This window comes from Dendrobates tinctorius, unplaced genomic scaffold, assembly GCF_039654945.1.
Source record: "Dendrobates tinctorius isolate UK_male_01 unplaced genomic scaffold, ASM3965494v1 ptg000107l, whole genome shotgun sequence".
Classification (NCBI taxonomy): domain Eukaryota; kingdom Metazoa; phylum Chordata; class Amphibia; order Anura; family Dendrobatidae; genus Dendrobates; species Dendrobates tinctorius.
The window spans coordinates 26,701,677-26,773,765 of NW_027361775.1; the positions used below are offsets into that span (position 1 = coordinate 26,701,677).

The 72,089-nt window shown below is 45.3% G+C and overlaps 1 protein-coding gene across 3 annotated transcripts; it reads left to right on the plus strand.

Moving 5' to 3' along the window:
• Positions 1–581: 581 nt before the first annotated feature.
• On the plus strand, positions 582–37,421 carry B3GNT7 (UDP-GlcNAc:betaGal beta-1,3-N-acetylglucosaminyltransferase 7). Of its 3 annotated transcripts, none has more exons than XM_073589310.1 (2): positions 582–772; positions 35,639–37,421. In XM_073589310.1, the coding sequence occupies exons 1-2, from the start codon at positions 762–764 to the stop codon at positions 36,819–36,821; spliced, it is 1,194 nt and encodes a 397-aa protein (XP_073445411.1). In that variant the 5' UTR covers positions 582–761; the 3' UTR covers positions 36,822–37,421. The 3 variants fall into 3 exon arrangements, with proteins under 3 accessions (XP_073445411.1, XP_073445413.1, XP_073445410.1); XM_073589312.1 differs by lacking the exon at positions 582–772 and adding an exon at positions 861–1,015; XM_073589309.1 differs by lacking the exon at positions 582–772 and adding an exon at positions 21,815–21,846.
• Positions 37,422–72,089: the final 34,668 nt, after the last annotated feature.

Genomic DNA, 72,089 nt, shown 5'->3' on the forward strand with positions numbered 1-72,089 from the left:
TAGCAGGTTACATACATGTGAGGGCTGTGTGAGGTAAATATAGCAGATTACATACATGTGAGGGCTGTGTGAGGTAAATATAGCAGATTACATACATGTGAGGTAAATATAGCAGATTACATACATGTGAGGGCTGTGTGAGGTAAATATAGCAGATTACATACATGTGAGGGCTGTGTGAGGTAAATATAGCAGATTACATACATGTGAAGGCTGTGTGAGGTAAATATAGCAGATTACATACATGAGGGCTGTGTGAGGTAAATATAGCAGATTACATACATGTGAAGGCTGTGTGAGGTAAATATAGCAGATTACATACATGTGAGGTAAATATAGCAGGTTACATACATGTGAGGGCTGTGTGAGGTAAATATAGCAGATTACATACATGTGAGGGCTGTGTGAGGTAAATATAGCAGATTACATACATGTGAGGTAAATATAGCAGGTTACATACATGTGAGGGCTGTGAGGTACACACACATATATATACTCAATAACTACAGATTCCCTCCCAGATCTGTGTGCAGGGTGCACAGCCCGTCATATACCTGCCAGGCTTGTGTGGTACAGTTAGCAGGTGACGCCTGTACCTGTGTGAGAGAACATGAACTCCACCTCTGTAAGAATGTGGCCACACTCTCCTCCTCCTCCTCCTGCCGGCCTCCTCTCAGCAATCCCCCTGTACTCCCCTCACTCCATGCCTCCCTCCTCACACAGCGGACTCTCATTAGTAGGCTCCTCGCAGTCCGGACACGATGTTGCAGTGGTGAGTGCTCTGTAATAGCTGCTCGCCAGCGGCATCCCAACATCTTCTCTTAGTTTCTTGGATGAGAGTAGTTGGTGGCTCGTTTATCTTAGGCGTCATGTTTAATACTGAGTCATTTTGCGGTTTGTTTTGTTCGAACCCATTTTAGTTGTACAAGTGTGCACAGAGACATGTGGACTACCCGGGAGAGCGGTCACTTTACCAGGGACTTTCGGGAGCAGCAAATCCTTCAGTGTCTCCTCTGTAAGCACAGGCAGTAGCAATGTTTGCTGATGGAGCCACGTCCATGGACTCCTAGTTATCGCTGTCTCTGACTGTGGTGCACAGTGAGTGGGCTGGTGGCACTGTGGTCCGGGGGAGGGGGTGTGGGGGCTGGTGGCACTGTGGTCCGGGGGAGGGGGTGTGGGGGCTGGTGGCACTGTGGTCCGGGTGAGGGGGCTGGTGGCTCTGTGGTCTGGGGGAGGGGGTGTGGGGGCTGGTGGCACTGTGATCCGGTGGAGTGGGCTTGTGGCACTGTGGTCCAGGGGTGTGGGGGCTGGTAGCACTGTTGTCCGGGGGAGGGGGCTTGTGGCACTGGGGGAGGGGGTGTGGGGGCTTGTGGCACTGTGATCCGTTGGAGTGGGCTGGTGGCGCTGTGGTCCGGGGGTGTGGGGGCTGGTGGCGCTGTGGTCCGGGGGTGTGGGGGCTGGTGGCGCTGTGGTCCGGGGGTGTGGGGGCTGGTGGAGCTGTGGTGTGGGGGCTGGTGGCGCTGTGGTTCGGTCTTGGGGTGGGCTGGTGGCGCTGTGGTCCGGTCTTGGGGTGGGCTGGTGGCGCTGTGGTCCGTTCTTGGGGTGGACTGGTGGCTGATGTTACTGTGGTTAGGAAGCACAGCACTGTGGGGATAGTGCCATTATTGAGATTGCTCTGTAGTATACCTGACCTGCGGACAGGTGCGGTTTTACAGATCACTAGACTCTTCAGTGAGTGACTTCTGCGCAATCTGGAGACTGGTTTTCCTCCTTACATACATTCTCGTGATTGATCAGGGAAATTAGTGGGCACCTAATACATTTCTAATCTGATTAAAATCTGTTTCCTAATTTGTCATCTTTTTATGGCATAAATAATTCAGGCATGATATAAATGCCATGGTAAAGTATGGTGATTAATTGAAACTATGCATTATATACAATTAACTGCAATACTCATATGCCAAAAAGTGTTTGACGCCCTCTACTTTCCCATGAAAAATCAATCACGAGAATGATCATTGCATGAATTAAAATGCACAATCCTTGCTCGTTAATGGTCGGGGCTCATGCAGACGACCCTAATCGGACGACTGCTAATCCACCGTTTTGAGGGATCACACTCCTATGCATGTTATTCAGTGAGACTGGCATTTGGCAGAATTGTTCCTCGGACAGTGCCCGAGTTGGATCCGATATTCAGATCACATTTGGCTATGCAAGTAAGGGCTCATACTCACTTGCGAGAGTCTCTCACGATTCTCGTGTGAGTCTCTCGCATGAAAACCTGGCACTGCCACCGGCACTGGGACCGGAGCATAAGGCTGCATAGAAATACATGTATCTGCACGCTCCGGTCCGAGTGCCAGCGGCAGTGCCGGGTTTTCATGCGAGAGACTCACACGAGAATCGTGCGACTCTCTCGCAAGTGAGTATGAGTCCTAAAAGTTTCCACAGACTCAATCAGATTGCACTTGGATGACAGCTGAGCTCAGTCCAATTTCCACGGACTGACAGAATAGTGAAGATGGGGAAACTTTTTTTTTTTTACTTCTCCTTTTCCAAGAGTCAGGTCACACTATGTTCACAATGATCAGAGTTTGATTGGAGCGTTATTTGCATATTTGACCCAATTTTCACAGATGTGTATATACGCCTGTGACCCTAGCCTAATTTTGATCCTTTTACTTGGATCAAAAACCTGACGTCATATACAAGGTCTGCAAAAAACCCATGTACATGTGATCGCCTCCATAGACCATAATAGGTACGTGTTCTATCCTTGAAAACCACAGATACCTGTCTTCCGACTTCCATAGTCTGACAGAATGGAGAGAAGATGGAGAAATGTTTGTTCTACACATCCGAGGAGCGTTTGATCAGCGGATTAGGCCGGGGTCACACTGCGATTGTGAGGCGAGAAACTCGCTTCAATACCTGACACTGCCGCTGGCACTCGGGACCGCAGTGTGCGGCTGCATGTATTTCTATGCAGCTGAACGGTCCGAACCGCCGGTGGCAGTGCCGGGTATTGAGGTGCGAGTTTCTTGCATTGCACTCGCAAGTGTGACCCTGGCCTTAATGTAATTTTTTCGCACGAGAAAAAACTCTGCTCGTCTGCACCTGACCTTGTGCTGATCAGTGACTGCTCACATCGCTAATTGATTAAAACACCCACAGGTCATGTATTACATTATCAAACCTCAGGAATCACCGTATAAAATTGCATTTTCCTAATTAGTCGGTCGCCTTACTTTTACCATGGCATAAAGAGTTCCTGTGCCATTAATTCCACAGCGCTTTACAGACATTTGATGGGGCTCACAATCTAAATTCCCTATCAGTATGTCTTTGGAACGTGGGAGGAAACCGGAGAACCCAGAGGAAACCCACGCAAACACGGGGAGAACATACAAACTCCTTTCATATGTTGTCTTTGGTGTGGTTTGAACCCAGGACCCCAGCCACCGTGCCGCCCCATAAAAAAATAAAAAACTGGAAGAAAATTGATAACTGTTGTAATTAATATTAGCTAACTTGTAAGATTGCGTTTAATAGACTGGCTATAAGAACTTGTTTTATACTTTCTCCAGACTTAAAACTGAGCAGATGTGCCATGACTCGTCTGACAGCTAACTGCTATTTTCTGGCCTACACCATAAATATGTAAATTGGAGTAAGGTTATTTTTGGAAATGGAGTAAGATGTTTACTGACACCTTTTTGGTAAGGGCTCTTCTCTGAACTACCTATCAGGCATGTTAAAATCAAACAGACCTGTCTCTTCTCCAACCCCCGCACTCCCTTTTTGAGGAACAGTTAGAAGGCTACAGACATCTCCCCCCCCCCCCCCATATACATAGACTAATGATGGTCTAACTCGCCAGTATTGACAGGTTTGTCTCACAATCTAATGTGTGGGGGCTCCAGGCGACTGATTGTTGGGGGAGATGTCAGTAGGTCATGACCTATTTGGGACTGCCAATCACTTTGAAAGCTGCGGCCAGATTTTACCTGTTGTAGAGAACACAGGAGCACTAGCAAGAACAAGTGTTACGGTGTATGGGACAGCTGGCTGAGGTGATCGGCCAAACAATCTAATGGCAAGCATAAGATTGTCATCCAATTCCACTGAAATTGACATGTTTGCTGAATAACATAGGGATCAGAAAATATACAGCGGGTGACTAAGTATTGAACGTGTCAACAATTTTCTAAGTAAATATATCTCTGAAGCTGCTATTGCCATGAAATTCTCACCAGATGTCGGTAACAACCCTTCCAATCCACACAGGCAAAGAAATCAAGTTATAGATATCCATAACGTAAGTTATGTATGATAATAAGGAATCCAAAAATTGAAAAAGTGACTTATTTAATACTAAAGTCCCACACCTATTATAGCCAAGGCCATTAGAATAGATTGAGCAGGAGAGCAGAGACGCTGACTGGGGATGGTTCTCGAGGCTTGAGAAAGGGTGAAGTCCGCAGGTGTGTTTCCCCTCAGTGTCTCTGCTCAATCTATGGAAGTGCATGCCTGCACAGGGATCACCCACACCCAGGACCTGACTGCATGTCGGAAGCTTGCTAAAGCCCTTTTTTAGTTAGAAAATTGGTACACTCCAATACATTCCCCTCAAAAGAACCATGCCCATATAGTAAATAGGATCAGCATACTGATTGGGTTGGCAGTAGATTGTGCTGTGTATGTCCAGCTTCAGACATTACACTTCATAGTACATAATTTGAGGTTTACTATTGAGTTGACCACTGTACAGAATAATTTTGTTACTTTTTCCATGGTCACAACCGGATTCTGCATAGTGATCTGTTCTTGTTCTAGCTATTGTTTGCTCAGTAATAGAGGGATAGTTGTGGCATTCTAGTTTGGCAACTCGTGTGTCAGGTTTCCAGACCTGATAAATCTTGTGTAAATTCTGTCACCTGGATACAGTGTGTCATTTCATGGTTATCAGAGTTTCTATCTGAGTAATTTAGTCAATACCAATTGAGACCGTCTGTCACATGATCATGATTTCACTGATCATGGTAACAGTGCTAAACAGGACCAAAGACTTTTCCTACAACGAGTGACGTGCTGGCAGTTGAGTATGACTGAGTTTATATTTTGACATATCCATCACCTCTGCAAAATTTTGTTTTTGCCCGGACAACCCCTTTATATTAACCTGTATGAAAATGGACACTGAAATTCACGTGAGTTGTTATAGCAGATTTTGCTGCAGGAATAGCTGCGTTTTTCACTCTTTTTCATAGCCATGAATAAACCCATGCTGAAGGCCAGATGTAGTTTTTTTTCCCCTTTTGAGTGAGTGGGATTTATTAACTCCCCATTTCCTAACATTGTACTGTATTTTTGTTGAGGATTTTCAGAGCGTATTATCTGAAAATCCAAGATCCAATACTGTGTGAATCCACTTTCTACAGAACATTTTTTTCTGGCTTGGTTTCTGCTCCAAAATCCACTTGTAACATGATTACCCTACTTTTGAAAGGGAAACTGCAGCTATAGTGAACATGTTGCTTTTTTTTTTTTTGCTTTTTTAATGGTGGTAAAAGACAAAATGTCAATTCTTTCTTGAGTTTTCCAGCCACCTGGTATTCAACTTCAGTATCCAAAGCAGAACTTATTTAGATCCTCCTCGCATCCTCAACATGAAGCAGAGGGATTTGATTGAATCTTCTGTGATAACAATCGGGTATCTTATCTATAGTACAGTTACCAGACTTCTTAAAATGTTCTGTTGCAAATAGACTAAAAGCTTGACGGCCAAAACCCATTATTGATGGAGTAACAGCAACCTGTACTGGTCACATTCAGCAAAGCCCGCATTGTAGTACTGTCTGACGTCTCTGGAATGTGCACAATCCAAACTGTCAGAATTTTCTGCATAGGTGACACAGCAACTCCAGGTAAACCTCAGATAAACCTTCGTTTCCAAATCAGGTGCTGCTCAGTGATGACAAGAGGTCTGACAACTGCACTGTGGATAAGGCCTGTTTCACACTTCCGTTTTTTCAAATCCGTCAAAATCCGTTGGTTTCCGTAAAAAAACGGATCCGCCATTTTTTTGCAGGATCCGTTTTTTTTGTCCCATAGACTTACATTAGTGGTTACCGCGGATCCGTCAAAAAAACGGATCCGTCTGCATCAGTTTCCGTCAAAAAAACGGAAACGGATCCGTTTGGCGGACACAAAAACGGAAGTGTGAAACAGGCCTAACTGGAGGCAATTAGGTGTCAGTGCTAGTTTGTCATGTCAAGTGGAATTTTCTTTATCCTTGATAACGACGACCTAGACACGTTCTGCTTGTGATAATACCATCCGTCTCATCACCTGTACAGAAGAAAGATTAATGCTTTAATATAACTACTAAACCTAAAGTAAGGGTTGACTTTGGCAATATTTTCTGCTGAATTTGTGTGTCTGCCCATCTGAAAAAGTGAATTTGAATTAAATATGACTGCATTCTAGATGGCTGCAATGTTGGTGACATGGCTTAAAAGGTTTGTCTGGTATAAAATGACAAATCTGCAGTCACTATGTGACTGCAGACTTGTGAATCCTCAACATGAGCACTGCAAGGATTTTCCGGTGTCTGCCCCGGGATCAACAGTCACGTGACCACAAGTTTGCGACATGCATACTCCCATCCAAAATCCGAATAGACTGTTTTAGTGTGTAGATCGCAGACTTGCAGTCACGTGACCGTCGTTCCCTGCGCTGGCATCGGAAAGTCATCACATTGCGGTGCGTGCGCTGGGAGGATTCACAAGTCTGCAGTCACAAACGGACTGTACACTTGGCATTTTAGACCGCACAACTAGAGTTGAGCAGATATGTTCAGAATCGGTCACCGAATCTGAATTTGCCATATTCGTACCCCCATTCGTGCCGAATTTGTTTGGGCTGGACTGGGACTAAAATTCAGCCCTGGCATTTGAAGTTACACAGGCCCACTAGTCACTTGGTGACTATATAATATCTTTGTACACTTGTAGGTTACAAGAAGTGAGAGGAGATTAACAAACCTATATAACATGCAGTCAGAGCTGTGCCCAGTATTTCAGCTCAGTACTAATTATTGCTTTAGGTACAGTACTCCTCTCAAAGCTCTGTCCCATTTTGTACGCACGGTGACAGAATTCCTGGCAGAACTGCTATCCATTGGGCAACCAGACCCCCTGGTCAGAGCTGCCCCTATCCTACCTCCCAACTTTTGAAGAAGGGAAAGAGGGACAAAGACTACGGCGCGATCCTGCTGTCTGCGCTGTCGGAAGATGGTGATGGATCTGAAGCATTCCTGGTTCCGTCACAATCTCCTCATGAAATTACCTCATTTCCGGTCAGCTTCCAGCACATCACTTCAGGTGGAACGTCATGTGTGTGTTTTAAAATGCTCCTCGGGGCTCCGCCATGTACTCCTGTGTCCGTGGGAAAATCCAGCTTTGTATGCTTCGTACACGCTTGGCTCCTCTCCGTACACCCCGTACACATATGGCTCCTCTCCGTACACCCCGTACACATATGGCTCCTCTCCGTACACCCCGTACACATATGGCTCCTCTCCGTACACATATGGCTCCTCTCCGTACACATATGGCTCCTCTCCGTACACGCGCGGCTCCTCTCCGTACACCCCGTACACGCGCGGCTCCTCTCCGTACACCCCGTACACGCGCGGCTCCTCTCCGTACACGCGCGGCTCCTCTCCGTACACCCCGTACACGCGCGGCTCCTCTCCGTACACATACTTACCTCATCCAGCACCATGACAACAGCACAGCAGACTCTTGCAGACACCAAGAGGCAAGGCTGAGCACACAGGACCTGTGATGAGGTCACAGGAGGGGCGGAGTCAGGGGTCACATGTTCATGGGTCTGGACAATGACTCCTCATCATGTGACCCCTGACTCCTCCCCTCCTGTGACCTCATCACAGGTCCTGTGAACAGAGAAGAGAACAGGCAAGCGACGCTGTGAGTGGCTGCGGGGCGAGGATGGGGTGCTACGGCGAGGATGGGGTGCGTGGGGGGGGCGTGGCGGCTTATATCCCTGCAGTGCGGGAGGGGTGGAAACTATAACCGCCATGCCCGCAGAGGGCCGGCGGCAGGAGCAGCAGCCAGGCCAGTGGCCGCATCAGCTGGCAAGCAGCCAGAAGATTGGGCGTTGCCGCCCGCGGCCCACATGACAGCGGTCCAGCGGGAAAATGCCCGGTTGGTTATATTACCAATCCAGGCCTGATGATCGGTTCTGAACATATTCGATAATTTCTACTCCCATGGACATTTGGCGAATATTGTAAAAACAATATTCGCCGCTGATCGTGATCGGAACCGAATTTTGAAAAATTCGCTCAACTCTACGTACAACCCCTTTTAATAAGGTTACCTCTTCCCCCACCATTTGCCACATCATTTTCTATAGGCATTTTCTTACTTTTGAGACTTGCTGTATAAATAAAGCAAAAGCATAATCTCAAAAAGTCAACAGTGCATGAAGTGTTAATTTCCCTTTTAAACAATGAGAATAATTGTGTAACTATCTGAACCTAAAGTAGCCATGCAGTATAAGTATCAGCCTTTATGCTCACATATTTTTCGTTTGAGTGCTATTAGTGAAAGAGAAAAACTCATTGCACTCAGGCCAGTGTTACTCAGTGGGGCAGCGCAGGTGTGGCGCCCCTGAGGGTTCAGTCGCCACAGAGGTACAGTATCCCACTCCCCAGGTAAGATGGTAACACCTTGCCAGCCTCCAATACCTGCATCCCACACAACATAGTAGTGTAGCAAAGCACCTTTGGTGGCTCCCTGCTTGGAACACGAAGAGTGCTGGGAGGCGGGTGGAGCTTAGACTGCACAAGAGAGCGGGAAGAGTTTAGGATAAGGTCAGTCAGTGAGAGAAGCTCCCCTGAGAGGGATGGAGTGAAGGAAGTGCTGCAGCAGGCTTCAGTGACCTGAAGCTGCTGGTACGGGAAAGAGAAATAGCCTGATTCTCCAGAAGGAAGAAAGATTAGTGCGGAACGTAAGGAGAAGAAGAGAACTAAGGACTAGGGTCGGAGTGGAGCCCTTCCTCAAGTTCTAAGCGCATGGCCGGGGTCCGGTCCCCGAGGTTGTATGGATACTGATGGTCCCGCAGCAGACACCGGAGGAATATAAGTTGTCACCACTTTATTCCCACCTAATACTTGGGGGCACAACAGCAACTTGAGTGCCACAGTATAAGCGCTAGTGTGGAGACGTTCAGAACAGGCACACGAAAGGGAGAGCTGGAGAGGTTAATTCCATCTGCCTGGGAGTTGGCTGAGCCCCTGATCTGGAGACCGCAGCATTGAAGCGGGCACCTGTCTGTGCCAAGAACGTGAGTAAAAGAACTGGAACTGCATTCATCTGTCTCATTGCCGCCTTCCTGCGCCAACCCACTCAGCACTGCTACATCTCTGTGCCTAACACTGCACCATCTACTTCTCCTATCTCCTCATTTTCCAACCTCATCTACTCTGCCCTGCGACTACAGCCCTACCTGTGGAGGGCTACAACATCATTGCTGCACCACACCATCTGTCCCAGAGAGGCAACCCTGCAGCGCTGGTCAAACTGACCAGAAATCACAGGTGGCGTTACGAATCATCTCAACAACTTTATCCCCATCACTCTACCCCTTTTGCATGGACGCCCAGGTCACCGCTACTGTGAAACTTCCCTCTGAGGTACCGGCCCGGTACCGAGTACCCCACGGCCCTGGCGGGCGACCCACAGGATGAGCATTTTTCTTCAGTGACTGAATCTGGTATTAACAATCACAGCATGCACTAGATTGTTCCATAAATCAGGGTACACTTGCCCATTAAACAAATAAGGCACCACTCTGTAGCGCCATAGCTTGCAAACATGAAATATGAAAATTGAATCTGCATTACTGCATTAGAAATATGAAAAATTGAGAGTGCTTGGCGCATAAATTGGCCAATTCACGTGTACCTGGAAGCCACGGTAAGGCAATTCTTGTTTTTCAGGACCTAACACTGCCAAACTTCTCTTAGACTAAAGTCTTCAGGTGTATGGGTACCGGTGAATCCTCTGTTGGACTAAAATCTATATCTCTATGGAGGGGAGGGGTCGTGCTGTGATTAAAAACTCCTGAGGCTAAAGCTGGAGTCACACATAGCGACTCACCAGCGATCCTGACAACGATATCAACGTGTCAGGATCTCTGGTAAGTCGCTATGTGATCGCTGGTGAGCTGTCAAACAGGCAGCTTCACCAGCGATCAGCACAGCGACGCCGAGGGCGCGGCGTCGCTGTGTACATTAGTTACCAGCACGCTGATGCAGGGAGCTGGCAACTAATGTACACATCGGGTATCTAAGGGACGTGCTCTGATCAAATAAATGGGGCAGCACTCTGAAGCGCCATAGCTTGCAAACCTGAAATAAGAAAATTTAATCTGTACGGTTGTGGCCAAAAGTATTGGCACCCCTGCAATTCTGTCAGATAATACTCAGTTTCTTCCTGAAAATGATTGCAAACACAAATTCTTTGGTATTGTTATCTTCATTTAATTTGTCTTAAATGAAAAAACACAAGATAATAATACCAAAGAATTTGTGTTTGCATTCATTTTCAGGAAGAAACTGAGTATTATCTGACAGAATTGCAGGGGTGTCAATACTTTTGGCCACAACTGTATGTAGAGAGGTTTGGCAGTGTTAGGTCCTGGAAAACGAGAATCACCTTAACGTGGCTTACAGGTAGCACATAAATTGGCCAATTCATGTGTAAGCATTATCAATTTTTCATATTTCTAGTGCGGTAATGCAGATTCAACTTTCATATTTCATGTTTGCAAGCTATGACGCTACAGAGTGCTGCCTTAGTTATTTGATTATATATGAGTTACTGACTCTAGGTAAGCACCTGTTTACACCTAGTCTATGCTTGGATGTGACGGTCAGTTTTTTGAGACTTGTCCATTAAAGTCCATGAGTGTGCAAAATAAAAATGGATGCCATAAGGAGCCACAGTAAAATATCTGATTTTTATGGATACACTGCAATTCTGTAGCATAGGAAACTAAATGAGTAATAGCTGCTGTAAAAAAAAAAAAAAAAATTGCAAATACAAGAAAGATAAAAGTTGTCCAGGGTTCCTGGATGAAAATGATTTATATGATTTTTTTTTTTTTTTTTTTTAACCTACCTTCTAATGGAAGAATTGCACCTCTTCAACATTTGAATACCAAATGGAACACTACCTCTATAGTTTCCACCTGGGACTTTCCCAAAATTGCATTGAAATAATCTTTTTTTTTTTTTTTTTTTTTAATTATGTCCGTCAGCATTTTTTTCGTTACTAGGTATGTGGCACAGCTTGTTAGACCAGATATTTTCTTACCCTATCCTGATGTAGCTAGTATCAGGTCCTTTAATGATTGCTATTCTTTTCTTTATACCTTTCTTGTTTGGGCTCCATCTTGGTATGAGCTTAATGGAATTCATGTAAAAGCTGTACTGTGTGAGGGATGACAATGGATCAGCCACACTGTAAATGTTCTGAAGTGTGATAATGTGATCATAAAAGTGTCAGCTTAAGTGCCTATATGACTATTCCCATGGCCTTGAAATACAATATTAGTTCTCACTAATATTAGACAATTAGTTCTCACTTGCAATATTATCCCATACTTTAAAAATGACAAGCACAATATTGGTCTAGTGTACGAAGCCAAGTATGTTGCACCTAAAACTTTCCATGCAAATCAGTAATCATCTAGTATCTAGATCAGGACAACTAAAAAATGTTAATTTAAAATTATTTTTGACCTAACATAAAAGAGCAAGGTGAGGATTTGTATACAAGTATTTTATTTTTCCTTTTAGGGCCGTAACGCTGTCTCCTCTCATCGTCAGGACAGTTATGCAATTGACTTACGAGTGATGGACGAGGCCACAGCTGTTTTCTCCACTAGGCTGTAGTGTATGGTATATACACATCTGATTCCAATTAATGGAATATATATACCTCGGTATGGTCATTGCCAATTCCACAATAACATAAGGAACTAGCTGTCACTACCAATCGTTTATCCAGGCCGATTGGATGAGAGAGCATATTGCTTCAGGGGTGCCGTTTAGAGAACAAGAGGAATTTTATGTAATTAATACAGAAAAGTACGCAGAGTTTATTAAAAAAAAATATACAAAGCTATTGCAAAATGGGAACAAAATAATATAGTGTATACAATCACATAGAATAAAATAGATGACAAAAGTAAAGTACTAAACCTGTGTCGTGAGGGAAATGAGGTAAAAAGGTGGGTACCATTGGGGTGCTTTGAGAGAGGAGACCAGCCAGACCAGATGAAGACAAACTGTTTAATCAATGCTACGCATTTCAGGGACGGTTAGTCCCCTTCATCGGATTTGTACTTTATACACAATTACATGGTGTAAAAGGGATAACAAAAGAAAAATTCTAAACCTGTGGAACGGAAATGGCTCGAAGCTTGGCAGAAGGAAGCACTCCTTTTAGGAAAACTGACAGAACCACAGCAAGCTGTGTCTTCCTGGACTGACCTGACAAAGACCCAAACTCTGATTTCCAGGACATCCACCTGACAGCACCATGGAGGACGTCCTCCTCCTCCTTACAGGGACAGCAAAGCACATGAGAGGTTAAAAGGCACCGTCCCACCCCTTTCCCTCAGTGTCTTTCCTGTCCCTGCATGGAGGGACCCCTACACGCCTAGTGAAAGAATGACCATTTCAGCTCTGTCTCGGAAGACGGCTTTCCTGGTAGCCATTACCACGGCCAAAAGAATAGGGGAGATCCAGGCCCTGTTCACCAAAGATCCATATCTCCAGATCAGAGATGATCATATAACCTTAAGACTAGATCCGGCATTTATCCCCAAGGTAGCCTCTTACCAGAATATTAATCAGGAGATAGTGCTACATCCTTCTGCAGCAATCCCCGCAATGAGAAAGAACAGCGTCTCCACTCCCTAGACGCAAGACAGGCAGTTATAAGCTATCTAGAGGCCACCAATGACTGGCGTATTGACTCAAACCTGTTCATCCTCTTTGGGGGTAAAAATAGGGGGAGAAAAGAGCCTCTAAGGCGTCCATCGCAAGATGGATCACCTCAGTAATTTCAGACGCCTACCAGTCGGAAGGCGCCAGCCCACTGGATACCTTAAGGGCCCACTCTACTAGGGCAGTTTCAGCGTCCTGGGCCGAACGCGCAGGTGCCTCAGTCGAGCAGATTTGTAGAGCGGCAACTTGGGCCAGCCTGAATACATTTTGCAAGCACTACAAAATTGACGTGCTATCAGGCCAACATACCGCATTTGGGAGAAAAGTTCTCCAGGCGGTGATCCCACCCTGAGGAGGTGCTTTGGTACTCTCCATGGTGCTGTCAGGTGGACGTCCTGGAAAATAGGTATTAGACCTACCGGTAATGATGTTTCCAGGAGTCCATCCTGATAGCACGGGTAGTTCCCTCCCTGTTATGTCATATGATGTAATATGATGGTATCATTAAAAGTTATGGCATTATCCACGCTGTGGTACTTGTTAAATCACTGAAGGAAAGGGGTGGGATGGGGCCTTTTAACCTCTCGTGTGCTTTCCTGTCCCTGTAAGGAGGAGGAGGACGTCCTCCATGGTGCTGTCAGGACACATCATTACCGGTAGGCCTAATACCTATTTTTTTTTTTTTTTTAAATCAAGGTGATGAGCTCATAGGGTGGCTTGACATGAAAATTGAGATTCCCAACCTTCAGGATATCTTAGCCTCTAGAGGTCCCAGGTGGGAGATGTTATCTTTCCTTTTACGATTTTACCTTTCTATAGAGGTGGAACATGGCATGGATAGCATTCTGCATGTGCTGATATGAAGTTGGAACGGCCTTACAGTGATTTGAATGAATGTGTTACGTTCGTCATTTTGCGATGGAGCAGAAAATATAGAGGGCTTCCCTTTACGACTAAGCATTGAATAGCGTGTAATCCACAAGGGAAATCCACGTAAGAATGTGTCTGCAATTTTGAATTCCGCACCTTGCGTTCATTTTTGTGTGGATTCTTTTTTTCCACAACGTGTGAATGGGATTTTGTAGAACCTACTTATTTGTCTTGGAAATTGGATTTGGGGTATCTAACTGTGCCACAAATTCGAGATGTGCAAACTTGTCCTTAGTTAATGTAGTTGGTCAGTCCATTAATAGAGCTGTTTACTTCTGCAGAATTCTGCAAGTAGCATAAAACCTTTTGCATCTATAGATGAGGCCATATAAATCTACAGATCTAGTTTTACTTTGTTACCTGGCTATTCTTGGACATTTCTATTCATACCTAACTCCTTATACAAACTGGGATATTTATAAGTCATCAGTTGATAAAATAAACATGATTTGGCTTTCAGGCTGTGTGCCCACGTTGCGTTTTTGTAAGCGTTTCCGCAGCGTTTGAGCCGGCTCAGACGCTGCAGAAACGCTTAAAAGAAGCTTCACATTAAATTTAATGCATTTTTGGCTTTTTGTGCCAATGCATGCGTTTTTAAATGCTCAGAAAACGCTTAGCGGCTAAAAACGCAGCATGCTCATTAATTTCCACATAGCTGCGCGTTTTTAGCCTTTTCCAATGTTCCCAGAAACTGCGTTAAAAAACGCATCAAAAACGCGCGTTTTTTTTGCAAAAAAAGCGCAGAAATAAAACGCGTGGTTTCTGGGAAGGAGTCCAGTTTTCTAAGCGTTTAAAAACGCTAACGTGGGCGCACAGCCTAAGTGTTAACCCTTTAATGACCACAAAATTCTGGGCTTTGACATTTTCTTTTCCCCATTCCAAGAGCCATAATATTTTTATTTTTCTGTTGACCTAGCACATGAGGGCTTTCTTTTTTGCGGGACAAGTTTTAGTTTTGAATGACGCCTTTCATTTTACCATGCCTTTTACTGGAAATAAGGGAAAAAAAAATTGAAGTCCAGAGTAATTGCAAAAAAAAAAAAAAAATTGCAGTTCTGATTTATTTTTATTTTTATTTTTACAGCATTAATCACAAAGTAAAAATGACTTGGCATAATGATTTTTCCGGGCCAGTACAATTACTGTAATACCAATTTTGTTCTTTTTTTTTTTTTTTTTTTTTTTTTTACTTTATCATACACGGAGCTGTATGAGGCCTTTTTTTTTTTTATTGATACCATTGTAGCGTACATTATATTTTGATCACTTTTTAATCTATATTTCTTAGAAATTTGGGGAAGTGCCGTAACTAAAAGGTAAGGCGCACTTTGACTGCCAGCCTTCCTACAGTGTGTGCAGAGCAACTTGTGCCCGAGTGTGATTGCTGCTGTGCTCCCTGTATACTTAGCAGTGATGGAGTCACTCTCCTGCTCCGCCTCGGTGAGAACAGTTACATGTTGCTTACACAGAGATTAAAACTTCATTTTCTCTGTGTCGTAGCATTTCAAGTCAGCCAGATACGCAAGCTTTTAACTTTATTTATCTGCCGTAAATATTATAGATATTCTCTTTCTCAATTATCGGCCTGTCTCAAAATAAACACTGCAGAATGCTAGTTCTTCAGAGTTTTATGATTTTTAAGCTTTTTTTTCAATGTGATAATTAACAAACCATACTTCCCTCCTGAACCTGGGCACCTCTACTCTGCGTTGAGCGTTGTGTTCCTCAGCGATCTTAGGATGTTTATATCACGTGAGTGGTGCTGCAGCCAATCGGCAACCGCTGATGGACTGCAGCCTTCCCAGTTCCGTCAGAATGGACGTATGGCGACCTCTCCAAGGCCACGTTCACATGATCAGTATTTGGTCAGTATTTTACATCAGTATTGGTAAGCCAAAACCAGAAGTGAGTGAAAAACTATTCTACTTTTCCTTGGATTGTTCCACTCCTGATTTTGGCTTATGATTACTGATGTAAAAACTGCTAACGGCCACGGTTGGCAAATGTAAATCCAACCTTACATTAGTGTGCTAACTTTGTCTGTCTTTTATATGCACATGTTGTGCCTACATTAATTAAATGTATGCTATTTCAACAGAGATGGGAGATGTTCAGGTGATATATACTTGGGTTGTCGCTTATCACCTGGGATAACATTAAGATATTACATGGAATATTCATCCTGTCACATCCTAATTTCCATGACAGCTGCCCCTGGCTATGAGTATTTTTTTAAAGGGAATATGTCAGTATGTTTTTGCTACCTCATCTGACAGCAGCAGTAATGTAGGTAAACAGAAGCTGAATCTAACGCTGTATCACTTACCGTAGTTTACTGGGTTCAGCAGTTGTGACCCAATCAGAGTTTTTAGATTTAGCATGCAACAGAGGTCAGAAAGCTAAGCATGCCCCACTACAGCTCTCTTTTTATGTCTTATTGACAGTGAGCTGCTTATCAGAGGAAGGGTGAGGTCAGTCTAAGGGCCCCGTCACACATAGCGATCTCACTAGCAAGATCGCTGCTGAGTCACAAGTTTTGTGACACAACAGCGATCTCACCAGCGAGATCGCTGTGTGTGACAGCGATAAGCGACCGGCCCCCCTGCCGGGATCGCTGTAGGAACGCCCAGGACTTTTCTTTGGTCGCTGGTCTCCCGCTGGCCAGCACGCATCGCTGCGTGTGACAGGCGGGAGACCAGCGATCAGCTGGCAACTAACGTACACATCGGGTATCCATGGGACGCACTCCCCTTAGATACCCGATGTGTACGTTAGTTACCAGCTCCCTGCATCAGCGCGCTGGTAACTAACAAACATAGCGACGCCGCGCCTTCGGCGTCGCTGTGCTGATCGCTGGTGAAGCTGTGTGTTTGACAGCTCACCAGCGATCACATAACGACTTACCAGCGATCCTGACACGTTGATATCGTTGTCGGGATTACTGTTGAGTCGTTATGTGTGACGGGGCCCTAACAGGCACTGAGATCTATCCCTGGATGTGATAATCACCAGATGGTAAACCTTCATTCTAAGTAAACAGCCTGATAAGTGACACATCCCTGAAAACTGTCTCGGCCATTACCTCCTACTGTCCTCAGATTACATAGCAAAAACCTGCTGACAGATTCCCTTTAAACAAGGTTGACATTAACATGTGAGAACCATTTGTACTCATAGACAAAAAAAATAATTTAACAATTATTGGTAGCGTAAAGGAATACTTTGGCTATGTTCTTACAATGAGCTTTTGGTGTTTTTTTGACATTGCATATTTTCGCTGAGCAAAAGCCGCAGCAATGTGCATTTATTGTATAGAAATCTCCTGCCCACTCTGCTTTTTTTAATGTATTTTTTAACTCTGTGTAACCTGACCTACGCTGTGTGTTTCAATCTGCAACATGCCAATTTCTCTTGTGAGAACACTGAGTTTAATGTGCAGATTGTCCCAACAGACTTGAATTAGATGCAGAAAATCCAGATAGAAAAAATCACGGGCGTTTTTAGTTTGTTTCCAGTGTGCAAAGCAGAATGCCTGGCCGCGCACACATCTGATGAGTTCACAGTGCTTGCTCTGGGAGTGGCCCCGATATGCTAATGAGGCTGGGCCAAAGCCTTCTAATTTGCATATGAAATAAGTTATCTTCTCGTACTGTACCATTATTAGGCGTAGTGCCAGTATGATTGTTATAGGGGCTCAGTCCCCTACAACAGTGGTCCCCAACCTTTTTTGCACCAGGGACCGGCTTGAACCAAGACCATTCTTCCATGGCCCGGCAGGGCGGGGATGGAGGTGTGACAGGGGCGGGGCTTTGGTCATAAGGGGGCGGGGCTATGGACGCAGTTGTAGTTTAGCAGTGCATATTTATCATTTAATTATAACATTTTTAATGTGACTCAACTCACCATAGGTTTTGAATGAGTGGGAGCACAGGGCTTGTTTCTGTTTCAGTGGGAGCACTGGGCTACTTCTACTGATGACCGTCACTGCTAATGATGATTGGAACCTACAAGGAAATGGAGCATTGAGCACTTAAGAACGATTGTACTGGAGTACTGTACATACTGATTATTTTCTAATCATCAGAAAATGTATGTGTGGTCCCCCCCGTCCAGCTCTGTGTGGCTCCCCCTGTTGTATGCATGGCTCCCCTGTCCCATCCTGTATGCATGGCTCCGCTCCCACTCTCCCTCCCTTGTATATATGGCTCCGCTCCCACTCTACCTCCCTTGTATACATGGCTCCGCTCCCACTCTCCCTCCCTTGTATATATGGCTCTGCTTCCACTCTCCCTCCCTTGTATATATGGCTCCGCTCCCACTCTCCCTCCCTTGTATATATGGCTCCGCTTCCACTCTCCCTCCCTTGTATATATGGCTCCGCTCCCACTCTCCCTCCCTTGTATATATGGCTCCGCTCCCACTCTCCCTCCCTTGTATACATGGCTCCGCTCCCACTCTCCCTCCCTTGTATATATGGCTCTGCTTCCACTCTCCCTCCCTTGTATATATGGCTCCGCTTCCACTCTCCCTCCCTTGTATATATGGCTCCGCTCCCACTCTCCCTCCCTTGTATATATGGCTCCGCTCCCACTCTCCCTCCCTTGTATATAGGGCTCCGCTCCCACTCTCCCTCCCTTGTATATAGGGCTCCGCTCCCACTCTCCCTCCCTTGTATATAGGGCTCCGCTCCCACTCTCCCTCCCTTGTATATAGGGCTCCGCTCCCACTCTCCCTCCCTTGTATATAGGGCTCCGCTCCCACTCTCCCTCCCTTGTATATAGGGCTCCGCTCCCACTCTCCCTCCCTTGTATATAGGGCTCCGCTCCCACTCTCCCTCCCTTGTATATAGGGCTCCGCTCCCAGTCTCCCTCCCCTGTATATATGGCTCCGCTCCCAGTCTCCCTCCCCTGTATATATGGCTCCGCTCCCACTCTCCCTCCTGTGTATATGGCTCCCCTCCCACTCTCCCTCCCTTGTGTATATGGCTCCGCTCCCACTCTCCCTCCCCTGTATATATGGCTCCGCTCCCATTCTCCCTCCCCTGTGTATATGGCTCTGCTCCCATTCTCCCTCCCCTGTATATACGGCTCCGCTCCCATTCTCCCTCCCCTGTATATATGACTCCGCTCCCACTCTCCCTCCCTTGTGTATATGGCTCCGCTCCCACTCTCCCTCCCCTGTATATATGGCTCCGCTCCCACTCTCCCTCCCCTGTTTATATGGCTCCGCTCCCACTCTCCCTCCCTTGTATATATGGCTCCGCTCCCATTCTCCCTCCCTTGTATATATGGCTCCGCTCCCACTCTCCCTCCCTTGTATATATGGCTCCGCTCCCATTCTCCCTCCCTTATATATGGCTCTGCTCCCACTCTCCCTCCCTTGTATATATGACTCCGCTCCCACTCTCCCTCCCTTGTATATATGGCTCCGCTCCCACTCTCCCTCCCTTGTATATATGGCTCCGCTCCCACTCTCCCTCCCTTGTATATATGGCTCCGCTCCCACTCTCCCTCCCTTGTATATATGGCTCCGCTCCCACTCTCCCTCCCTTGTATATATGGCTCCGCTCCCACTCTCCCTCCCTTGTATATATGGCTCCGCTCCCACTCTCCCTCCCTTGTATATATGGCTCGGCTCCCACTCTCCCTCCCTTGTATATATGGCTCCGCTCCCACTCTCCCTCCCTTGTATATATGACTCCGCTCCCACTCTCCCTCCCTTGTATATATGGCTCGGCTCCCACTCTCCCTCCCTTGTATATATGACTCCTCTCCCTCCCTTGTATATATGACTCCGCTCCCACTCTCCCTCCCTTGTATATATGGCTCGGCTCCCACTCTCCCTCCCTTGTATATATGACTCCTCTCCCTCCCTTGTATATATGACTCTGCTCCCACTCTCCCTCCCTTGTATATATGGCTCCGCTCCCACTCTCCCTCCCTTGTATATATGGCTCCGCTCCCACTCTCCCTCCCTTGTATATATGGCTCCGCTCCCACTCTCCCTCCCTTGTATATATGACTCCGCTCCCACTCTCCCTCCCTTGTATATATGGCTCCGCTCCCACTCTCCCTCCCCTGTATATATGGCTCCGCTCCCACTCTCCCTCCCCTGTATATATGGCTCCGCTCCCATTCTCCCTCCCCTGTGTATATGGCTCCGCTCCCATTCTCCCTCCCCTGTATATACGGCTCCGCTCCCATTCTCCCTCCCCTGTATATATGACTCCGCTCCCACTCTCCCTGCCTTGTGTATATGGCTCCGCTCCCACTCTCCCTCCCCTGTGTATATGGCTCTGCTCCCACTCTCCCTCCCTTGTATATATGACTCCGCTCCCACTCTCCCTCCCTTGTATATATGGCTCCGCTCCCACTCTCCCTCCCTTGTATATATGGCTCCGCTCCCACTCTCCCTCCCTTGTATATATGGCTCCGCTCCCACTCTCCCTCCCTTGTATATATGACTCCGCTCCCACTCTCCCTCCCTTGTATATATGGCTCGGCTCCCACTCTCCCTCCCTTGTATATATGACTCCGCTCCCACTCTCCCTCCCTTGTATATATGACTCCGCTCCCACTCTCCCTCCCTTGTATATATGGCTCCGCTCCCACTCTCCCTCCCTTGTATATACGGCTCCGCTCCCACTCTCCCTCCCTTGTATATATGGCTCCGCTCCCACTCTCCCTCCCTTGTATATATGGCTCCGCTCCCACTCTCCCTCACTTGTGTATATGGCTCCGCTCCCACTCTCCCTCCCTTGTGTATATGGCTCCGCTCCCACTCTCCCTCCCTTGTGTATATGGCTCCGCTCCCATTCTCCCTCCCCTGTGTATATGGCTCCGCTCCCACTCTCCCTCCCTTGTATATAGGGCTCCGCTCCCACTCTCCCTCCCTTGTATATAGGGCTCCGCTCCCACTCTCCCTCCCTTGTATATATGGCTCCGCTCCCACTCTCCCTCCCTTGTATATATGGCTCCGCTCCCACTCTCCCTCCCTTGTATATAGGGCTCCGCTCCCACTCTCCCTCCCTTGTATATAGGGCTCCGCTCCCACTCTCCCTCCCTTGTATATAGGGCTCCGCTCCCACTCTCCCTCCCTTGTATATAGGGCTCCGCTCCCACTCTCCCTCCCTTGTATATAGGGCTCCGCTCCCACTCTCCCTCCCTTGTATATAGGGCTCCGCTCCCACTCTCCCTCCCTTATATATGGCTCCGCTCCCACTCTCCCTTATATTTATGGCTCCGCTCGGCTCCCCCATCCTCCCCCATCATACTTACCCTCACGTCGCTGAACTTCCTTCCCGTCGCTGCACGTCCCTGCATCTCGCGGCGCTTCAGCTTCTTCCTGTGCGGAGCGGTCACGTGCTACCGCTCATTAAGGTCCATGAATATGGAAGCCACGCCTATGGGAGAGGAGTGGCGTCCATATTCATGACCTTAAATGAGCGGTAGCACATGACCGCTCAGCGCTGGATGAAGCCGCCGAGGGATGAAGCCGCCGCGGGATGCAGGGTGAGTATCAGCTGCTGCACCGCCCCCCGGCTCCCCTTGTGTCCGCGGACCGGCAAGGGCACTGCAACGGCCCGGTGCTGGGCCGCGGACCGGCGGTTGGGGACCCCTGCCCTACAACACTATAACCCATTTAAAATGCATTTTGGGGGTGTATGACTCCCTTTAAATGGAAGTAAAAGTTAAACATTTTTCTGATGATGCTTTTTAAATACTTCTATATGATCTCATTTTTAAATATGACAAAAATACTTGATTCCATCCTTTACTTTTGTAGAGTCGTGGGCCGGACTGGGGGGTGGTCCCTCTCTTACCGCGCAGAGATGTAACAGACACGATGGAGGCAAATGTCGGGTACAACAGGTCCAAGTTTTATTCTCTCTTGCCGCCCACTTGACGGCCTCCGCAGTACACCGCAATTCAATGCACTTCTTCACTTTACTTATCGGCCCTCTGTTCCCAGAGCCGCTTCCCGTACACCGTACTTTACACTGGGGACGTTTATGTATACACCGTCCCCTCTTCACTCTTCACTCCTGTCAGATCCGTCACTGTGGTCGCCTTAGGCCCGTAAACCAACAGTACTTCTACTGAACAGTCGTCTCTCTCAATACGGTATGCTTTACCTCAGTGCCTCGTCTTTTCTGCGGTACTTTCCTGTCAGGACCACCCCCCTGACGTTCTCTCTCCTCAGTCCCCCCTGCTTCGGTTTTCCTCAGAGTGCACAGACTGTCGTAGTCCTCCTGTCACTTGAGCTCCCCCTGGGGACTGGAACTTTCTGGAACCCTCCCTCAGTATTTATACCTTTACTGGTTCCCTGTAACTCCGCCCCCCATGACCAACGGTTCCCTAAGCGGATGTCACACTCACACTCCTCCCTGCCCTCTAATGGAATGGTCAACCCAAGGTACTGCACGTCCACTACACTTTCTCAGCTGTTTCCCCACTGTAGTAACTGACACCTGTCTAAACTGTGCAAACCTTCCTTTCTCTGTTCTGACACGTCCGTCCGGTCACCTTCCCTACACTTTCATGCCATGGGGCGCTTGGTAGATATTACAGTATGACTTGAGTGTTTTTCTTTGATTTCAGCATGACACACTGTTTCCCGTGGTCTTGCCCTTGGCAGCACTCACCTGATGGTGCCATCAGTGTACAACCCTCGTGAATGAGGGCATGCCATAAAACCAACTTTCCCAGACTAACTGTAGGGCTCTCCCACTATCTGCTATCCAATAAACATGTGACTGTAAACTTTTGTGCTGGAACCATCCATCACCATATCACTTCAGTAGGTTCAAAACAGTTGGAGTCATGACCTGACCTGACCCACAGTTCAGCGGCAGCACATGAATCATGTATCTGGCCCAGTGTGCCAGTAACATGATTGCACTCATTTTTCTTCATCTGTCAATCAAGTGGCATTTCTTCCAAGTCCTCAGGAGTACAAAGGGCCTGTCACACTAAGCGATATCGCTATAACGTCACTGGTTTTTGTGCCTGTGTGGCAGCTCACTAGCGACCACTTAGCAATGCACCAGCGATCCATATCGTTGTCGGGATCGCTGGTGCATCGCTAAGTGTAACGTTACCCTTAGTCTTCTAATAGACTGTTGTGGTCACAGACAGAAATACCGGGCAGGGCGGAGTAGGAAGCCGCCAGCATTGCTGATGGAAGATGGTTCCCTGTTGGGCATTTCACACTGACCAAAACATAAGCAGCCCAATTACTGCCTCCCTCTTTATAATAGGCTGTGTTTTACTAAATAAAGCTTGGGGGAGTAGGTAGGGGGAAGTTGTGGTATCTCAGAGATACTATAGTTTGTGCAGCTCCTTTCTTCAGGTGTATTTTCCTTTGTGTATATAGAGATACCTGTTAATCCTGCTGAGCAGCGAGGCAGGGATGGAATTCCTATTGTACCCATCTTTTTTTTTTTTTTTTTTTTTTCTTATAAACGTATGCTTTCTCTGAAATGCCATAGCTTACTTTCACAAGGATGAAAACAGCTAGTGGGTTCCCTTAAAGTAATATGACATAATGTTAGCCTTTATTGTCCCATATATTTATAAATGTCCATATAAAAGATTAAATACTAGACCGCTTCCTATTAAAATGTAACACTTGGCTTTATGGCTTTTTATACTAAAATTCGCACTTCCATAAACATGAAACCTGCAAGATAAGGTAGTAGGATTATTGATATGTAATCAGTAAGGCACAAGTTAATAAATGTAAGTTTATAAGTGTGAGGTTATCTCTCTTAGGTTACATCATGCAGTGCAGGATTAAAAAAAATTTGTGTGAAACTTTGGATGTGGAATTGGCACGGAAACAAAATGTGCAGTACAGTATGTTGTCCTATACAACTGCAGGCATATTCTGGCGAAGAATTTATGAACCCCTTAGTGACAGAGCGAATTTGGTACTTAATGACCGGGCCAATTTTTACAATTCTGACCACTGTCACTTTATGAAGTTATAACTCTGGAGCGCTTCAATGTATCCCACTGATTCTGACATTGTTTTTTCATGACGTATTGTACTTCATGTTAGTGGTAAAATTTATTTGCTATAACTTGCGTTTATTTATGAAAAAAATGAAAAATTTTGTAACTTTGAAACTTTTTAATTTTTGTACCCTTAAATCAGAGAGTGGTATCACACAAAATAGTTAATAAATAACTGTAGTGAAATAGGTATATGTATGGATGTATGACAAGCAGTAATTAACATCTGTCCCTAGACTGCAGGTCTCACAAAGGTCACAACATATGTTATCCTGAGAAAGGCATATAGCAAAAAAAACTTGGCACTCAACTTATTTACGAGATCCAGAAGTAATTTTTAATGCAGTCCAATCAATATGACAGAGACGTTTCGGTCCCACACGGACCTTCGTCAGTCCAACTGCTTAGAGAGGAAAACATCGAGGATAAGTATGCGTTTAACTCGTTTATAGCATGCCTGTAGAAATGGACAGGTAGGTGTGGGTGGAACCTCACACTGAATCTGCATGGGTATGCCGAGCGCAGGAGTAATGCCTACACTGACGCGGCGTCCACAACCAGTACTACCTAGGCAGACCTGTTTTGGTCAAACTAGCAGACTGCTCCTTGCTTCCCATTCATTTTGCCAACACCTACTGAAGCAGGTTGAGCAGAAAATGTGTCTGCTGGTAATTTTGGAAAGCTTATTTCTTTTGTGGAAAAGATTGGGCTCCTTGGTCCCAAACTACACATTCTGCTTATGGCAGAAAAGTGGGATCTACTGTACAGCCTGCACTGGCCATAGTAGCCGTGCTGGGAGAGGACGATTGCTGATCTACTACTACGTGTTTTTTTCCAGTGCAGGACATTCAGGTGAGGCTGTGGATAGCACTCTGTCACTAGAAGATGTGGCTGCCAGTGTTCTGTAGAAACTTCTGTACAGCACAAAGCCTTACTAATCAAATCTCACTATACAAAGACCAACATTGCTACCATATAGCGATGGCTATAATTCCAGCCCAGTCACTCTGTGGATGACCTAAGAAAATATAGTATAGGGGTTGTCTCAAGATGAATCTTCAGGATCGCACCATTCGCAGATCCCCCAGCTTCGGGGTTTGTGCACTCCTGTAGACTAAAGAGCCTGTCACACCTAGCGATATCGCTAGCAATATCGCTATAGCGTCACTGGTTTTGTGACGTTACAGCGATATTGCTAGCGATATCGCGATGTCTGATACTTGCCTCCGACCGGCTCCCCCGCTGGTTATCGCTGATCGCGCGAGAACGGCCTGGGCCGTTTCTCGTCGTCAGCTTCCTGCTGGGCTTCCTGTGGCCCCGACGAGTGACGCGTGGACGTGGGCGGGAGGACGTCAGGATCGCCGCGTCTGATGGGTAAGTAGCGACCCCCGACCGCTGCTATGTCGCTGGTGAGATCTGCCTGTATGGCAGCTCACTAGCGGCCACTTAGCGATGCACCAGCGATCCATATCGTTGTCGGGATCGCTGGTGCATCACTTAGTGTGACAGTACCCTTACTGTTCAGACCACCTGCATAATCATGAAACTGTCCTGAACTGTGTTCGATCCCAGGCTCCTAGCAGAGACAGCTTTCCATCCGACTTCAGAGTGTTCTGTCCCCACATGAGGCAAATGGAGGTGTAGTTGAGTGGGGCTGAGAGAGATTCCTACCTTTCGTTTCCTCGATGCAGAGCAGACAGGACCATTGTTGCTGTTTTGCTGTTCATGCGTCCGGAGAGATGATACACACCAGATATTGTGAAGTCCAGACTTGTTTATTGGAAATCTGGACATACTGCGTATGATTGGTAATGCAGTACTTCTCCAGAAATGCAGGTGTAACAACCCAGGTGGTACAGCAAGATGTGTGCAGCAAGGTATGCAGCAAGATGATTCAGCAAATTTAGCAAATTGTGAGTGGTCAAAAAACTGATGCCTTTCACAGCCTGGTAAGCGTGTCTCTCCCAGGAGAAAATGAAACTAGTAATGGCCACCGGCAGGAAGAGAAGGAGTCATCTGACCTGGAAGTGGGATGCATGTACTAGAATTAATTAGCTGCCGTCTACTATACAGAAAAGGACAGCAGGTGGCAGCAGACCAAATGCAAAACTGAATACAAAGAAAGGTAACATAACACAATTATATAAGCATACAATCATAACCTTAGATGGAACAGCACAGAGTGGTACAAATTGGCTCTAAGGCATAAAGCCTGATAGTGCCATGCGTTTCTTGTCTAGATAACCAGCCAAACTGTGTTTGCTGGGGCTAAACTAGTAATTTAAGTAGGGATTTTTAGTATGGGGTAAATTTTTAAAGTTCTTTGTTTTTATACTTTGCCATTTTACCCACTTATGAAGTTGAGACCACCACTTTAAATGATGTAACTCAGAGTTGACATCTTCATTTTCCTTTTACCTCTTTCAATCCAATCCGCCATAACTTATTCTGGTGACTGTGATTTTTCAGAGACCCAGACCTCGGAGGCCCTTTACTTTCCCATCACAGTATCTAAAAACGCCACACAATCTACACCCACTGCTCATTCAGCTGCCCCTTTAAAAGCACCATCCTATGTTAAACATTGTAATGATTCCCCCCGTGTGCCCCACATGGTAGTTTTGTTGTCTTTTGTTTCGCCAACACAGTATTAGTACCCCTCTGCCCTCTTTGTGTAAATGTAATAAACTGCAGGTGCTGAGGATGTTGCCACGGATCCGAGACACAGACCAAGAGTTAAAAGTATATTGACAGGGACTATACTCAGTTACATTTAACCCCCCCTGCTACTCCCTGTGTGGAGAGAAAGCAGTAAAGCAGCAAAATGGTACTAAAGAAAACTATTTAACAGTTATGCAGTGTTGAAATGGTTAACTAAGATTATTATAACTTATCAGTCCATGGAAAGCTTGATTTAAAGGGTCTCCTCCCACGTTGGCACCGACAACAGCGGCGCTTGCAGTCTCTACAGTCTATCCTCTGAATGAAGTTGGAGCCTCCAGGGGTTAAGGCTAGGTGCTGGGAAACGATGCGAACCTGAATCTCCCCTGCTCTGAATCTCTGTATGATACCCCGTCTGTCTCTCCGCAGGAACAATGCTGCGCGCACTAGCAAGTCTCTTTACCACACTCGGTGGCTGCGGCATGTCACTGCGGTCACCAGGACTGCACGCACGGGTCACTGTCTCTGCACTGTCATGGGGAAAGTCTCCTCTGGTCACAGAGGCTACCGAGTCCACGTACTCGCATACAACGCTCTTAAAGGGAATCTGTCACCCCACTTTTGAGCTATAAGCTGCAGCCACAGCCATCAGGGGCTTATCTACAGCATTCTGTAATGCTGTAGATAATTCGGTCCAATGGGTGTTGCGGTCCGGTCCGGCGCCTTCCATTATCTAGAGATGATGACCTCCTTCTTCTGCCACAGCTCCTGCGCAGGCATACTTTATCTGCCTTGTTGAGGGCAGAGTAAAGTACTGCAGTGCGCAGGCGCCGGGAGAGGTCTGGCGCCTGCGCTCTGCAGTACTTTACTCTGCCCTCAAAAAGGCAGATAAAGTACGCCTGCGCAGGAGCTCCGGCAGAAGTAAGAAGGAGGACGTCATCTCTAGAAGATGGGAGGCGCCGGACCGAACCGCGACACCCACCACATCGGACCACACCCCTCGGTGAGTATAATCTAACTCATTTTTCTTCTCTTTCAGGTTACATCGGAGGCTTATCTACAGCATTACAGAATGCTGTAGATAAACCCCTGATGGCTGTGGCCGCATCTTATAGGCTGAAAATGGGATGACAGATTCCCTTTAACTCTTTTTTTCTTCACTCCCAGTCCTCTGACGGGGAGTTCGCTCTCTCTCTGGGAGCGTGGTGCTGCAGCCTGCTCTCTGTCTGGCACGCTCTGTTTTCACGCCCTTTCCCTGCACAGCTTCCTGTCCATCACCCTTCCTCTCATGTCACAGCCCCCCCACGGTCACATGGTTCAGTCGGTCCGGGCCAGAATATCTCCTCCCAAACCCCCCCCCGGCAGCCCTGCTGTCTGCCTAGATGGTTCCGGATACGGAGCAGGAGAGGTAACTCCTTTTAGGCTCTTCTTCCTCTTCACCCCCTTACATAAACGCATAGTAATGATATCCCAAAATAGTAATGATGCCCCTTAAGTGCCCACTTCACAGCAATAGTGTCCTATCACAGTAAAGATTCCTACTTTGTACCTCCACACAGAAAGTGCCACTGTGTAAATGCCTTCACCTGCTTGCTAGGTGCTGTGCCAATCAATGACAATGTATCTGTACTTGGCTCTGAGCCCACTCTGACACCGCTCTTCTTTTACCCCTGCCACTAGGAAAGCTGCTGCTTATACGTACTTGGCAGCATGGTTGTTGTAGGCTTTTCTGAAGAGGTGAGTTTTTTCGGTTGATATTGAAGGTTTCAAAGGTAAGGTGAGCTTGATAAATTTGGTTAGCAAAGAGCAAGGAAGACGGACAAGAAATCTTGGAGACTTTTTTTTTTTTTGGCTCTTTCAAGAGTCATGGGGCATTTTACATGTCTTTTCAGACCGAGTGGTCCACATAAAAGCATTGAGACTTGGCCGTTATTGATCCATATGTAGGTTTAAACCAGCCAATGCAAGTTTATGGGTCTGCAAAACAAACCAGATTGCACTCAAATGCCATCTGTATGGTGGACAAATAGTAAAATTTGGGAGTTCTTAGTTGTTGATACATTTTAATGGCCAACTGAAAAGATGGTAACAAATAGCAAACTTTGAAGACTACTCCAATCTTTTCATCAGGCATAGTGTAACACAATCTGAAGTCACATTTATACACAACAGGACACTGTAATAGTGCAGTAAATAAGATGAGACATGAAGCAGAACTATTAATGTCGGAAGACGACAAATATTTGTGAAAGGACATATTGGAGGAGTCCATAGAAAAGTGTGAAAGTTTTATTGTCCTGTGATTGAGGTCTGGTCCATGGTTGTGATGCCCCCACTAAGTTTGAGAAGCACATTCCTAGGTGATGTCGAAAGGCCTAAATCCAGGCAACACATTCATTCCTGCTCTGAATGGTTGTCACAACTTTGTACTCCCAAATTTGTATGTGAAGTTGAGATTTGAAGTTGCCTTTTAATACCAGTAATGTCATGTCCATGGTGCTGTGATCAGGCATAAAAAAAATGCTTGGCCTCAGGTAGATCTATTCTTTTTTTTTTTTTTTTTCTTGTGTAGCAATGAGAATTCATCCTTGTTCTAATTTTTTGCCCTATGTCCCCCACATACAGACCCCGAATGGCCATTTGCTGCATAGAATTAAGTACACCACATTAGATGTGATGCAGCTGAAAGTACCAAGGATCTTGTAGTCCTGATGAGAAAATATAAAACCTGTTCATTTATAATGACAAACGGACAAGATAAAGATCCCCAAATCACATCCGGACTATGTGATACATATTCAGATTTGTGTGTTTGTGTGTGATCTATTGCAAGTAACAGTAGGCACATTGAATATAGAAAATGAGCACTTGTGACAGAAGAATAGGAACTATGCAGTAATAACATTCCTTAGTAAAGAGAAATTTGATCTCTGGAACTTGACTCATAAGGATTCATTGTTGGATCACACAGGTGCGCTTGCTTGCATACATTCACGTATATGATTGTCAACTATTTCTATTGACAATGGACATATCACATGTCGTGTTTATTGTAAGAAGCTAGCATAATACGTTCATGAAAAGTCATGCAAGAGTATATACCAGAGCAGACTGTACTAAATAAATTATTGCTAGTTATATTACTGCATATTGGAAAATATTGTTGGAGGATGTGCTACTAATCTTAAAGGGAACCTCTCTTCCAAACAAACAAATCCGCTTTTACCTGCAGACATGGAGGTAATCTGCAGGTATATACTGTTTTTAGCATGTTCGACAGTCTAAATCAGGGGTGGGGAACCTCAGGCTCGTGGGCCATAAATGACCTTTTCTTTGGCCCCAGGCAGATTGTCGGGTACTGCAGTTCTCAGGCCGGCAGCTGCGTTTTGATGGCTGCTAGTCATTTCGTTTCTGGTTGCTATGCAGGCACACGTGCAATGAAAGATTACATCTTCCCGCTGGTCAGTCCCAGCTTCAGAAAGTACTTCGAGGGTGGAGTTAGCGTGAAATGCTCCCGTCCCACAGAGGAGGATCGCTGTGTCTCCTGTGGCATCTGTGCTGCAGCCCTCTGTGGCATCTGCGCCGCAGCCCCTTGCCTCCTCTTCCTGTGGCGTTTGTAGTGGACACTAGTCCTGAGTCTAATGTTTTTTGTTTTTTTTAAATCCTTTGTAAACTGACTTTCGGAGCATGTTTGAAATCCTGAAAGTGAATTTCTCTTGAGTACACTGAGATTTATATACGGTTATTTATGTAACAGAAAACACACTTAAAAGTGAAATGAGAAAAATGCAAGTAACTTAATTTACTAAATAGGTGCAACCTCCAAACCACACAAAATTCTCATTGTAGGACCGTAGTATAAGGGTATGTGCACACGTGGCGGACTACCCTGCGGATTTTGCTAAATCTGCAGGTAAAATGACGTGTTTCACCTGCGGATTTAGTGCAGATTTACTGCGGATTTTCTGCAGATTTTGTGCGGATTTCGCCTGCGTTTTTTGCACCTGCGGATTTCTATAATGGAGCAGGTGTAAAAACGCTGCGGATTCCGCACAGCGAATTGACATGCTGCGGATTCAAATCCGCAGCAAATCTGCATGGAAAAATCTGCAGTATGTGCACAGTGTTTTTCATTTTACATAGACTTTAATGGTACTGTACACCGCAGGAGAATCTGCCAAATCCGCTGCAGATCCGCAACGTGTGCACATACCTTAAAAGCCATGGAGTGGTGCTCTGCCCAAGGCTGTTAACCTATTAAATGCTGCTGTGATTCAAGTATGTTGTGCTGAGTACTGTTCATAAAGGTGGTGGTGACCCACTCTTGTACAGAGGCCCACCAGAGGATTCTCCTGTTGGCCAGTCAAAACCTGTGTATGAGGCCGTTGCATTACGGTCCGGAGACATAGTCATCCTGTGCATTGCAATCTGCACTCAAAACTGATACATGGACGGTCTGAGTTTGCCCAAACACTGTGTTCTTTTCCACAAGGAATTCGAAGTTCATTTGGCACAGGGGACAGGGGAAATGGGTAGCTATGATGCATTATTTTTTTTATTTTTTTTTTTACACTAACAAAGTATTCTTTAAACTGAAAAAAACGTCAACTATACCTATAAAGCCTTTTATGACAATTTATGCTTAGACATTATATTTTACTAAACCAGATAGCAGTCATTATGTACAGTAATTATAGTTACCAAATTGCCACCAAATTAGTCTTTACACTGCAGATTTAATACAAAGTCCATAAACTGAAGTGAGTTGGAATCTTCCTTCTTTTCCATGAAGCATACTTGTACTTATTATATTTGCATAATATTACAACATGACAATCAAGATAACTGTTCCTATCTGTTTCACATAAGCACATTTTTATCCTCATGTTATATATAGTGAGTCTGTTGCTTTTTGACCCCTAAAAACTGACAGCACAAGAGGATATGGAGAGCTGTGTAAACCTACATGGGGTTGATCATCCTCCCGATTGCATGACACAAGAAATCTTGGTTTCAGTGCCCAGTTGCTATGATCACAACAGCCTGGAAATCTGTTGTTCATTTGTACTTCCCAGGGCTTTGCGCATTACTTCCACAACCTGTCCCCTCTGCTATTAGTGGCAGATTTAGGCTATGTGCACACGTTGCGGAAGTTACCGTGGGAATTCTGTAATTCCATTCCGCGGGAAAACCGCATTTTAAATTCATAGTGTTTGACGAGTGTGAGGCTGCCTATGCAGCATCATTAGCAAAAAGATCTAATGTTAAAAATAATAAAAACAATAAAAAATCGTGTTTTTCTCACCTTACGATGTCCCGCACAGTGTTCCCGATCATCGCGATGCTCTCGTTCCCAGTAATGCCTTGCGAGACCTTTGATGTAGCGGTCTTGCGAGACCGCTACGTCATCACAGGTCCTTGCCGCAAGGCATTACTGGGAATGGGAGTTGGCGCAAATGTTCTGCTTACTTTTTGCATGGTGGGCACAGCCACATGCAGAAAGTAAGCAGAACAATTCATTCCTATGTGGGCGGAATCGCCGCGATTCCGCAAAATTAATGAGCATGCTGCGTATTTTTCCGCGATGCGATTCCGCCGTGGGAAAATCCACAGCATTGCGGGATCCCATAGGATTGCATGGGATGCTGTTTTTTTGCAGTTTCGTGGCAAAATCGCATGTTAAAAACCGCCACGAAAACGCGAAAAAACCGCAACGTGTGAAAGCAGCCTTAGTGGTCTCCTGGTTGAACTTTTAAAGCATTCACACGGATGAAAGGATTTGGGGAATCTTCAATTCACTTCACCCCGGGAGCTCCACATAAAAAGACCATTTCCTGGGTATTCATGATTGTGGTACTGGAGGCATTGAAACACATTTTGTCTACAACTGACCTCCTATAGCATATGGTTAATTTACAACAATATACCTTTGGAACTATCCAGGCCAATCTTTATTGCAGATTGGACCCTGGGGTTAGCTCAAACGAGATTTTTGGGGGAAGGGTGTTGGACCCTGGCGGTAGCTTGAAGCAGAGTTAAGGGGTGGGGGTTGGGTTTATCTTTTTGGAGAATGTATGTGCACTTTCAATGGGCAGAGGGGAGATTGTTGCAAACAGCTCAAGCAGAATTTTATTGCCCAGGACTAAAAAGCTTAGGCATTGAATTAAACATGAGATTATTTTTACCCCTTATGTCATCTGTCAAGATGGGGTGGGAGGATTCAGGAGGCCCCCTAAGGGTATGTTTCCACGTAGCGGATACATTCAGTATTTGCTGCAGATTGAACATGCGTATAGCTGCAGCGTTTAATCCGCAGCAGCCAGATGTTACAGCATAGTGGAAGGGATTTTATGAAATCCAGTCTCCACTATGCATCCGAATACGCGGGTGCATACCAGCTAAACTGGACATGCGGTGCATCTTTTTAGACCATAGCATGTCTGTTTATCTTGTGGAGATGCTCAGTCTCCGCAAGGTAAACAGCCTACTCTATGGATACGCTGCGGTAATTCCAGATGTGTTGAACGAGCACATCCGGAATCACCGCATGTACAGATGGGGGTGGAGCTTTGGGCGGAGCGGGGTTTCCGCTCTGTCCAAAGCGCAAACATAACGGTACGTGGAAACGTACCCTAAAAGTTGGCTCATCAGATGGTTCAAAGTACTTTTTATGTAATGAAGGCCTATATTGTGAGTCCGTGTGTGTGTGTGTGTGTGTGTGTGTGTGTGTGTGTATTTAACTGAATACTAAAGCTTAGCTTTCACTGTAGTCACAGATGATGTCTTATTGTGGCCTCTTTTAGATTCAAAATTCCTGTCCTTTCTTAGAGTTTTAGAGCTTTTAACAAGGTTCCATGTTGTCCGAGCCGGGAATGGAATGACAGTTAACTCCTCTATAAACAGCAGCTAACACTGCATCCACCAACCACAATAGGTGATCACAGCTGATCTTGCTCCCCTTTTCCTCACATTGGCCTTTGCACATGCACATTAGATGTCTCAATGCAAAAGAGTCTGCAACTGTTCACTGTGGCCATATGCATGTGTTTCCTGAAACAGGAAGTTCATCTGAAAAAGCCCCAGTGGCAGTGTGAAAATTGCAAGATTACAACTTTCTTCATTTTAATTGTAACATGGAAAAAAATGCACCCCAAAAAATCATATTTACTTGATTTAAACAATAGGTTATGTTGTTCATTTTCGGATAATGGCTTTAAATTGGGCAAGCAAGAAGTTTGTCAGACACCTCAAAAATTACTTACAGAAGCAAAATCGTTCTCTCCCCTCAAATATATAGGGCACTTTACAATGTGTATGACCATTTTGAAACTGACTAGGTTGTGACCTTTCACAGAATAGTTATCAACAGCACAATCCCATCTATATGCAAAATTCACCAAACCCACTAATCCACTCATGTTAATAAAGTCCATATTTAAAAATGTGTGATCAGATCCAGTTTATTCCATTAGTAAACTAGAAAAGTGCTCCAATACTAGTCTGACAGGTATCTTTTTGTTCTGGTTTGCTGATGAAATAAACTATGAATCATTGCTGAAGAACCCCTTGGATGCTGGCACATTTTTACCAAGGTATATTGACCTTGAAATACTTCACCAAACATCTAAATGCCACCTGGTCACGTTTTTTTGGTGGTGGAGCTGTGGCTAATCATTTAGTGCACAGCTACTCTACAACCTGACCTAGAATGTTGTATGTATGTGTGTGTATGTATATATATATATATATATATATATGATATTAAAACTCTGAATAAACTAATTCCATGTAGTTTATATATATGAATAGAAGGTGCTGGTGAGACTTTTCTAAAATAAATTTCCATAAGTGTCAAACTTAAGTCTAAACATGAGATACTAGAGCTTTTCAGAGCAAATGTTCAAGTTGTGAGACCATACTATGAATGTCACCCAGACAGTAGGGCAACCTGTTCTAAAGCATTCAGTCTTATATCTGCTGCGCCTTCTTCTTAATAAACGCCTCGACTTAGCCTGGTTGTACATTTTACACATCTCTACATAGGTAGTCCTATTTTATACAAATGTCCTTCTGCCAGATAGCTTACAAAGCTCAGTTTGAGTTCCATGTTCTAGTCCCTTCCCGTTAACCAGCATCTTGCTGCTCATGCAGTAGAAAGACGTCTTTCATTGCAAAGTCCCATTTAATTGCCTCGAAACTGAAGAGGCTTCTCTGTAATGTAAACGTGCCAGGTAGTGTGTGTAAGAGGCGTTCTGATGGTGATCCGAATCACGTTAACCTCTAAAGCCTTTATCCACATAAGATCAGGAAAGCCTGTTGATAATTGTGCTATTCACTGAAAATGCAAACCTACAAATTCTCACATCCCCCCCCCCCCTCCCCCCAGCTACTCCTAAATAGTCTCAAGGAGAAAAAAAAAGTACAAGGTAAACATTAGAAGCAGTAGTACACATCCTGTGCTAATAAATGGGATGCAGAGAAACTTTCAGAATGCTAAAAGTGTCCTAAATCTATTTTTCTGTTTTAGATGTGTTCTTTTCAGGGGCACTTATGTTACCGTATGCTTCTATGCAAGCATTTCTTACTCGTCATCAGCAGTTTGTACATTAAGTATCCAAATAGTTCTAAGTCAAAATTTTTCCCAAAATCTGACATGTATGTATTAAATGAAGTTTTTGTTGAAAAAATTCACAACTGTGTATGCAGTAGCCTATTACCATTGGGTGTGATATCCTTTTACATAGTTCAGTTTGACACTGTAATTTATGCTAGCAATAATGACACATTTTTTACATTTCAGAAAATATTGACACAATACAAATAACCTGGATGTAGTAGTACTTGAAATAGAAACTGATCATGACAGGCCTGTCTAGGTCCAGAAAAGATCAGCTGTATAAAGATTTTACATAGTCATTATTTTTCTTCACATACCGTGTAATTAAAAATCTAATAATGGAATCTTGTCTGTTTGCAGGAGAAAGTTAGTCTACAAAAGTGTCTGCATCTCATTCTGCTTGATAATCATGTTGACCATCTTCCAGAGGGGGACATCACCTGGACTTCTTTTCACTGAAAGTAGTATGGATTCAGAGGAGCTTTTAAGTACTATGAAAAGGGACACTCATCTTGTCCCAGACGGGTTTTGGGCAGCCAAAACAGAGAAACAAGTGACCACAGCTTCTGTTACTGATCCATATCCTACTGAATGGGATGTAACTTCCATCAACTGCACTGCAAATTGGAACCTTACCAAGTTGAACTGGTTCAATATGCTGGAACCTAACTTCCAGCAGTTTCTTTTGTATCGACACTGCCGTTATTTCCCCATGATTATTAATAACCCTCAGAAGTGTTTTGGAAACATTGATCTTTTAATTGTGGTCAAATCAATAATAACTCAACATGACCGCCGGGACGTTATTCGCAAAACGTGGGGAAAGGAGAAAAAAATTAATGGCAAGAAAATAAAAACCATATTTCTTCTAGGGACTGCCATGAAAGAAGAGGAACGAGCCAATTACCAAAAACTGTTGGATTTTGAGAATCAGATATATGGAGATATTTTACAATGGGATTTTTTAGATTCCTTTTTTAACTTGACTCTAAAAGAAGTGCACTTTCTAAAGTGGATGACTATTTACTGTCAGCATGTTACCTATATTTTTAAAGGAGATGATGATGTGTTTGTCAGTCCAAATAATGTTTTGGACTATCTGGATGGCAAAACCTCACCGGACCTTTTCGTTGGAGATGTACTCTACAAAGCAAGACCCATCCGGAAAAAAGAAAATAAATACTACATCCCAAACTCCCTTTATAATAAAAACTTCTATCCTCCATATGCTGGTGGTGGTGGATTTATCATGGCAGCTTCTTTGGTGAAGAGACTGTTCAAAGCTTCAGAAACCTTGGATCTGTATCCAATCGATGATGTCTTTCTCGGGATGTGCCTAGAAGTTATTAAAGTCAACCCTGTCATGCATGAAGGGTTTAAAACATTTGGCATTGTAAAGAATAAAAACAGCAAAATGAACAAGGAGCCATGTTTTTATCGCAGTATGATTGTCGTGCACAAACTGCTGCCTGCTGAACTACTACAAATGTGGGAACTTGTGCATAGTAATTTAACCTGTTCTCGGAAGGTCAACATTCTTTAGTGTCAGGAAGAAGTCAGGAGAGAAATCCTGAAAAAAAAAATGACTTTATTTTTATAATAACTGTTTTCCTGGCCGGTTTCGGGAGAAAACACATGTCAAAAGATTTATTTTCATAGTTCATTTATCTGTTGGCAATAGGACATTGTGACCCTCTTGTTTAAAGCATTACAAGCCCTTTCCTAGGTACGATAACGTCTGTAATAAATTAAGTCTTGCTTTTTGCCTTGGATTTATATATTTAACATGTATAAGGCTCAAATGACAAATCCTTTTTTTTTATGGGAACAAAACAAATCAATGAAGTATACACTGAACACTAGGTATAATTGTCACGTGGAGAAAAGCCATGAGTTCCTAAACACAATTTTCTATAAATGGTGCTGTCTATCTTGTGGTCTATGGGCTGGGTATAGCTCTCCACAAAAACCTGCAGATATGTTTTATTGTGGACTTTGCAAATGCTTGAAAACTGAAATTGTTTTATAATATTTATGTTAAAGTTGTTTTCAATAATTGCTCTCTACGTTGAATGATTTTTTTTCTGTTCTGAAAATTGTTAATTTATAAAAGTAAGTATTAAATTAATTGGCATCCAAATAATTTTAAAATTTGTAACTTTATTTGACACTGCTTTGATTTATGGTAAGATGCTACATTTCTTTAGGCATCTTATTTTGTTGTTCAAAGTGTTTTTAATGAATGTGTTTAAAATGTTATGGGGGAATAGGGGTACAAAAAAGTAAAGGGGAAATCATTAGGGAAACAAGGGACAAATATTAAAAAGGGGGAAGAAGGATACTTTGTAAAGCAGACCGTTTAAGGATCAAGAAAAGCATTATATTCCTTTCATATAATAGCTGTTAATAAAATATCCAAATGCAATATCATTACATAAAGATGAAAAACACTTTTGTTAGGGCTCAGCTAAACATAAATTAGGCATACATTTTTAGACCAAGGAAGCCATCTTAAATTGTATCTTCCTTGAAGCACTTTATTTTGGTGCAATAACTGTAGAGATTCATGGTTTGTGTGTTGTTGTTTTTTTTTTCTCTAGCTGCATGTGCTCAGCCTGCCAATATTCTAGGCTTCTTTAGAAACATCAAATCGAAAAAAATTGGCAAAAAAACTCATTTTTATCATATTTCAACATTTTTTACTGATGTTTGTTGTGCTGTTGTGAGTACTTGATATGGTGCATTCTTGCCAAATTTGCCTCTTCTCTCTCAGCTCACACATCTGGCTACGTTATACACACTAAATATGTCAGTGGAGTTTTAGTCTTCCAATTAGAAATCGTCCAGACCTGAATAAGTAAGTTGATTCTTTATTGATCATGCCGGCATGGAGAGAGAATGACAGCCACACCAGATGTGAGCAGTCATCTGTCTGACTCAATACATATTTTTAGAGTTTAAATAGAACAAGAAGAGGGCGTTCAAAATACGTTTGCAAAATAGTACATGGGTCGCCCTCCCAGGGCTGTGGGGTACTCGGTACCAGGCCGGTGTCAGGGGGATGTGTCACAGCAGCAGTGATCCGGTCCGTGGCCCTGGGCGCCCAAGTAATGGGGTTGTAGTTAATGGAATGGAATAGTTCGTGACACCACCTGTGGTGTTCGGCAAGGGAGATGTTAAGCCGACGCTGCAGACAGCTCCGCCGGGACAGATGGTGTGGGGCAGCAGTATGGTATAGCCCTCCACAGGCAGGGCTAATGTCCCAGGGCAGTGTAGCGGTGGTTGGCACGGTGATGTAGCAGTGCCGTAAGGGTAGGAAGCAGACAAGACACAGCGGGGTGCAATTTCTGTACCTGTACTTGATAACTGCAGTCCAGGGTCCTGATTACAGATGGTAACGGAGCAGGCTAGCCTGGAAGCAATTCAGGGATTCTCTCTCACAGATGGGCTGTGCAGTCTCCTTCATAGCACCTTGTGATGTGACGCACTCCAGTACTTAGTTATTCTGAAGTTCCTCCTGTCAGATGTTCCCAAGAACCTTACTTGCACGGCAGACAGCTGTAGCCTCTCTCGGGGACTCCTCTCTAGTCCTGCTCTCCATCCAAGCTGCTGTTGTGCCTCAAGTCTTAGATGGGAGTAGGGCATTTACAGCCTCCTACTCCTCTGGTATCTGCTGTAAGACCTTTAGTATCCGTACAGCCATGAAGACCAGGCTCCAGTTCATGCGCTCTCAAGCTGAGGGAGCTCTCCTTCCTAGCTCAACCTCCAGCTTCCTTCTACACACTTCACCCTCCGCAGACTAACTGACCACTCCTTCCTCTTGGCCCTCAGAGGGCACCCCTCCCCTTAATCCTGGTTCAGAGTTCCCCCTGCTGGCCTGGAGTGGAACTGTGTTGCATGTATGGATTGACTGCGAGAGAGACCCATCATTGCCTTCAAGCCTGGCATTACCCTCCCCTGGAGGAAGGCAAAGCCACTGTGGCGACCATACTCCTGGGGCGCCACATTCCCCCCTAGTGCAAGTCAGCACTCCTGGGCTGAACAAAAGAAAACATGAATAACATATAAACAATTGAGCAATAATAATTTGTGCAAGATTTGAAAAAGGGAAAAATGTACAAAAACCAAGAGCTCAAAAATGGTCCTATGATGATAAGTCTAGCATCAATGTCCATGGTCCATTCCTGGGCAAATGGTGAAAGTTTTTGACCACACACAAGTCCTGTGGTTCAGTGTCCATAAAGAAAACAAGAAAACTCCAAGTGAAAGCTTACAGGTTACCTGTAGGAACAAAAGCTTGAGAACAGTTACATATTTACAAAATTTCAACATTTACATTACTTTATATATGGTATCTAACTGGTAGTATGCCTTGTGTGGTGCGGGTAGACCTGTGTACTACTGTTGTAATGGGTAATGTACTGGATACACTACTGGGTGTTCCACATGGCACAGGGATTCTAGATTGACTAGTAACTCTTGGACTCACCATGGGCATAACAGGTTCACCACTGGCAGGGCAAGGGTTCTCTGGCTCCACTGCTGGTGTGGCATCTGCTACCCGATTTTCCTGATTCTCTTGAGTCACATCTTCCTGTGCTACCAATTGGGGAAACAGCCTCACTGGCACCAGTATAGCATCGCTCACTCTAGTCCAATTCGCAGGGAATTCTCCAAGCACTGTGCTGACCTTCTCCTCTTCCACCATGGGTTGGATGTTATCTGGTCCTTTTCTTTCCTTCAACTGGTCAGGACACAACTTCAAATGATCTCTCAATACTGCTGCTGAGGTCTCTCCTCCATCTTCACTCACAAGGCAAACTTTAGTATTATCAAAGTTCGAGGGCAGAATGGTATAAGGTTCAGCTTCCCACTGATCATCCAATTTGTGCAATCTTCTCTCTCTTTTCAAGACCTGTTATCCAGGCAACAACGGAGCGGCAGGTGCATTTTGATTGTAAAGCTTCCCCTGCTCCTGCCTTGCCTGGGCCAGACTCTTCTCCACACATTCTTGAACCCTCCTGTACTGTTGCTGCCTCTCCGTGTCCCAGTCAGCATCTGGTGACATCACTTCTGGGGTCAGGACTCCCATGTCCAAGTCAATAGGCAGCTTACCAGGTCTTGCTCTCATTAAGTAGGCTGGGGTACAGTTGTTGGAGTTCACTGGAATATGGTTGTAAAGATCTACCAGGTTGGGCAACTTCTCTGACCACAGATTCCTCTCCTCCAAGGACAAAGTCTTCAGGAGGTCAATCGCCACCTGGTTCATCTTCTCGCACATGCCATTGGTCTGTGGGTGATAGTGTCGTCCGGATCTTCTTACAAGCATACAGGTTACAGAATTCTTGGAACACTTCTGCCTTGAAAGCTGGACCTTGATCTGTCAGCACTCTTTCAGGATACCCATGTAGTCTACAGAAGTGCTGTTGGAATGCTCTGGCTGCTGTCCTGGCAGTTTGATCTTTGACAGGTACAGCTACCAGGAGTCTTGAGTAGTGGTCCACAATGGTAAGTGCATAGATGTAGCCTGACCGGCTTGGAACCAGCTTCACATGGTCCAAGGCTACCAACTCAAGGGGCTGTTTGGTGATTGGCTGTAGGGGAGCTCTCTGGCTGTCTTGATCCTTTCTGCGCAGGTTACACTGTCCACACTCCCGGCACCACCTCTCAATGGCTTTCCTCATACCAGCCCAGTAGAACCTCTCTCGGAGCAATACTTCCAACTGCTTCCATCCGAAGTGTCCAGCTCCATTGTGGTATGCTTCCAGGACCACTGATGCCTCTCTCCTTGGGACCACCACCTGCCAAACCAGCTCATGAGTGCTGGACATGATACTCCTCTGACACAGCTTCCCTTCGTAAATGAACAGTCGGCCTCTCTCCTTCCACAACTGCTGAGTTTCTTCAGGAGCATCCGACTCTGGACGTGAGTCAGCTCGTGTCAGCAGCTCCTTCACCAGGCGGACTGCAGGGTCACTATCTTGCGTTTCTGCCCAGTCATGATGGGGCAATGGATTCAGGGTGACCTCCTTCAAGCCAGACTGCCTGTTTCTCACTCCTTGAGCATGCTGGGCTGCAAGTGGCCGGTGGAAGGGAGGTAGCTCTATCCTTCAAGAGCCTCAGGGTCTTCTCCGGCAGCTGGTAGGTTAGGCATCCTGGACAGCGCATCACCATTGGCATTCTTGTGCCCTGCCCGGTACTTGATGGTAAACTCATAATTCGATAGCCGAGCCATCCATCGCTGTTCCAGTGCACCTAGTTTTGCAGTGTCCAAATGCGTCAACGGATTGTTGTCCGTGAAGATAGTGAACTTGGCAGAGGCTAGGTAATGTTTGAACCTTTCAGTGACAGCCCAGACTATGGCAAGGAACTCCAGCTTGAAAGAACTGTAATTATCAGGGTTCCTTTCAGTGGGGCGCAGCTTCCTGCTGGCATAGGAGATCACTCTTTCTTTCCCATTCTGTAGCTGCGACAGTACTGCTCCTAGTCCCACGTTGCTGGCATCCGTGTACAGCACAAAGGGTTTGTCATAATCTGGGTAGGCCAGAACTTCGTCATCTGTGAGAGCCATCTTCAACCGGGTGAAGGATCTCTCCAACACTTCAGTCCATTCAAAGGTGGAATTTTTCTGTTTGGTCTTCTTGGACTGCCCCACCAGGAGATTTTGCATAGGGGTGGCTATTTCAGTAAAGCCCTTGATGAATCTTCGGTAGTAGCCTACCAGTCCAAGGAATTGGCGCACTTCATGGAGGTTGCTGGGCTTCGGCCAGTCCCGGATGACTGTGACCATGTGAGGAGGAAATGGTTGAGGAGGTAAAAGTGGCTGGGACCCTAGGAGGTAGCGACCATGCTATTTTAGAATTTTGGATAACTAGAGGAGGAAGACCTGTGAAGACTCAGACGTCAAGGTTAGATTTCAGAAAGGCAGATTTTAAGGGATTCAGAAAGAGAATTGGAGGGATTCAATGGCTGGATATCCTTAAAGACAAAAATGTCCAGGAAGGATGGGAAATCTTGAAAAATGAAATTCTCAAAGCACAATCGTTAACAATTCTGAAAAGAGGGAAGAATAGGAAGCATTTAAGGAAACCAGTATGGATGAACACAGAACTTAAGCACATGCTAAAAAGGAAGAAAAAAATGTTTATAAAATGGAAAGAGGGAGGCATATCTAAAGAAGAATATAATGCTGTCTGCAGAACCTGCAGGGCACAAATCAGATTATCTAAAGCTGACAATGAATTGAGGCTTGCAAGAGATGTCAAAAGCAATAATAAAGGATTTTGGGGATATGTCAAAAGTAAAATAAAAGTCAAAGATGCTATAGGATTTTTACAGGATGAAAATTATGAAATGGTAAGACAGGATGTTGAGAAGGCCGTACTTTTAAATTCCTATTTTGCATCTGTTTTCTCTCAGAAAGGAAATGTAACATCAACTGTTCTTCACTGTCCTATTAAGGGAATCGAAGAATCCAGGATATCTATAAGCAGAAAGATAGTGAGGAAACACTTAGCTAACCTAAATGAATTCAAGTCTCCAGGTCCAGATGAATTACACCCCAGAGTACTGAAGGAGATAGCAGAAGAAATTTTTGAACCCCTCTCCATAATCTTTGAAAATTCTTGGAGAACAGGAGAAGTCCCAGAAGACTGGAGAAGAGCAAATGTTGTTCCTATCTTCAAAAAGGGGAAGAAGGTGGACCCAGGCAACTATAGGCCGGTGAGTCTGACTTCTATACCAGGAAAGATCTTTGAACAAATTATTAATCAACATATATGTCAGTACCTGGATAAGAATGAAGTGATTAAACAGTCAGCATGGGTTTGTAACTAATAAGTCATGTCAGACTAACTTAATTTCCTTCTATGATGGAATCACTGATTGGGTGGATCAAGGAAACGCTGTAGATATAGTATATCTTGACTTCAGCAAAGCATTTGACAAAGTATCTCATACAATCCTTATTGAAAAAATGACTAAGTATGGAATGGACAAGGCAACTGCTAGGTGGATTCATAACTGGCTTAGTGATCGGACACAAAGAGTGGTCGTAAATGGCAGCACATCCAGTTGGAAGAATGTCTTAAGTGGGGTACCACAGGGCTCTGTCCTGGGCCCTGTATTGTTCAACATCTTTATCAATGATTTAGATGATGGAATTGAGGGTAAACTGATTAAATTTGCTGATGACACAAAGCTAGGAGGGATAGCTAATACTAGAGAAGAGAGAGAGAGGATTCAAAAAGAAATCTAACAGAATGGTTTTTAAAAGGGAAAAATGCAAAGTACTACATCTGGGCAATAAAAATGAAAAAAGCATATACTGTATGGGAGGAATAGGGCTAAGCAACAGCACATGTGAAAAAGACTTGGGTATACTAATAGATCACAGACTGAATATGAGGCAACAGTGTGATGCAGCAGCAAAAAGGCAAATGCAATTCTAGGATGTATTAACAGAAGCATATAGTCTAGATCACGTGAAGTCATTATTTCCCTCTACTCCTCTTTGGTCAGACCTCATCTGGAATATTGTGTCCAGTTTTGGGCACCACATTTTAAAAAAGACATCAACAAACTGGAGAAAGTTCAGAAAAGAGCGACCAGAATGGTGACCGGTCTGCAAACCCTGTCTTATGAGGAAAGGTTTCAGGATTTGGGAATGTTTAGTTTGCAAAAGAGAAGACTGAGAGGAGACTTAATAGCTGTCTATAAATATCTCAAGGGCTGTCACATTGTAGAAGGATCAACTTTATTCTCATTTGCACAAGGAAAGACTAGAAGCAATGGGATGAAACTGAATGGGAGGAGACACAGATTAGATATTAGAAAAAACTTTTTGACAGAGTGATCAATTAGTGGAACAGGCTGCCACGAGAAGTGGTGAGTTCTCCTTTAATGGAAGTCTTTAAACAGAGGCTGGACAGACATCTGACTGGGATGATTTAGCGAATCCAGCTTTGAGCAGGGGGTTGGACCAGATGGCCCAGGAGGTCCCTTCCAACTCTATGATTCTATCTGGTGCCACACCTTCTGCACTGACCATATGACCGAGGTACACCACCTTGGGCTTCAGGAGGTGGGACTTGGAGGGCTTCACCTTCAGGCCAAAATTGGACAAAGCTTCAAACACTTCAGCCAGGTGCTCCAGATCTTCATAGTTTTGGAGAAAACAATGACATCATCCAGAACAGGACCGTCTCAAAGTTCAAGTGTCCCAGGCAGCACTCCATCAGCCGTTGAAATGTTCCTGGAGCAATGCAGAGCCCAAATGGCATATAATTGAACTCACAGAGACCCATTGGAGTGGTAAATGCTGTTTTCTCCTTGTCTGCCTCTGCCACGGGAACCTGCCAATACCCACTAGTGAGTCCAAGGTGGAAAAGTAGTTAGCAGTTTTAAGTGCAGCCAATGATTCCTCAATTCTAGGTAAGGGGTAGGCATCTTTATGTGTAATGCTGTTAATTTTCCTGTAATCAACACACATTCTCATGGTACCATCCTTTTTCTTTACAAACACTATTGGAGCTGCCCAGGGGATACAACTGTCTCTGATGACCCCTGCCTCCTTCATCTCCCTCAACATACTCTTAGCACACTGGTATTGTATTGGGGATATAGGTCTGTACCTCTCCTTTATGGGTGGATGGTCTCCCGTGGGGATATGATGTTGAACCCCTTTTGCCTGCCCAAAATCTAGAGGGTGTTAACTGAATACCCGCTCGTACTCTTGTGTTACTCTGTAAACCCCATTTTTCTGGTATGAAGGTGTAGAGTCAGTTTCCACCTGCAGTTGCTGACACCACTCATCTGGCTGCTTCATAGAGCCATTGTCCTCCACCTGATCAGATGAGACCAAGGGTTCTGCTGCCTGCAAAGAGTTGTTATTCACAGTGAGTAGCTTAGCAACTGTGGCGTACCGAGGTATTGTGGCTTCCTCTTCCCCACAACTCAAAAGGCGTACAGGTACTCTCCCCTTCCGTACATCAACCACCCCTCTGGCTGTCAGGACAGTGGGCCTGCTCTCGGAGTATACGGGTTCTACCAATGCCTGGCAATCTCCTCCCTCTAAGACCTATAGCTGCCCGACACCAAACCAACATTTCACATCTGGGGGGTATTGCAATGGGAAAGGCATCACTCACTCTGACGCTGCCAATCTCTCCGCCAGAGAGTTCCACCTGTTGTCTTTGCATCAGGGCTTGGATCTCCTTCTGCAGGACTCGTTCTCCGGAACCAGCAGTCTCAGCCACCTGTTGCAACAAGACAATAACCTCGGACAGACAGTTTTCAATGACATTTGTACCAAGAGTCATCATGGGATTACATGCACGTCGGTCAATATCAACAACTATTAACCCTTGAGACTTTAGCTCTACCCGTCCCACTTTGACAGTAATTTCTTTACATCCTATCTGCGGTAAAGACTGACCATTACTAGCAACTACTGTCAGTTCATCAGTTGGGCCATGGGTAAGCTCTGAATCAGCCCAATATCTCAGAATGTACGGCATAGTGGTCACATGGGAGCCAGTGTTCAGCAAAGCGTTCATGGGGATACCGTCAATCACCACAGGAAGGATTGGTCTCCCTCCCACATACTTGGCTCTCCAGTTCCTTGGGCCTGGGGATCCTACTCCTGGGGGTTGGCCCTCTGCCCCAGGGGTTGCTCGTTTAAAGGACAATATCTTGCAAGGTGACCTGCCTTGTGACAGCGACGACAGATGGGACGTCCATCCTGGTCATAGCGATCGTTGTTCCTTCCTCGAAGTAGCTGGGTTCTCATCCTCCAGAGCCACGGGACATTGAGGAGGGGTCACCGAACCCTCAACAACGCTACCAGGGCGATCAGGGTGAGCCCGATGAAAGGCACGCACCAATCTTTTGGCATGAATATCAGAGGCAGAGACCCAGGAATTATCCTCCTGACCATAACCCTTCCACTTAACCAAATACTGGAGTCTCCGTCTAGCCAGACGGGAATCCAGAATTTTCTCTACCTCATATTCCAAGTTACCTTCAACCAATACAGGGTCTGGAGGTGCCACCTCAGGCACAACTGGCTCAACAAACCTCTTCAACAAGGACTTATGGAACACATTATGGATCTTAAATGTGACAGGAAGAGCCAAACGAAAAGAGACCGGATTAATAATCTCCAAAATCTTGTAAGGTCCAATAAATCTAGGCTTAAACTTAGGAGAAGCCACCTTCATAGCAATATTTTTTGATGATAACCACACCATATCACCAATCTTAAACTGGGGACCAATGGTCCTATGTCGATTGGAAAACCGCTGGGCCTTTTCCTGGGAGAGAGAACTTATCCACCACTTGGTCCCAGATCTGGTGCATTCTCTCCACCACAGTGTCAACACCTGGGCAGGCAGAAGGCTCCACCTGCCCTGAAGAAAATCGAGGGTGAAAACCAAAGTTACAAAAAAAAGGTGACATCAAAGTGGCAGAACTAGCTCTATTATTTAAAGCAAATTCGGCCAAGGGCAAAAATGAAACCCAATCATCCTGATCAGCGGAAATAAAACATCTCAAATACGACTCCAAGGTCTGGTTTGTTCTCTCTGTCTGCCCATTGGTCTGAGGGTGAAAAGCAGAGGAGAAGGACAACTGAATTCCCAACTTGGAACAGAACGTCCTCCAAAATTTAGACACAAATTGAACTCCTCTGTCAGATACAATGTTCTCAGGAATCCCGTGCAAGCGAACCACCTGTTGCAAAAACAGAGGCACCAAATCAGAGGAAGATGGCAACTTAGGGAGTGGTACAAGATGAACCATCTTAGAGAACCTATCACAAATCACCCAAATAACAATCATTCTTTGAGAGACCGGCATATCAGAAATGAAATCCATTGAAATATGGGTCCATGGCCTCCTGGGGACCGGCAAAGGCATCAACAACCCACTAGAGCGAGAACAAGATTTAGACCGGGAGCAAGTCCCACAGGACTGCACAAAATTCCTGACATCATGAGACAAGGTGGGCCACCAAAAAGAGCGACTCACCAGATCTCTAGTACCAAAAATACCTGGATGACCAGCCAATGCAGAGCAATGAACTTCAGACATCACTCTCTTCTTCCACTGGTCAGGAACATACAACTTTCCACTGGGGCAACGCTCAGGTTTGTCCTCCTGGAACTCTTGCAGAGCAAGTCTCAAATCGGGCGAGATGGCAGAAAGAACTACCCCTTCGCCTAAGATGGTGGCAGGCTTGGTCACCACAGGAGAATCAGCAAAGAAACTCCTAGAGAGGGCGTCTGCCTTGACATTCTTAGTTCCAGGAAGGAAAGAGACCACAAAATCAAAACGTGTAAAAAACAAGGCCCACCTAGCCTGTCTAGGGTTCAAGCGTTTAGCCGACTCAAGGTAAATCAAATTTTTGTGGTCAGTGAGGACCACAACTTGATGTTTGGCTCCGTCCAACCAATGTCTCCACTCCTCAAATGCCCATTTCATGGCCAACAGTTCCCGATTCCCCACATCATAGTTACGTTCAGATGAAGAGAACTTACGGGAAAAGAAAGCACAGGGATTAATTTTAGATGTTACCGGATCCTTTTGGGACAACACCGCTCCTGCACCAATCTCAGAAGCATCCACCTCTACCTGGAACGGGAGTGAGACATCAGGTTGCCGCAGAACTGGGGCGGAGGTAAATCTACGCTTCAGCTCATGAAAGGAAGCAACCGCCTCCGGAGACCAATTCAACACATCCGCACCCTTCCTGGTCAGGTCAGTCAATGGTTTGGCAATACTAGAAAATTTTGCTATAAATTTCCGATAAAAATTAGCAAAACCCAAAAACTTCTGGAGGGCCTTCAAAGAAGTGGGCTGAACCCAATCGTAAATGGCCTGTACCTTGGCCAGGTCCATTTCAATAGTCGATGGAGAAAAGATAAATCCCAAAAATCATAGTCAGTCCGACTATGTTCCACATGAGAATCCCAATCCTTGGAGAAGATCAAAATATCATCCAGATAGATAATCAAAAATTTATCGACAAAGTCTCGGAAAATATCGTTCATGAAGCACTGGAAGACAGAAGGGGCATTAGTGAGCCCAAAAGGCATCACCAGGTACTCAAAATGTCCCTCCGGAGTATTAAACGCCGTCTTCCATTCATCCCCCTGCTTAATGCGGATAAGATTATACGCCCCCCTGAGGTCAAGCTTGGTAAACCAGCAAGCACCTCTGACTCTAGAGAATAGATCCGAAATCAGGGGTAACGGATACTGATATTTAATAGTAATTTTATTGAGGGCACGATAATCAATACAAGGCCTTAAAGAACCATCCTTCTTGGCCACAAAAAAAAAAACGGCACCTAAGGGTGAAGAGGATGGTCTAATATGACCCTTCTCCAACGCCTCCTTAATATAGGACCGCATAGCCTCGTGCTCGGGTACAGATAAATTGAAGAGCCGACCCTTAGGAAATTTACACCCCGGGTTTAGTTCAATTGCACAGTCATAACTCCTATGAGGAGGCAAGGACGCAGACTCATTCTCACTAAATACATCATAGTAGTCCGCCAAATAGTCAGGAACCTCATGCGTCTGAGGAGAGGTGGAAAAAACCGGAGCCTCACTAAAGGTACACCGGCAACCCCAACTCACCACAGACACAGACTTCCAATCCAAAACTGGATTATGAATCTGCAACCAGGGAAACCCCAGAACAACGGCATCATGCAGACCATGCAACACCAAAAATCTGCAATTTTCTTGGTGGTCTGGGGCGAACCGCATGACCAACTGGGTCCAAAACTGAGGTTTATTTTTAACCAGAGGGGTAGCATCAATCCACCTCAAAGGGATAGGCGTCTGCAGAGGTGTCAACGGAAATCCACAACGTTTAGCAAAATCCAAGTCCATTAGGTTTAGCGCTGCTCCCGAATCCACAAAAGCCTTGGCGGAAAATGTGGACAGGGAACAGATCAGAGTAATCGCCAAAAGAAACTTAGGCTGAACCCCACCAACAGAAAACGTGTGTGCAAAGCGTTTCTCACGTTTAGGACAAACAGAAATAACATGTGAGGCATCCCCACAGAAAAAACACAGCTTATTACGCCTTCTGAATTCCTGACGTTGCGCTTTAGACAAAACTCTATCACATTGCATAGGTTCAGACGTCTGTTCACCTCTCGTGTAATCCTGCGTTCACGTAAACGCCGATCAACCTGAATGGCTAAAGACATAGAATCGTCCAGACCAGAGGGAACAGGAAATCCCACCATAGTATCTTTTACGGCTTCTGACAAACCCTTCCGAAAGAGAGCAGCCAAGGCACTATCATTCCAGGTAGTAAGGACCGCCCACTTTCGGAACTTTTGACAGTACAACTCTGCAGATTCTCGACCCTGGTTCAATGCTAACAGGGTCTTTTCAGCCTGATCAATAGCATTAGGTTCATCGTACAGCAACCCCAAGGCTTGAAAAAATGCGTTCACATTAGTCAGAATAGGGTCATCTGGTTTCAAAGAAAACGCCCAATCCTGGGGATCACCGCGCAGCAAAGAGATGACAATTTTAACCTGCTGCGCGGGGCTCCCTGATGAGTTAGACTTCAAAGCAAAAAATAATTTACAATTATTTTTGAAACTCAAAAATTTAGATCGATCCCCAAAAAATACATCAGGTGTGGGGATCTTTGGTTCAACAGCATGTGAACGAGCAAGATAGGCGGAAATTCCTCGCACTTCAGCAGCGAGCTGCTCCACACGATCAGACACTTGCTTTATCTCCATTGAGAGAAAAAAATTCCCCCTACGGCCTCAGAGATAGAGGAAAGAATATACACACACCTCTTTTTTTTTTTTTTTTTTTAAAACACAATTCTTTCCTGCTATTGAGTACCCCAGGATCTGCGGTTTGGCGGGTGATTCTGTTATGATTGAGTCACCGTAGGAGGCAAAAACAGAAATGCTAGCTAAGTCCTGAAAACCAGAGAAGTTGGCAACTATCAGATTGCAGACCCCTGAACCTATCAACACAACTAGCAGTAGCCGTGGGGGGTTCCTACGATGACCTAGACCCCTCGATCACAGCCGGAGAGATACATAGGCCTAAAGAAGGAAAGGGGAAATCTAACTGCCCCAGAGCAGACCCCAAAGCAATAGGTAGCCCCCCACATATAATGACGGTGAAGCAAGATGAAAACACTTACACAGACAGAAAGACAGGCTGAGCAAAGACGGGGCCCAAAAACTACCTAGATAGGAACGGATAGGAAGGCTGCTGTCTGCAATCTGCCAAAACCCTATCAGAGACAAAAGCCAACAAGCTGATATAAAAATGGCCCTGAAGCAACTAAGCTTCAAAAACTAAATCAGCACTCAGGTACTTTCAGAAGACAGAGCTCACGGAACACTGCACACTCCAGCAGGGAGTGGCAGAATCCAAAAAGCAAGAAAAACAAAAACATCTTAAATGCAAAAAGGCAAAACAGCAAACTTAGCTTTAGGAGAGCAGGAATCAGACTGGTGTCCAAGAGTCCACAGAGAAATCACCCGCAGGGCAGAAAGGGCGTAGGCTGCCTTAAATCCAGTCAGTGACTCCACTCAGCCAATCATCTTCATTAGTCCCAGGTGCCTGATAATCAGGCTCACTACCTTCCTTCACTAGAATAGGGAGTTCACCAGGCCTCAGTGACGGAGGGGAAAATGAACTCACAACAGGACATCCTCTGGACTGGAAGCAAGCTGGATCTTGTCTTTGGAGGACACCTGCAGGGACTGCACCGTTTTGGTGAGTGCAGCCATTCCTTTGGTCAACTCCTGGACCTGTAGACGCAGCTCCTCAGTGGGATCTTTATCCAGAGTTTGGGCATCAGCCTCCACAGGGATGGAAGGGAAAGATGGGGCTTCCTGATGGTAGGTGATCACTAGGCGCCTAGGGGGCGCTGGACGGCTGTCATTGGATTGCTGCAGTACCCGAATAGCCCTGTCCTTAAATTCAGCAAAGTCCAGATCAGGGTTTTGAAAGGTGATGATATGTAACTGTCCTCTGTGGGTACTGGACAGGAGTCCTTCAATGAGCTGCTCCTTTAACAGTTTATCTTCTTCCTTTACGCTGTCAGGATCAACTTGCTTAACTGCTCGCAGCGCCTCCTGCTGGTTGAGAGCATAATCCCTGATACTGTCCTGCGCCTTCTGTTTACAGCCAAAGAACCTCATCTTGATTTCAGCTGCAGTGCGCGTGTCAAAGGTGCTCTTCAGTTTGGCCAGGACCTTTGCAACAGTCTCTTTATCAGTGTCCTGCAGGCTTTCACTTCTCTCAGCGCTGCACCCGTTAGCTGTCCAATCAGGATATTTACTTTCTGGCTTTCAGACAGAGGGTAGACTTTGAATAAACTGCACAGTCTCTCTTTAAATTCACTCAGGGTGTGTGACTCACCCGAGTACTGCGGTAGCCAGGCCGCTCCCAGGATGTAGGGCATGGACAGCGGCATTATGGGGACCGCTGCGGCGGGCGCTCCTCCTTGCGGTGCAGCGGGGTTGGCAGCGGCGTCCGCCGCTACATTGGCTTGTGGCGCACACATTCTCTCCCCCCCTAGTTAACGTTAGACAGGGCCGGGGGTTCTGGGAGCTCACCGGCGGCCGCTTCGCAGGCCCGACGCTCCGGGCTGTAGGCCTCAGCTCCTCTTTGGTTCTAGACATTACCACGATGAATTTTAAACAAAACATTTCAGATGCAGTTGAAGTTCAGACTTTCAGCTTTCATTTGAGGGTATCCACAATAAAATTGGATGAAGGGTTTAGGAGTTTCAGCTCCTTAACATGTGCCACCCTGTTTTTAAAGGGACCAAAAGTTATTGGACAGATTAAATAATTGTAAATAAAATGTTCATTTCTAGTACTTGAAGTGTTGAACTCATGGACATCACCAGACGCTGTGTTTCCTCCTTTTTGATGCTCTGCCAGGCCTTCACTGCGGTGTTTTTCAGTTGCTGTTTGTTTGTGGGCCTTTCTGTCTGAAGTTTAGTCTTTAACAAGTGAAATGCATGCTCAATTGGGTTGAGATCAGGTGACTGACTTGGCCATTCAATAATATTCCACTTCTTTACTTTAATAAACTCCTGGGTTGCTTTGTTCGTCGTTTCATACTACAGATGGACAGTGACCCAAAACATAAAACCAATCAGTTTTGGCTGGATTTGGCTGGATCTGAGCACACAGTATGGCTTTGAATACCTCAGAATTTACTCAGCTGCTTCTGTCCTGTGTCACATCATCAATAAACACTAGTGACCCAGTGCCACTGGCAGCCATGCATGCCCAAGCCATCACACTGCCTCCGCCGTGTTTTACAGATGATGTAGTGTGCTTTGGATCATGAGCTGTACCACGCCTTCGCCATACTTTTCTCTTTCCATCATTCTGGTAGAGGTTGATCTTGGTTTCATCTGTCCAAAGAATGTTCTTCCAGAACTGTGCTGGCTTTTTTAGATGTTTTTTGGCAAAGTCCAGTCTAGCCTTTTGATTCTTGATGCTTATGAGTGGCTTGCACTGTACAGTGAACCCTGTATTTACTTTCATGCAGTTTTCTCTTTATGGTAGATTTGGATATTGATACGCCTACCTCCTGGAGAGTGTTGTTTACTTGGTTGGCTGTTGTGAAGGGGTTTCTCTTCACCATGGAGACTATTCTGTGATCATCCACCACTGTTGTCTTCCGTGGGCGCCCAGGTATTTTTGCATTGATGAGTTCACCAGTGCTTTCTTTCTTTCTCAGGATGTACCAAACTGTAGATTTTGCCACTCCTAATGTGGTAGCAATTTCTCGGATGCGTTTTTTCTGTTTTTGCAGCTTAAGGGTGGCTTGTTTCACCTGCATGGAGAGCTCCTTTGACCGCGTTTCCTTCACAGCAAACCTCCCAAATGCAAGCACCACACCTCAAATCAACTCCAGGCCTTTTATCTGCTTAATTGAGAATGACATAACGAAGGGATTGCCCACACCTGTCCATGAAATAGCCTTGGAGTCAATTGTCCAATTACTTTTGGTCCCTTTAAAAACAGGGTGGCACATGTTAAGGAGCTGAAACTCCTAAACCCTTCATCCAATTTTAATGTGGATACCCTCAAATGAAAGCTGAAAGTCTGAACTTCAACTGCATCTGAATTGTTTTGTTTAAAATTCATTGTGGTAATGTCTAGAACCAAAATTAGAAAAATGTTGTCTCTGTCCAAATATATATGGACCTAACTGTATGTTGGAAAATGCTTAGCTGTCAGCAATCCTTATCTACTGTACCTTACCAGAGTACAAAAAGTGATGATTCTTTATTTGTAAGTTAGATTAGGAAAGCCAGCTAGCATTCACAAAAGTAACACCCAAAAGTAAAGGGCCTATCACACTAAGCGATATCGCTAGCAATATCGCTGTAACGTCACTGGTTACTTACCTCCGACCGGCTCCCCCGCTGCTCATCGCTGATCGCGCGAGAATGTCCTGGGCCGTTTCACGTCGTCAGCTTCCTGTGGCACCGACGAGCGACGCGTGGACGTCGTCAGGCTACCTCGTCTGACAGGTAAGTAGCGACCCCCGACCCCTGCTATGTCGCTGGTGAGATCTGCCTGTGTGGCAGCTCGCTAGCGACCATTTAGTGATGCACCAGCGATCCTGACCGCGTCATATCGCTGGTTGGGATCGCTGGTGCATCGCTAAGGGGTGGATCACACATCCGTTTTTTGACGTCCGTCAAAATCCGCCGTTTTGGAAAAAACGGATCCGCTATTTTTTTTTTGACGGATCCATTTTTTTCCCCATAGACTTGCATTAGTGGCTAAAGCAGATCCGTCCAAAAAAGGGATCCGGTAGCATCCGTTTGTGGCAAAAAGGAAACGGATCCATTTTTTCACACTTTGGCGGATGCCAAAAAACTGATGTGTGAAACAGGCCTTAGTGTGACAGTACCTTAACAATACGTCAGCTGAAAAGAGATTGTAAGTCTAGAAACTTAAATGTCATACATGCAATCATGTGTACATACACATACACGCATATATATATACTCACACACATACACACATTTATATACACTTATATACATAAAAGAAAGGACTTTATTACAATTATTATAACATTCCCTCATCTTGTAATAAAATCATTTATCTGTACACATTGGAGACAGATTTCTTTTTTTTTCAGATTTCACAGAAGATCTTCATATAATCTAGAGGGAGAGTAATATTTTCAGTATATTTATCATTAAGTCCCAAAATTTTCATTGTTTCGTTGGATTCCAAAGTCTCCATTCCTTGATACATAGTTTTTGTTATGGCAGAGTCAATCAGTCTTTGAACAAGTCCTCTAATGCATGGAATAGCACAGCATCAACAATCAGAACTTTGGCCACGATGATAAGAGATATCAACACAGGAGTGAATAATCCGGACCATTTCCCAAACCATTCTTCAGTCCAGGAAGTAAATATGTCATCATATCTAGAGTTTCCAGCTAATTCATTAGACAGGGCAGTCAGTCCATCAAGAGCTTTGGAGATACTTCAATCAGGATCTGTATTAGGGATAAAGGTGCAACAAAATCCTCCAAACATTTTATATACACCTCCCTTTTCTGCTAAGAACTTGTCTAATGCCATTCTATCCTACCAAGTCATGAGAGAAGTTGGTCCTAATTACTGAACTATCCATTTAACTGCATCTCGGGTATAATTAATAAATCTCTGCTGATTATAGTATAAGTAGTTTATCCAATCTACATTCATTTTTATTATCACCCACCAAATTATGGATTCCCACCTGGCTACCACCTGGTTCCTAGCCTTGTACTCGTTGGACACTCCCCTGGTAACTCCAATGTCATCCATGTACTGTAGATACTAGAATGGAAGGATCCTTGCAGTTTCATGCTTCTGTCTCTTCCCACTATGTACCTTTGGCCATAACCCTGTTGACAACAGGTGTAACGGCATGATTAGCTGGACCACCGCACAATCCCCTCAGGAACCATGTGGTAGTCTGGCTCTTATCTTTTTATCACCGCATAACCACCATATATCCGCTTTCAGGGTAGTGTGGTTTGACCATATGGCTGAGTACTTGGCCCTGTGGGAGACAATGATCCATTCTCTACAAGAGTCACCTTGGAGCTCTCCGAAATCGTGCCCATGACCTGGAAGACTAAAGGTACTGTCACACTAAGCGATATCGCTAGCAATATTGCTATAACTTGTGACATTATAGCGATATTGCTAGCAACATCGCTGTGTCTGATACTTACCTACGACCCGCTCCCCCGCTGGTTATTGCTGATCGCGCAAGGACGTCCAGGACTGTTTCTCTTCGTCAGCTTCCTGCGGCGCTTCCTGTGGAGAGACGAGAGACGAGCGTGGAACCGGGCGGGAGGATGCAGGATCGCCTAGTGTGACAGGTAAGTAGCGACCCCCGTCCCCAGCGATGTCGCTGGTGAGATCTGCCTGTGTGGCAGCTCACTAGCGACCTCTTAGCGATGTACCAGCGATCCTGACCGCGTCATATCGCTGGTCGGGATCGCTGGTACATCGCGAAGTGTGACAGTACCTTAAAACAAGTATAGTTACTAGGATTAGCAATCACCTGTGGTGGGATATCTTGTTTCTCAAGTAGGGACAATAAAAATGATAACGTTTTACATTTTCCTTCCCATTCTGAGCAGACATACGTTTTACTATATAACTTAATTTTTTAAGCTTTTTGCAATGTATTTAAGCCATTCTAACCATTCATTCTTCTCACAGCCTCTCTCTAGAGCTAGTTTATCTTCCTAAGTTAGGTTAGACAATCTAACTATGAACCCTATGGACTCTGTTATGGTTCTCTCTGGCATACCTTCCTTGGGTCTTGGTTTGGTATTATTCTGAACTTCTATGTAAAAATGTCCTATTGGGTCTGTTCCTGACATATCAGCTCTCATCTTAGGGTTTTTAACGTTATCAGTTGCTGATTACAATTATTCTTATTTGTGTAAGGGGATCTCCTTTTTCCCAATGGAGAATCAGGCTTTAAAATCTATGTAGCCATAAGGCTTATACCTATATTCTCAGGCTACAATTGTCCTTGCTGCTTTACTCCAGTCACACATTCATCCCCTCTGCTATTAGAGCTCATAACACAAACAAACTTATCAGACTCTTCTAGTTTCACAGCTTGTTCCCTATCTCTGCATCATTTATACAACAGACATCCACTAAAGGGCATGTCACACTAAGAGATATCGCTAGCAATATCGCTATAACTTGTGACGTTATAGCGATATTGCTAGCGATATCGCTGTGTCTGATACTTACCTACAACCCCCTCCCCCGCTGGTTATTGCTGATCACGCGAGAACAGGCTGGACTGTTTCTCGTCGTCAGCTTCCTGCGGCGACGATGAGCGAGGCGTGGAGCCGGGCGGGAGGACGCAGGATCGCCTGGTGTGACAGGTAAGTAGCGACCCCCGTCCCCAGCGATGTCGCTAGTGAGATCTGCCTGTGTGGCAGCTCACTAGTGACCACTTAGCGATGCACCAGCGATCCTGACCGCGTCATATCGATGGTCGGGATCGTTGGTGCATCGCTAAGTGTGACAGTACCTTTAGATGGCAGCCTCCTGCCTGATTTCAAAAGTAAGATTTAAAGTCTTAAATTTGAAACTATTCTACTACCCTGGACTTTTCCTCTCCTGCTGGGTCCTATTACTGTCCAATCTCCCATCATCATGGTCAAGAAGAATATACATGTGACTAATCCTAATGTACACATCCTAGATCTGACCGTCTACGAGTAGAAACTTCTTTGTGAGTTAGTATCTTAGCCATATATTCTGCTAATGTGCAATCAACTTCCTCATCTATCCTTCTAAAGAGTTTTAGCTTAGGTAACAGAAAAAGGTCTCCCATATATGATTTCAAAGGCTGTCAGCACTACAGATGTCCGTGTGACATAGATGTTTAGTAGAACCAATAGGAGACAGTGCAACCAATTTTTCCTGTTTCCTACATGGTCTTTGTCAACCTATTTTTTAAGATCCCACTGTGTCTTTCAACCAGTCTGGTTGACTGAGGATGATAGGCACAGTGGGCTTCCTAATTCAATTGACAATGTTTTAGGTAATAATGATATTAGTGACAATGGTCCACTCTTTGTAAACTATATATTTTCAGGAACCCCAAATCTGGGTATGATTTCCTTTAGAAGAACATTCTCTACCATTAATGCATCAGGGTGGACAGCTTCAATCCACCTACTGTAAGCATCTACAATAACAAGGCAGTACTTTTTCCCTCACACTTGTTTAGTTCAATAAAATCCATACAAATGTGTTGGAATAAGTATTCAGGGTGTGGACATTGTCCTCTCTTTGTTCTCAGGTTCCCTTAGGAATTATTTTTTGCACAAATAATGTAGATTATACAAAATTTTTTAATAGTAAAGCCATACGTCATAAATACCTAAGATATGATCTCTACCATCCCTCCTGTTGAGACATAGCTTATGCCATGGCTCAATACTGTGACATATCTTAGGAGGTTAATGGGCAGTTTATACATATAGGTCATCTTTAAAGATAACCCCTTTTGTTACCAATTTGTTTTGTTTTTTGCTTTTTTAATGCCAATAGCATGTCATCCATATATGAGCATCTGGCTACCTTCTGCTTTCTCACATTGAGCTTGGTTAGCCGACTTTACCTGGGGAAAAATAGTAGGTAGTTCACAGTACCCTTGTGGGATTCAGGTGAATGTATACCTGCTCCCCTTATATGTGAATACAAACCAAAACTTGCTATCTGGATGTACCAAGATGCTGAAAAATACATTACTGATATCAATCACTGTAAAGACCGTATTTTCTGGCCTCCAGTCATTCAGCAGAATATGGGGGTCTGGCACTGTGGGGGCTCTTGGAATCACCACCTTGTTTACAGCCTGAAGGTCCTGCACCAAGCGCCATGCAACAAATGGGGGCGCCCTCCCTACTGGAAACAAGGCTGTGTTACAAGGTGAGCTGGGACAGGGCAAAATCACCTCTTTTATCAATCCCACATCTGCAGGTCATGTGGACCACAAAGATTCTGGGTAAGTGGTCAATTCTTCCTCCTATTCCGGGAAAAGATCAGCATTTCTCACTCGTTCCCCTGCCTCGCTGCAGGTGGACACTGGGTTTAGAAATGGTGTTCCACTTTAGTACTTGTGAATATGCCGCAGTCTGGCATTGCAAAATGAGCCATTACCCAAATCCTCCCATTGTTACTTTCCTTACACTCCAACAAAATCACCAAGGAATGTCCATGATCTACCATTTACATCTGGAGAAGGAAATATGTGGCACAGTACCTCTAAAAAGCAAATACAACAATTTAATTTGTTCTGACAGTTTACAACTGATGACACAGTTCCCTTTTTAATTCCAGTATAGGGTGTGCAAGAACAATCTAGAGCATGCAAATTCTCATAATTTACATCAGGACCCCTAAAATATCTGTAGTACATGGTGCAGTGTAGTTCTTCAGGTGTGTGAAAATCTACATTTATATAACTTTATCTCTTGTTTCCTTGATGAAGGACTCAGTAATAAAGGATGGTCCTGCAGTTATTAGATCTAGACTGTAATATCTAGATATCCATACCTCTGGAGCACCATTGTCTCAGCCATGGATTTTACCTATAGTCCTGCAGCAGTAGGGATTATTCCCAGGCTCAGGGCTTGCATCATATCCCTCCCACACAGTTGATAATATAATTTGTGCAGCTGTAATTTTACCTGTGCTGAGGGCCTGGTATCTCCACAGGCATAGACAATGGTTCTCTGTGTCTTATCACTTGCTCCTTTTACCATTATGCAGGCAACAGACAGTCCAATAGTAGGTATCTATTCTGGATGTACTAAGGTTCTAGTGGCTCCTGAATCAACAAGAAAAGTGACCTCATGGTTTCCCACAAGGAGAGTTACTTCTGGAAATGAAGTGTTCTGTATATACACTTCTAGTTCATCCAAGTTAAATATTACTTCAGGAATCTTACTTTTTTCCTCTGGCAAAAAGGGATTTGATATTTGTGATGTGATATTGTTTTTATCAGTTACATTTAGTCATTGGTTTTGTATGTCTGGGGCGTATTGTCTATCTGGGCATTGTCTGATAAGGTGTCCAGTCTTCCCACAATGCCAACAAGATAGTCCGTCTCCTACTCTCTTACCTCTCCTCCTTCCTCTTCCTCTACCCCTGTGTCCTTGTCCTTTATTTGCATCTTTTTGGGCAAAGAAGATCTCACACCTATCATCAACTAAAAATACCTGACCCTTTTTAGCTTTTTTTTTTTTAATTTCTTGTCTTTGAAGTACCGTTCTGCATGTCTGGCGTAATCTAAAACTTCAGTCAGTCGGGCTGTCCTGTGCGTAACCATCTGTTTGGCAATATACCCACTTATTTGGGATGGACAACCCTTTAACCCCTTCATGACCAAGCCTATTTTGACCTTAATGACCAGGCCATTTTTTTTGCAATTCTGACCAGTGTCCCTTTATGAGGTAATAACTCAGGAACGCTTCAACACATCCTAGCGATTCAGAGATTGTTTTTTCGTGAGATATTGGGCTTCATGTTAGTGGTAAATTTAGGTCAATAATTTTTGCGTTTATTTGTGAAAAAAATGGAAATTTGGTGAAAATTTTGAATTTTTATGCTATTAAACCAGAGAGTTATGTGATACAAAATAGTTAATAAATAACATTTCCCACATGTCCACTTTACATCAACACAATTTTGGAAACAAAATTTTTTTTGGTTAGAAAGTTATAAGGGTTAAAAGTTGACCAGTGATTTCTCATTTTTACAACAAAATTTACAAAACCATTTTTTTTAGGGACCACCTGACATTTCAATTCACTTTGAGGGGTCTATATGGTAGAAAATACCCAAAAGTGACACCATTCTAAAAACTGCACCCTTCAAGCTACTCAAAACTACATTCAAGAAGATTATTAACCCTTCAGGTGCTTCACAGGAACTAAAGCAACGTGGAAGGAAAAAATGGACATTATAATTTTTCCAACAAAAATTTTCTTTTAGCATCAATTTTTTCATTTTCACATGGGCAACAGGATAAAATGGATCCTAAAACTTGTTGGGCAATTTCTCCTGAGTACACCGATACCTCATATGTGGTCATAAACCATTGTTTGTGCGCACGGCAGGGCTCAGAAGGGAAGGAGCGCCATTTGACTTTTTGAATGGAAAATATGCTAGAATATTTAGCGGTTGCCATGTCGCGTTTGGAGAGCCCCTGGGCACCTAAACATTGGATCTCCCCCACAAGTGACCCCATTTTGGAAATTAGACCCTCCAAGAAATGTATCTAGATGCATAATAAGCACTTTGAACCCCCAGGTGCTTCACAAATTGATCCGTAAAAAAAAAGAACTTTTTTTTCACAAAAATTTTGTTTTAGCCTCAGTTTTTTCATTTTCACATGGGTAACAGGATAAAATGGATCCTAAAATTTGTTGGTCAATTTCTCCTGAGTACACCGATGCCTCATATGTGGTCATAAACCACTGTTTGGGCACACAGCAGGGCCCGGAAGGGAAAGAGTGCCATTTGACTTTTCGAATGGAAAATTAGCTCCAATCGTTAGCGGACACCATGTCTCGTTTGGAGAGCCCCTGTGTGCCTAAACATTGGAGCTCCCCCACAAGTGACCCCATTTTGGAAACTAGACCCCCGAAGGAACTTATCTAGATGTGTGGTGAGCACTTTGAACCCCCAAGTGCTTCACAGAAGCTTATAACGCAGAGCCGTGAAAATTAAAAAAAAAATTTTTTCCTCAAAAAATGATTTTTTAGCCTGCTATTTTTTATTTTCACAAGGCTAACAGGAGAAATTGGACCACAAGAGTGGTTGTGCAATTTGTCCTGAGTACACCAATACCCCATATGTGGGGGGAACCACTGTTTGGAAGCATGGGAGAGCTCAGAAGGGAAGGAGCGCCATTTTGGAATGCAGACTTTGATGGAATGTTCTGCGGGCATCATGATGCGTTTGCAGAGCCCCTGATGTGCCTAAACAGTAGAAACCCCCCACAAGTGACACCATTTTGGAAAATAGAACCCCTAAGGAGCTTATCTAGATGTGCAGTGAGCACTTTGAACCCCCAAGTGCTTCACAAAAGTTTATAACGCAGAGCCATGAAAATAAATTTTTTTTTCCTCAAAAATTATTTTTTATTTTCCCAAGGGTAACAGGATAAATTAGACCCCAAAAGTTGTTGTCCAGTTTGTCCTGAGTACGGTGGTACCCCATATGTGGGGGGAACCACTGTTTGGGCACACGTCGGGGCTCGGAAGGGAAGTAGTGACGTTTTGAAATGCCAACTTGATGGAATGGTCTGCGGGCATTGTGTTACATTTGCAGAGCCCCTGATGTACCTAAACAGTGGAAACCCCCCTCAAGTGACCCCATTTTGGAAACTAGACCACCCAAGGAACTAATCTAGATGTGTGGTGAGCACTTTAAACCCCCAAGTGCTTCACAGAAGTTTATAACGCAGAGCCGTGAAAGTAAAAAAAAATTTTTTCCACAAAAATAATTTTTTTAGCCTCAATTTTTTATTTTCCCAAGGTTAACAGGAGAAATTAGACCCCCAAAGTTGTTGTGCATTTTTTCCTGAGTACGCTGATACCCCATATGTGGGGGTAAACCACTGTTTGGGCACATGCCGGGGCTCGGAATGGAGGGAGCACTGTTTGACTTTTTGAATGCAAAATTGGCTGGAATAAATGGTGGCGCCATGTTGCGTTTGGAGACCCCGTGATGTGCCTAAACAGTGGAAACCCCTCAATTCTATCTCCAACCCTAACCCCAACACACCCCTAACCCTATTCCCAACCCTAATCATAACCCTAAACACAACCCTAACCCCAACACACCCTTAACCCTAATCCCAACCCTAACCACAAGCCTAACCCTAATCCCAGCCCCAACCCACCCCTAACCTTAACCCTAATCCCAACCGTAACCCTAATTCCAACCGCAACCCTAATTCCAACCCTAACCCTAATTCTAACTCTATTTCTAACTCTAACCCTAATGGAAAAATAAAAATATTTTCTTTATTTTATTATTTGTCCCTACATATGGGGGTGATAAGGGGGGTGGTGATTTACTTTTTTTTTATTTTGATCACTGTGAGAGTTTATCACAGTGATCAAAATAAATGAATGAATCTGCAGCGTTGCAGATTCGAGTGGATGCAATGTGCATGCGCCCGCCATTTTCCAAGATGGCGGTGCCCATGGACAGAGACGGCGGGACACCGGAACGGCCAGAAGGACGTCGGAGGCACCATGGAGGGTGAGGGGGGATCAGAAGGTGGGGGGGAGAGGAGGGAAGGGGAGGGGGGGCAGATTATGATGGCGGCTGCCGATCGGTGCCATCAGTCTGTGGCGGCAGCCGATCGGCGCCTCCAGTCAGTGGGGAGGGGGCTGATCGGTGTCTCCAGACCCAGTGAGATCGCTGTGTGTGACGGGGATCAGTGACCGGCCCCCATGCCGGTTATCGCTGATCGTCGTCGACCGTCCCGGGCCGTTTTTCCATCGCTGGTCTCCCGCTGCCCAGCGCGCATCGCTGCGTGTGGCAGCGAGAGACCAGCGATCAGTGACGCTGGTTTCTAATGTAAACATCGGGTATCCAGGAGCCGTGGCTCCTGGATACCCACTGTTTACCTTGGAAATGGAAACCGGCATACACGCTGGTTTCCAAGGTAATCATCGGGTATCCAGGAGTCGCGCTGCTCCTGGATACCCGACGTTTACATTAGAAACCAGTGTCGCTGGTCCTGATCGCTGGGGCTGTCTAACAATGTCCCAGCGATCCCATCATGTCGGATTGTTGGTGGGATTGCTGGGACATCGTTTAGTGTAATGGGGGCGTAACAAACATGAAAGTCCCCAAGGGCTTTGGTTACTGATATGACAAAGATGCATATGCTCACAAGGACTTCTGAACAGATTGTGGTAAACATAGCACATGTGAGAGAACAGTATAATCAATAATTATAGGAAAATGTCACCTAGCACTCAAACATGTATATATATAGGACACATAAAGGGCCAGCTCCAAAGAGCATGCTAAGAAAAGACGGAAAAAACAGCCAAAAGGACCCATAAAAGGTAGATACTTTATTAAATGCAAAATGTAAAAAAATGACAGATACAATGGTAGGGGTAAAGGATATTGCACACACTAGGTGGTTGCACATGAAATATGGGCATCGGAACCACAACTCCCCTGCAACTATATGAACCACATAATACAGTAAAGCATGATGCAGACTAGAAAACATTAAGAGCAAGAATAATATGTGCAGGCTGCCATATATTATGAGCAAGTGCTCGTATACTAACATAGTTTGAATAACAAACAGAGCAGCCATACAGCGCAAACATGTGCAAACTGTGATGTATTCAGAGCAAAAATGCTCATATGACACGGGGCAACAAAATGGCATAAATAAAAGCCATGCATATAAATAGAGCGGTAACACCTTGGTGATATAACGAGCGTTGCAGAGCAGAGGGACTGACAGCCCTCTCCGACGCGTTTCGGAGCATTCAGCTCCTTCCTCAGGGAGCGTGGAGAGGAACTGAGAACACCCTGTCTATATATGATTATGCCCGGAAATGCCCAAACACCGCCACGCTGCCCGATAGCCACGCTACAGTCAGCACCTCCCCCAGACGCCGACACAGGAAACACGTAGAGCCCCACGTGACCTACTGCCAGACATCAGAGGGATAGGATGCCGGCCACAGCAGACAATGCTACAATCAGCGCCTCCCCCAGATGCTGACACAGGAAGCACGCAGGGCCCCACGTGACCTGCTGTCAGACATCAGGAGGAGAAGACGCCGGCCACAACGGGGAAAAAAGGGAAAGAACAGACGGCACATGCGCAATAGGGACTGCAATAGAAGCGGTCATTATAAAAGAGGGCAAAAAGAAGGGCAACTAAGCAGATAATGAAGGAGATAGAAAACACAGAAATACATATCCAGACATATTACAACCGTGAGGATGGCAGGCGGAGGCATCGAGCATAGTGTTCGTCGCAGTCTTCGATAATGATCTAAACATACGTCTTACCCTGGTGTGGGACCAAGAGAGAATTGATTTCTTGGATGTTACAGTCAGTAGGGACAGAGCCTTTCTGATTCAAACAGATATTATTCGCAAGAAGACTGCGACGAACACTTTGCTCCATGCCTCCTCCTGCCATACTCGCCACATGATGAAGGCCATTCCAGTAGACCAATTCCTCCATCTGCACCGTATCTGTTCCACAGATGAGGATTTCGAAATGCGGGCGGATGAATTGAGATCTCGGTTTTTAGCGCGTGTTTACAGTGGGCGGTCAATTAAAAAAGAGTACCATCGGGCCAAACACTCTACCCGTACTGATTTACTTTAAAAGAACACAAACCGTAAGTCTGAAACCGGTAATGTGGTGAGTAGAGTTGAGCGAAACGGGTCGAAAAATTTCAAAAGTCGCCGACTTTTGGTAAAGTCGGGTTTCATGAAACGAAACCCGACCCTAGGGTGAGGTCAGCCACGAGCTCGGCGACTTTAGCGCCAAAGTCGCGTTTCAAAAGTTTGTTTTCCGCCCTTTTTCAGCCAATCAAGATCCACGGACACTGTGGGCAACGTGATGACATAGGCAGGGGTCACCACCATCTTTGAGAAGGGCATGCAAGTGATTGGCTTGCTTTGGGGGGCGTCACAGGGGGTATAAAAGGGCGTGCACGCCGACCGCCATGTTACTCATGCTGATCTCAGAATAGGGAGAGCTGCTGCTGCTGCTGATTCTGTAGGGAGAGCGTTAGGCAGGGAAGAAGACACCAAAAACTGCTTCTGCTGCTAGCGATTTTGCCTGTACAACACACCAGTCACTGTGTGTGCAGTGCAAGTGGAGGCTATATTTTGCTGGATCAGCTGTGTTGGTTGTTAGGCTGCCTTATAAGGCTTCCTGATAGTTGCATTGCTGCTTTCCCACTGCTCTGCAAACTGCTTTTTTAAAAGCAATCCAAATTTTTTTTTTTTGTCCTGGTGAGGTACTGAGCGTGCATTTTTTCACACCATACAGCGGTGTACGCTCCTCACACAGTACCGTGTAACGGCTGTTATCACGACCACAGTGAAGCTATCTGTGTGTGACTCTGTAAGGATAAGTCGAGGACCTGTTCCGTTCTTACAGACCTCCACCTTCTAGCTTTGTCTGGTTTTCAAACAGTTAAGTATATTTGCTGTTTGATCACATTCAAAACTATAGAGAGACAGCGTGTGTCAGTCCGTATACTTAAAAAACATGGAGCTTGACAATTTTACGGACACCGGACAGCGGTGTACGTGCACGCTCCTCTCTCAGTACCGTGTAACGGCTGTTATCACGGCCACAGTGAAGCTATCTGTGTGTGACTCTGTAAGGATAAGTCGAGGACATGTTCCGTTCTTACAGACCTCCACCTTCTAGTTTTGTCTGGTTTTCAAACAGTTAAGTATATTTGCTGTTTGATCACATTCAAAACTATAGAGAGACAGCGTGTGTCAGTCCGTATACTTAAAAAACACGGAGCTTGACAATTTTACGGACACCGGACAGCGGTGTATGTGCACGCTCCTCTCTCAGTACCGTGTAACGGCTGTTATCACGGCCACAGTGAAGCTATCTGTGTGTGACTCTGTAAGGATAAGTCGAGGACTTGTTCCGTTCTTACAGACCTACACTCTAGGGAGATTCCTATTTTCTATATACACCTTGTAGTTTGTCATACACTAGCCAATTTCTGCCTGTGACATAGCGCTGTGATATTCACTGGGCCTCACACAATCCAACAGTGTCCACAAGTGTGTTCAGAAATTCTACATCTCCCCTGTCCTATAGTGACATTTTTCACACCTGCGACATTGAGCCTGTGACATAGCGGTGTGATATTCACTGGGCCTCACACAATCCAACAGTGTCCACAAGTGTGTTCAGAAATTCTACATCTCCCCTGTCCTATAGTGACATTTTTCACACCTGCGACATTGAGCCTGTGACATAGCGGTGTGATATTCACTGGGCCTCACACAATCCAACAGTGTCCACAAGTGTGTTCAGAAATTCTACATCTCCCCTGTCCTATAGTGACATTTTTCACACCTGCGACATTGAGCCTGTGACATAGTGGTGTGATATTCACTGGGCCTCACTCAATCCAACAGTGTCCACAAGTGTGTTCAGAAATTCTACATCTCCCCTGTCCTATAGTGACATTTTTCACACCTGCGACATTGAGACTGTGACATAGCGGTGTGATATTCACTGGGCCTCACACAATCCAACAGTGTCCACAAGTGTGTTCAGAAAATCTACATCTCTCCTGTCCTATAGTGACATTTTTCACACCTGCAACATTGAGCCTGTGACATAGCGGTGTGATATTCACTAGGCCTCACACAATCCAACAGTGTCCACAAGTGTGTTCAGAAATTCTACATCTCCCCTGTCCTATAGTGACATTTTTCACACCTGCGACATTGAGACTGTGACATAGCGGTGTTATATTCACTGGGCCTCACACAATCCAACAGTGTCCACAAGTGTGTTCAGAAATTCTACATCTCCCCTGTCCTATAGTGACATTTTTCACACCTGCGACATTGAGCCTGTGACATAGCGGTGTGATATTCACTGGGCCTCACACAATCCAACAGTGTCCACAAGTGTGTTCAGAAATTCTACATCTCCCCTGTCCTATAGTGACATTTTTCACACCTGCTACATTGAGCCTGTGACATAGCGGTGTGATATTCACTGGGCCTCACTCAATCCAACAGTGTCCACAAGTGTGTTCAAAAAATCTACATCTCCCCTGTCCTATAGTGACATTTTTCACACCTGCGACATTGAGACTGTGACATAGCGGTGTGATATTCACTGGGCCTCACACAATCCAACAGTGTCCACAAGTGTGTTCAGAAATTCTACATCTCCCCTGTCCTATAGTGACATTTTTCACTCCTGCGACATTGAGCCTGTGACATAGCGGTGTGATATTCACTGGGCCTCACACAATCCAACAGTGTCCACAAGTGTGTTCAGAAATTCTACATCTCCCCTGTCCTATAGTGACATTTTTCACGCCTGCGACATTGAGACTGTGACATAGCGGTGTGATATTCACTGGGCCTCACACAATCCAACAGTGTCCACAAGTGTGTTCAGAAATTCTACATCTCCCCTGTCCTATAGTGACATTTTTCACACCTACGACATTGAGCCTGTGACATAGCGGTGTGATATTCTCTGGGCCTCACACAATCCAACAGTGTCCACAAGTGTGTTCAGAAATTCTACATCTCCCCTGTCCTATAGTGACATTTTTCACACCTGCGACATTGAGCCTGTGACATAGCGGTGTGATATTCACTGGGCCTCACACAATCCAACAGTGTCCACAAGTGTGTTCAGAAATTCTACATCTCCCCTGTCCTATAGTGACATTTTTCACATCTGCGACATTGAGCCTGTGACATAGCGGTGTGATATTCACTGGGCCTCACAAAATCCAACAGTGTCCACAAGTGTGTTCAGAAATTCTACATCTCCCCTGTCCTATATACACCTTGTACCTTGTTTTACATTACTATATAGTTTGTGGGATTTTGTGTACATTTTTACCAAAAATGAGGAAGGCTGGTGGAAGAGGCCGTGGAATTGGGCGGGGGTTGCCAGCTGGTAATGATGGTGTTGGTGGTGGATCTGATGGTAGTGACAAAAGCAAAATAGGACCGAATGCAGGAGGTGTTGAGCCTGCGTCATCGTCTGGCTCCACAAGGCCTCGAAGGCTTACTTCTCTAGGAGTTGGCAAACCGCTTTTAAAGCCAGAGCTTCAGGAAAAAGTTTTGGCTTACATTGCTGGCAGCCTCCAGCTCTATCGCCTCCTCTTCTGAAGTTGTAAAAAATAAATGCACTGAGTCGTCATTGGAGGGTCATGTTCATGAACCACACCTTTCCTTGTGTCCTTCACCCCAACCAAGATTGAAGGATGACGCAGGCCATACAACTGATTACTCCATGGAGCTGTTTTCACATACCATGCCTGGGTTATCAAGTGAAATGGTGAATTATCCAGGCCAAGATGAATCTGACATGGAGTGCACTGATGCACAGCCACTGATAGATGATTCTGCTGGTACATTCACTCAGAGCACTACATTGTCCTCGCAGTCTAATGAGCCAGATTCTGACCCTGATGAGACTCAGGTGCCCCTTCCCGCATACTATACCACCATACACGGTGACACAGAGGAAGGTGCACATGACATTGAAGAGGAGGTGATGGATGACCCAGTTGTTGACCCAGATTGGCATCCATTAGGGGAAGAGGGTGCTGCTTCCAATAGCTCAGATGAGGAGGAGGAGCATCCACAGCAGATATCGATATCACAACAGCTGTTATCTGGCAGGCCCGGAGCACTCCAAAGACAGGTTCCAAAAATCAAAAGAGTTGCTGGACAGCTTGTCCAGACGGTCAAAATAGCACAGCGTGCTAGGCCGCAAAATGTCTTCCAAAGTAGGAAGAGTGCAGTGTGGCACTTTTTTGAACAAAATCCTCATGATCAGGCCAAAGTTATCTGTAAGAAGTGCGCAAAGACCTTTAGCCGAGGGAAAAATCTGAAAAATTTGAATACCAGTTGCATGCTTAGACATTTAACCAGCATGCACTTGCAAGCGTGGACACAACACCAAACCTCAAGTACCACATGTGCAACTGATCACAAAGAAGGTAGTCAGCAACGCTACATTGTTTCCCCCACTGTAAGCCCACCGGTTAGCACAGCAGCAAATGTTGAGGTGTCGTTGCAAGGCCAAAGCAGTCAGGGAATCCCACTGTTATATCAACGAAAGACTGAATATAGGCCATTAGAAAGAACACCAACTCCATCACCATCATCAACCCTCTCTCAGTCCGCCCTGTCCACCGCTAGTTCCACCATATGCAGCTCTCAAGTCCAGCTCACCCTCCCAGAGACTATGAGTAGGTCAAGAAAGTACTCAGTCTCTCATCCGCGTACACTGGGTTTGAACGCCCACATTGCCAAACTAATCTCATTAGAGATGATGCCCGATCGGTTGGTGGAAAGCGCAGCTTTCCGCGAACTCATGGCCTATGCAGTACCACGCTATGACCTACCCAATCGCCACTTCTTCTCTCGCAAAGCCATCCCAGCCCTCTGCCATCATGTGAAAGACTGCATTGTCCATGCACTCAAGCAGTCAGTGAGTGGAAAGGTGCACCTCACAACAGATGCATGGTCCAGTCGGCATGGCCAGTGCCGTTACGTGTCCATCACTGCGCACTGGGTTAATGTGGTGGATGCAGGGTCCACAGGGGACAGCGGTGGTGGGACAGTGCTGCCTAGCCCACGGTATAGGAAACAGTTGGCTGTAGGCGTTCAACCCTCCTCCTCCTCCTCCTCCAGAAGCGAAAGCTCGTCCACAGAGCGCAGTCGTACGAGCACTCCATCTGCAGCTGCCACTGTTGCACACGAGGTGTCCCCCTATCAAGCAGCTAGTGGAAAGCGTCAGCAGGCTGTGTTGCAGATGATGTGTTTGGGCGACAGACACACCGCAGAGGTGCTGGCCGAGTACTTTCAGCGACAAACTGAGTCATGGCTGGGCAGTATACATCTTGAGGCAGGCAAGGTAGTTAGTGATAACGGCTGTAATTTTGTGACAGCCATAGCCCTTTCAAAACTCAGCCACATACCTTGCTTGGCTCACACCTTGAACCTGGTGGTGCAGTGCTTCCTCAACAATTATCCGGAGTAAACAGTCCTGCTCCAGAAGGTGCGAAGATTGTGCACGCACATCCGCTGGTCGCCTGTACACTCCATTCGTATGCAGAAGCTGCAGCGATTGCTCCACCTTCCCAACCACCGCCTGATTATCGACATTGCAACAAGGTGGAACTCCACCCTGCACATGGTTGAGCGGCAGTGCGAACAGAGGCAGGCCATAATGCATTTGTGGGAGGATACACGGCCAGGCACTTTGAGAGCAGACATGGAGTTGACAGGTGTGCAGTGGTCGAAGCTGAAAGACCTCTGTAAAGTCCTTCAGTGTTTTGAGGAATGCACACGGCTGGTAAGCGCAGACGACGCCATCCTAAGCATGAGCATCCCACTTATACGTCTGCTCATGCAAACTTTGACGCACCTTAAGGAGCAGGCGTCTGCAGCCAATGTTGACGAGGAGGAAGAGGAGGAGGGAATCCTTGATGACATTCAGCTATTGTCTGCTCAGGGACCTCTCCTGGACGAGGTGGAGGAAGAAGAGGAGGAGGAGGATGATGATGGGGATGATTACTTAGGGGAGGAGGATGCATCTCGTGGGGCAAGTGAAAATGTTGGCGTGGCAAGGTCTGGTACAGGGTTTGTGCGTGACTGGAGGGATGTGGATTTGCCAGAAAGTGCTCCTCCAACCAGCACTCGCAGTGCATCATTGACACCGGGAACATTGGCCCACATGTCAGATTATGCCTTGCAGATCCTAAAAAGGGACCCCCGCATTGCCAAAATGATGAACGATGACGACTACTGGTTGGCCAGCATCCTGGATCCACGCTATAAAGGCAAATTACAAAACATCATGCCACAGGAGAACCTTGACCTAATATTGGCTAATAAACAAGCAACTCTGGTAAACCGGTTGGTGCATTCCCAGCACACAGCAGCGGTGATGGTTCTCACACGAGCCGTACGGGCCGGGGGCAGCTTGGCAGAGGTGTTCATGGTGCACACAGCAGAAGTGGTGTTGGAGACAGGGGTTTCATGACAATGTTGTGGACTGATTTTTCAAGTACCGCTCACACAACTGGTAATACTGCATCGATGGAAAGTGACAGGAGACAGCAGTTGTCAACTATGGTTACAAACTACTTTTCCTCCTATATTGATGTTCTCCCGCACAGGTCATTCCCCTTTGACTATTGGGCCGCTAAACTGGACACCTGGCCTGAAATGGCACAATATGCCTTACAGGAGCTCGCTTGCCCAGCTGCAAGTGTGCTATCGGAAAGAGTCTTCAGTGCAGCTGGATCAATCCTGACAGAAAAAAGGACCCGTCTGTCAACCCAAAATGTGGATGATCTAACCTTCATTAAAATGAACCATGCATGGGTTTCCAAGGATTTTGTCCCACCTTCCCTTGATGACACATAGGTTGCCACAAAAATGACTTGCTTTGGTCCTCCTCCTATTCCGTGAACTTGACCTATTTCGCCTTTTGCAGCAGCTGAATGTCCCACATCAACATATGCCACTTTGTAAACCGCCCTAACTGGGCTGCCTCCCCCCCATGGCTGGGGTCACCACCTAGCGCCGTGCGAGTGCCGTTGCCCTGAACAGGTGGGTAGGCCGACTCTTGGGCACGGGCACTGGCACAGGGTCCCTCATAGTGCAATCAAGTGTCTCTGACGGTGGTGGTGCACATCCGCCGTCAGACACACCGCCGTACTATGAGGGGCCCAGTGCCAGTACCGACGCCCATGAGTGTGCCCCCCTTGCTTGGGCAGGGCCCCAGCATTTGCAATGTTTACCTCTCCCTGCTCCTCCGCTGTGTAGTCTGGGCTGTCAAATCCTTCACTGGGAGTGCCACTACAAATTGATTGAACTGAAAGATTATGGTTAAGATGTAGCTATGCCCTGTCCTGCTGGCCGGGCTCTAGCTCCAGATGATCAATGGCTTCCATTTCTTATGGAC